Below are 72,089 nucleotides of genomic sequence, written 5' to 3'. Positions count from 1 at the left end.
TTTTGAGGGGGGTTCTATGTGCCTCCTGGACTTGAATGCCTGTTTCCTTCTCCAGATTAGGGAAGTTCTCCACTATAATTTGCTCCAATATACCTTCTGCCCTCTCTCTCTTTCCTCTTCTGTGATCCCAATTATTCTAATATTGTTTCACTTTATGGTATCACCTCTCTCTTGAAGTCTCCCCTCATGATCCAGTAGTTGTTTATCTCTCTTTTTCACAGCTTCTTTATTCTCCATCATTTTGTCCTCTATATCACTAATTCTCTCTTCTGACTCATTTATCCTAGCAGTTAGAACCTCCATTTTTTTATTGCCTTTTTGATTTTGACTTGATTAGATTTTAGTTCTTTTATTTCTCCAGAAAGGGATTCTTTAGTGTCTTCTATGTTTTTTTCAAGCCCAGCTAGTATCTTTATAATTGTTATTCTGAACTCTAGTTCCAACATCTTATGTCCATACTGATTAGGTCCCTGGCAGTCAGTACTGCCTCTTATTCTCTTTTTTGAGGTGAGTTTTTCTGTCTTGTTATTCTTGCAGAAAGTGGTCATTTTTCGTTTGTAGAGTTGTAGCTATTCTCGAGAAGAATGTGTATTATGTTGCTTTAGGATGGAATGTTCTGAATATATCTGTGAAGTCCATCTGGTCCAGTGTGTCATTCAAAGCCCTTGTTTCCTTGTTGATCTTCTGCTTAGATGATCTGTCCATTGCAGTGAGTGGGGTGTTAAAGTCCCACTTAGCTCTCTGGTTGAATTCGCTGGTGTTCAGAATAATTTGGTAGCTATCTAGCTGAGTTCCTGGGACCAGGTGAAACTAAGGTCTCCTACTCCTCCGCCATCTTAAACTCAGGCTCTACAGCAAGTCTTGATTGATATCAGCTTATCCAAGTCCTCCCATTCTGTTCTTTTTTAAAAATATTGCCTTGATTGTTCTAGGCTCTTTGTGTTTTTATAAAAATTTATAATTGCTTTTCAGTTTCTAAAAGAGAAAAAAGACGTGTTGAGGTTTTGATTGGGTTTATGTTGAGTTTACAGATCAATTTGAGTAGATCTGACATCTTTACAGCATTGAATCTTCCATTCCAAGAACATAGTATGTTCCCCTATTTATTTAAAAAATTTCTTTCAATAATGTTTCATAATTTTTAGTGTAGAGGCCTTACATGTCTTTCATTAAATTTATTCATACAGGGTTTTTTTTTTTTTTTTGATGCTATTATAAGTGATATAGTTAATTTTTTTTCATTTGGATACTTCCCTTCAAATACCTGAAGGGTTTTTTATGTGGAACAGAGGACTGGTCACTGATTTTTGCCTGGTATGTGCAGGTAGGCCCTGAGCCAAGTACTGTCTGTATTTTCTCATTTACTCCTCAGCAGCCCTCGGACACAGGACTCTTATCCCCATTTTACACTGAACCTCGGAGGTGGAGCCAGGTCTGAGGTGGGGGCTGACTGAGGACTGAATGGTGCCCCCTTCTGCACTGATCCAGACCTGATGTGGGCAAACCTGTGCCTATGGGTGCAACCCTCTGAGGTTCTTTCCAGATGAGAAATTCTATGACTCCCAAATTCAAATTCAAGATTCAAATTTGTCCAGCCCACCCTAAATGCAAATATTAGTGAACCTTGACATTTTTTTACAGTAAACAAATCAATATATCAATTAGGCCACTACTGAAAACACAATTTCTGAAATCCATAGAACTTGAGTATCAACATATTTTTTAACCATAACCTGAGTGAGGGTTAAAACTCATCACACAATTTGTAAACAACACTTCAAGTTTGCTTAAAATCTCTGAGGGGAAAGTGGTTTAAATGACGTGGCCCAGACCTCCCCATGAGCTCTAGCCAGTATTTGCACCCAGAACTACTGATACCTCCACTGCATGTCTCACATGACCCAAAAAGAACTCATAATGCCTGTGTCTGGTCAACACCGATCATAGTTTTTGGCTGGCTAGCACCTTTGACATCCTTCCTAGGTTGGGGGAATTTCCGTGTGGTAAGAGAGAAATGTGCTTCCCAGAGTTCCTTGCAAACAGGCATCTACACATGATCTGGGTTTGGCCAGTCACACAACCCTGTGTGATGTGCTGCAGAAGCTCCAGGAGCCACCAGGACACCCAGGGTCTAGTTGTACCAGCTGTAATGTCCAGTGCAAGCTGCAGGGTCTGGCCCTGGGCACTGGTGCTGTGTTCTCTGGGCCCACAATCTGGACAGAGCTTCTGGCCCCTCCTGAAGAGCCTGCTAACTGGCTTTACACTTTAATCAATCCATCCCTTTATAATCTTTAATAAACTGCCTGGCATGGATTTTATTGTTTGCAACTAAGAATCTTGCCTGGTATGCACCCCTCCCCAAGCTTGCTCCCTACCCCCACCCCTTTTCAGTAGAAGGCAGCAAGTTCTCTCCACTTGTCCATGCCTTGAATCCAATAGCCACCCTGGTCTCCCACCCCCTCCATCCCAGGGGCTGGGTCTTACTGATAATTCCTCTCCTTGCACAGCTTGAGTCTGTCCAGTCCACCATTTCTGTGGTCAGCCTTCAAGCCCAGGCCACCAGCCTCCTCACCTGTAGACTATTCCTTAAGTTCCCACCCTCACCCCAGAGTGATCTTCCTGGAATGCAGACTACTTCAGGTTGCCCCTCGTTGAAGCTCTCTAGTGCCCGTCCCCCTATTTGATGAATTTTGCTGGGGAAGCCTTTCTTGTGTGGCCTCCCTGAGCTCTCCCACCCCTGTGCTGGCCCCGCCCCTTTCCTTCTCTAAACAACGATCATTTCTCCTGCCCCAGGGTTCTTGCACATGCACTTCTTCTGCCTAGCTTTATTCCACCCTTTTCTTTCCCCCACCCCTACTTTGCCTTTAGCTCTCAGCTCCTGGGGAATTCATTTTTGACCTTTCCTCTCAGGGAGAACCCTCTCTCTCTTGGACCTTTACAGCCCCCTGTGCTTCTGGAAGCTCAGCATGGTGCTTATCTATTCAGTCTTTGCCACTTATGAGCTGTGTGACCCCAGGCAAGTTACTGAATCTAGCTGGGCCTTAGTTTCTCTGTTTCTTCATCTCCTAAATAAGGTTAATGATGTTTACTGCTCCAGGTTCAGCTTCTACCCTTCTTTGCTCTGTCTGTGGCCCTGGATGCCACACTTCAGGCTGCATTTCTGTGTCCTCTGGCTTCAGTGGGAGGTGCCATCAGAGATCAGAGGGAGGGAGCAGTCAGGGACTTGCTTCCTGGCTTCTTCCCCTTCCTTGCCTTGGGCCATGTGTCTCACAGAGGGGCAGTTCTATGGGTGGTAAAAGCTTCTCACTGTGGCTGTCCTTTGGGGGCCTCTTGATTTTCCCTTAACTCTGTCTAAGGCACTGTAGTCACTTTGTTAATATGTCTCTTTGGAGCCATGGGTGAATTCTGTTTCTACAGCCCAGCTGAGAGAATTAAATGAGAGCACTCATGATAATGCCCTTAGCACTGCGCCTGGCTGGCCTCATTTTAACTCATTACTTTTCCCAAGCATTGCACCATGACCTTGTTTTGCAAGGGATGATTTTTGAGTCTGTTTCTGTCAACAGACTGGATCTGAAATGCAAAGACCTTTCTCAGCTGTATCCCCAGAGCTTAGCACAGAGCTCAGCACATTTGATGAGGATTTGATGAGTTAATGGTCCCATTTGCCTCTGTGCAGTACTGTCTTGCTGCCAGGAGGAGAAGAGGTAGGAGAATCCATAGGTTCCCTTGTGCAGTTGTTTAGGTTGTGCACTGCAAAAGTTGCCTGGCTCAGGAAACAAGGCTCAGATCAGCTGTGCTCTTCCCACCTTGCTTGCTCCAACAGAGAGAGGTGTTTTTCCTAATTTGCTCAAAGAGGCTGCATGAATTAGTGGTTCCTTGGGTCTCTACCCCTAAACCTAGTTTTTATTCATTTACACAGGAGACTCCATGTTCCTGCCTATGTCCTGCCTCCCAGCCCCCTGAGTACCTACCTCCCTTTTCATTAGTCCTCTCTGCCTTCCAGGAAGCCAGCAGCTTCCCGAGGAAGCCCCCTAGCTTAAGAGAGGCCTGCAGAAACCAGTGGGGACAGGGCTTCTAAGAAAGTTTCCGGTAAGCCTGAGCACCAGAGCCACTGATCTTCCTGATAGATGGGGCAGACAACAACAAGTGAGTGGTCAGGCCCAGGAGAAACCAGTTGTGGGCAGCTGCAGAAATAATGGCCCTGGACTCCAAGTGGACTAATAGGCAATTAGCGCCAGAGTGGCCCCATCCAGCCCCCAGCCCATTAAACACAGGATGACTTTAACCAAATCCTATCTTAAAGAGGTCTATTTAGAGGCAGCTTAATATAAATTGTTCCATAGAGAGGGGGAAAAAATCCCACCGATCCAGGCAAAAGAATAGTTCTTAGTGGGAGTTTCTGATAAGTGGGTTGGAGAGGCAACCAGGCCGTTGAAAAGCTCTGCGGGTAAACCAGTGGAGGCCGTCAGCTTTCAGTTCAGCCTGTTCTGTTTCCTTCTGTGCCGGGGCCTCTGCCTGGCCCCCGGTCTTTTTCATATTTGGAACCGGAAAGGCTACACTGTGCGCTGAGCAGCATCTCTGCCTCTGCACAGGGAGTCAGACCTGGTCATCCCGCATCACCGGAAGCGGGCCGCCCAGGGTCTAGGCCTGGATGGAGCATGAGTGTGAGACCCTGATCACACCCCTGTGCCATGGGTCCCTTTCCCTTTGCTCCCCCTCCCCAATGAGGAGAGAGTACTGGTAATAAGGCCTCCTCTCTAGGTAGCACCCAAGCAGCTCACCTTTGACTGCACTCAGGAATCACCAGACAAGTTTTCCAGATGCTGATGCCCAGGCCGTACCTTGAGATTCTGCTCAGCTTGTCTGGAGTGGTGCCCTAGTGTGGGCACTGTAAGCATTCCCCAGGTGCTTCCATATGCAGACAGGTTTGAGACCCACTGGTCCCCAAGGCCTGTCCTATACCCGCTCTCTTGTGTGGTTAACCACCCATATGGGGCTGGGAGACACCACAGAACTGCAGCATTCAGAGTGGGCCCCCTGGACCAGCAGCCTCGGCATCACTTGGCGATGTCATAGAAATGCATTTTCTCAGGCCCAGCCCTAGAGCTCTGGAATCAGAAACTCCTGGTGGGGCCCAGCAACACATGTTTTAACAAGCCCTCCAGGGGATTCTGATGTGTTCTCAAATTTGAGAATCCCTGCCGTAGGATAATGAAAGAATTATCCTTGCATTTCAGTGCTCTTCAAACTTTACCGTGCACAGGACTCAAATTAAAATGTGAATTCTGATGCAGCTGGGGGATGGCCAAGGTTCTGCCTTTCAGACACGGTCCCAGGTGCTGCCACGGGTCTGCAGACCACACCGAGCAGCTAGGGTGTAGGTACGTTGACTGAGAGCTCTCAGTGTGCCAGGCACTGCGCTATGCCCCATGTTTGTGTCATCTTATTTCATCTTCCCAGAAGCACTAAGAGGTAGACATTAATTATTATTTCTGAACAGCTTTATTGAGAGATAATTCACATTCCATAGAATTCATCCACTCAAAGTATACAAAGGCTTTGCACCCCCATCACCACGATCAATTTTAGAACATTCTCATCCTTCTCAAAGGAGACACAGCTCCTCTTAGCCATCACTCACCCTGCCCTAGGCAACCTACCTTCTCTATAGATTTACCTCTTCTGGACATTTCATCTAATTTTTTTATTAAATTCAATTAATTAACATATACAGTATTATTAGTTTCAGAGGTAGAGGTCAGTGATTCATCAGCCTTATATAACACCCAGTGCTCATTCCATCATGTGCCCTCCTTAATGTCCATCACCCAGTTACCCCATCCCCCCACACCCCTCCCCTCCAGGAACCTCAGTTTGTTTCCTATAATTAAGAGTCTCTTATGGTTTGTCTCCCTCTCTGAATTCATCTTGTTTTATTTCCCCCCACTTCCCATATGTTCCTCTGTTTTGTTTCTTAAATTCCACGTATCAGAGAGATCATATGAGAATTGTCTTTCTCTGATTGACTTATTTCAGTCAGCATAATACCCCTAGTTCCTTCCATGTTGTGGCAAATGGTAAGATTTCATTTTTTTGATGGCTGAGTAGTATTCCATAATAATAGATAGAGATAGATATACTTATATCTATATAGATATAGAAATATCTATATCTATCGATAGATATCTGTATCTATCTGTATCTATATCTATCTATCTATCCATCTATCTATCATCTATCCCCCACATCTTCTTTATCCATTCATCTGTCGATGGACATCTGGGCTCTTTCCATAGTTTGGCTATTATGGACGTTGTTGCTATAAACATTGGGGTGCACCTACCCCTTCTGATCACTACATTTGTATCTTTGGGGTAAATACTCAGTAGTGCAATTGTTGGGTCATAGGGTAGCTCTATTTTCAACTTTTTGAGGAACCTCCATACTGTTTTCCAGAGCAGCTGCACCAGCTTGCATTCCCACCAACAGTGTAGAAGGTTCCCCTTTCTCTGCATCCTCACCAACATCTTGGACATTTCATTTAAAAGGATTCATCCAACATGTAGCCTTTTGTGACTGGCTCCTTTCAGTTAGCATCCTGTTTTCAAGGTTGATCCATGTTATAGTATATGTCAGTACTTCACGCCTTTCTCTGGCTGAATATCTTCCATTGTTGGGTAGATCACATTTTGCAGATCAATTTAATTGTTGATGGACACTTGGGTTGTTTGCATTTGGGGGGATCATGGTTTGTGCTGCTGTGGACACTGATTCACAAACAGTTCCATTTTACAGATGAAGACACTGAGGCTGATAGCCACGCAACCCGGGCAAGGTCACTGACCGTTCAGGGGGGCGCTCTCTGCCTCCTTGCCACCTGTCTCAGAGGCCCAGGTGGTAGCACTGCTCAAGGTGACGGGGGGGGGGGGGGGGGTGGGGGAGGAGTGTTTGTTTCTGGAGAAGGAGTGGGGGGCTTGGGCCAAGCCCAAGAGGGTCACATTTGAAAAGACAGGGGAGAGACAGACGGAGAGGAAGAGGGATATGGGGACGGGGATGGATGGGCCAGCGGTGTTTTCCTCCCACTCAGATCCTGGATCTGAGTCTTGGCTTGAGTCCTTCCTGGGGAACCTTGGGCAACTTGTTTAAGTCTAAGCCTCAGTCTCCCCAGGAGACAAATGATGAGTCTGCTATGAAGCTTGAATGGAGGAGGGGATGAGGATGGGAAAAGCATTCTTCGTCTGGATGAGGCACTCTGCAGTGTTGGCCGGGGTGGAGTTCCTAGATCAGGGGCCAAAGAGGCCTGTAATGCCCCTTACTGAAGCCTGTCATGTAGGATCCAGGGAGAGAGAGACAGAGAGAGAGAGAGAGACGTAGAGGCAGGCAGCGGGGGGTGTCTGGTGGGGCGGGGTGGGGCAGGGCGGGCTGCCTGATTCGGAACAATGAAGCTTTTCACCTCCTCCCACAGCCATTTACCCAGCCCTGGGGGTAATTGCCACCATTTCAAGGCTGGGTAATGCTAGGCAGATTAGGGAGCGAGAGGCTTCCTCGGGTCGAGCAGGAACATTGAGCACAGTTGTAAATGTCAGCTGCTCCTAGCTACCGGCCGATCCCACCCCTTCTCCCCATTTGGGGGCCAGGCTGGGCCAGGTCCCGGGAGCTGCTTGGGCTACTGCACACCCCATACCTTATCCACCACCCCCTCTGCCCTTCGGGTACCTTCAGCACGGGGTTCACCCTGCTTCTATTGCTTTGTATATGCCCTTGGGCAAGTGTGTGCCTTAACCTCTCTGAGCCTCATCTGCAAAATGGGCACAACAGCAACACATTCTCAACCAAGTGTCTGTGGGCGTTTGCCACGGCCAGGCCCTATTTTATCCACCCAGCAACATCATGAGGGAGACCCTTCTGTTATCTTTGTGTATCGGAAGAGGACAGATAGATGAGGCCCCATCGTGGGCCTCAGTTTCCCATCTGCAGAACGTGGACTTTGGGCAAGAAGAGGAGACCTCCGCCGGCGCTGTCAGGCTCCACAGTCTCTGATTGTCCTGAGGATGGGGGCAGAAATGCTGGGCATCAAGCAGGGCTGCGGGAGGCATCAGGAGCAGGGTTGAAGGAAAGCTTTTTCCAAAGTCAGCTGACATGCTTGCCGCTTGGAGCCCATCCTGCGTGAGGGGGTGGATGGAGGAAGCCAGGTGTCTGGGCTCCCAGCTGGGGCACCATCCTCGGTGATGGGGAGAAAACTGGGAAGGAAGCCACATGGCAAGCAGGGAAGCCAGACTGGAGTGTGAAGCTCTTACCCCACACTGGAAGCCCGGGGGGTCGAGATGCAGAGGTGGGGGACCGTGCCCACTGCGGTCTGCGGCTCACTGTCGCAGGTGACACCAGACGTGCGCTGCTCAGAACAGGTGTCAGGCCTGTTTGTAGGCACGGTGGTGCCAGCACAGCTGGGGCCAGGCCCAAGAGGGTCACGTTTGGAAAGACGGGGGAGAGACAGACAGAGAGGAAGAGGGAGATGGGGACGGGGATGGATGGGCCAGCGGTGTTTTCCTCCCACCAGAAAAGCTGTGGGGTCCCTTCCTCAGGGCCTCTGCCCTGATCAGGGAGGTGAAGTCAGTCCCACCTGGGGCTGTAGGGCTGATGATTCCCAGGAACACGGAGGGGGTTCTACATGTGGGTGTGAGAAAAGGGTTGGCGACCCCAGGGAGGAAACCAGACACCGGTCACCCACCCTTCCTTCTCCCAACTCTGTATTATATTTCAAACATATAAAAAGCTGGAAGAATTTCAGAGAACAGCCATATCCCCACCAGCTATCATCATTGATACTTTACTGCCCTCGTTTAATTATACATCCGTGCGTCTTTCCATCCCTCCAGCCGCCCATCTTATTTTTTGATGTATTTCAAAGGAAGCTGCAGGCGTCAGGGTACTCTACCCCCCCACACGTCACATGCCTGTCATTAACTGGAGGTCAGTATTTGTAAACAGTTCTTTTGTATTTTTTTTATTTTTTTTATTTATTTTTTTTTTTAAAGATTTTTTATTTATTTATTTGAGACAGAGAGAATGAGAGAGAGAGAGCACATGAGAGGGGGGAGGGGCAGAGGGAGAAGCAGACCCCCTGCCGAGCAGGGAGCCTGATGTGGGACTCGATCCCGGGACTCCAGGATCATGACCTGAGCCGAAGGCAGTCGCTTAACCAACTGAGCCACCCAGGCGCCCTCTTTTGTATTTTTTTTAAAAGATTTTATTTATTTATTAGAGAGAACGCGAGAGAGAGCATGAGCGGCGGGGCAGGGGCAGAGGGAGAAGCAGACTCTCCGCTGAGAGTACGCCGGGCTCGATCCCAGGACCCCGGGATCACGACCTGAGCTGAAGGCAGACGCTCAACTGCTCAGCCCACCGAGCCACCCAGGCACCCCCAACTGTTCTTTTTTAAAAGGCAACATTTACATACAGTGAAATGGACAATGTTAAAATTGACCCTGAAAGGGTAGCTAGCAATCACTGAGTCTTGACAAATGCACACTCTCGTATAGCTTGAGCTCCTTCAAGACATAGGGCATTACCATTGCCGGGAAAGTTTGCCCTCCTTCCTTCCCTCTTCCCTCCTGCTTAGAAAGCAGCCCCTGTTCCGGTCTTTCCCACCATTGCCTGGTTTTGCCTGTTCTAGAACTTCATGTCTGTGGAGTCATGCAGCATGTATCTTTTTTGTTGTTGTTGTGGGGGAGGGAGCGGGCTTCTGCTGAGCATATTTATTTTGAGATCCATGCAGGTTGCCATGTGGATTCATGGGTCATTCTTTTTATTGCTAAATAGTACGCCACTGTGTGATATCCTCCATTTGCTTACCCATTCATCTGTTGTTCCTTTGAGATGTTCTCAGTTTGGGGCGATTCTGAATAAACCTACCTCGAACATTTGTGCATGAGTCTTCGTGTGGACATATGTTTGCATTTCTCTTGAGGAAATATGAGTAGAATTACTGGTCTTCTGTCTTTCATACAATCCAATAAAAAAAAAAAAAAGAAAGAGTGTGGGTAACCGAATTGCAGAAACTTCACTTGATCACCATGCCCTTGTCAAAAAGCTGCCCTCCCCGCCCCTCCCCCGCAGGACAGTCCTCTGTGAGCTGCCGAGGATCTCTTGGCATTGAGACAGACCAGGTTCTAAGCCTTGCTCTACCACATGATCACTCTGTGACCTTAGGCAAATTTTTAACCTTAATAAAGCGAGGGCAAGTTTTTAACCTTAGTTCCACCTCTGCAAACTGGGTGCAATGATAGCAGTCGCCGGATGGATTTTGGGGAGTCCTACGTCCCCAAGAGAAGAGCTGTAAAATGCCCAGCCCAGGACTTGGCCCCACCATGCGTGATGGCTACCATGAGTCTCTTCTCCCCACCTATTTATTTGTTTTTCTTTCTTTCTTTCTTTCTTTCTTTCTTTCTTTCTTTCTTTCTTTCTTTTTTTTAGAGAGAGAGGAAGAGCGCATGTGGGAGGGGCAGAGGGAAGAGGGAGAGAGAGAATCCTAAGCAGGCTCCATGCCCAGCACAGCTGGAGCCCGATAAGGGGCTCGATCTCATAACCCTGAGATCAAAACCTGAGCCGAAATCAAGAGTCCCACTTAACCCACTGAGCCACTTAACCCACTGAGCCACCCAGGCGCCCCACTCTCCCCACCTATTTAATTCCATTTGCCTTTCAAGATCCAGTGTCTTCTCATTGAAGCCTTTCCTGAAAGTCTGTATAAACTGAAAAGCGCAGACACTCAACAGAATACTATGTATGAACCGCATGATTCTATATGCTTTGCAAATAGTAGGTCATTTCATTTTCTCGATCCCACCATCACACAGTTTAGCATCACGCCCATTCTGTAGGCACAGAGAGATTCAGTGATTTGCCCAAAGTCACAGGGCAAAAGTAAATGGTGAACCCAGGGCAGTAGATCTCTATGGGTTTGCAGATTCTGGATCTTTCCATATAAATGGACTCACACAATATGTGGCCTTTTGTGTCTGGCTTCTCTTCCACATAATGCTTTCTAGGTCCATCCACGTGGCAGTGTCTGTGTGTCTACTTCTCCCTTCTCATGGGTGGGTAAGCGTCTGTTGCATGGATGGATGGACCCCATTCTGTCCGTCCGTGCATCTACCAATGCACATCGGGCTCGGTGCCATCTTCTGCTCTGGCAATCAATGCCACTGTGAAGATCTGTGTACACACTTTTCTCTGAACACCTGGTTTGAATTCTTCTGGGTGTATCCCTAGGAGTGGAATTGCTGGTCATGCGGTAATTCGGTGTCTAGCTTTTTGAGGAGCTGCCAAACTGGGAGCTGTTGTTGGGCGCTCTTGGGTTGTAGCCGAAGACACAGGTGATGGAGTAGAGGAGGGCTTCCCAGTGCCCGGGGCATCTTACTGAATGGGACACAGTAAAACAGCGTCACCGAACTTTCACCATCATCTCTGTGTCCTGCCAAGTTCCTTCCCACGTTGGGCATCTTGGCCGAGTCAGCTTGGGAAACCAAGCCTCCCTCCCCTTCTACCCCTGAGCCCCAGGGCACATCTTCCTCCCAGCAGGACTGTCCTCTGGCCCTGCGGGGGGGTCCCGCCAGAGATGGGGTGAGGATGGCAGTACCCCTACCCCACACCCAGCAGGGCCGGGCTGTTTGGAAGCGGGCAAGGGGCATTACTGGGCCCTCCCACGCCGAGGGTGTTAGGGCTCCCCCCACAGGTCCATGCCCATCCCACCCGCCTTCCACTGTCAGACCTGGGAATGCAGCCGAGGGCCTGCAGACCTGACCGCACTCAGCAGAACGGGAGGAAAGAAGGCTGGGGAGGTGCCTGCAAGTTCAGTCATTCACTCAAGCAACGGGGCATGTTTACTGCATGCAAGCATCCCACAGGTATGTCAGGGAGACAGTGTTGGGCAAAACAGGCTCAGTCCCTGCGTCATCTTTGAGGCTCAGTGCGAAATGAACCCGCAGGGCCCCTTGCTCGAGATGGGGGCAGCAGAAGCCCTTCTGACTGCACACAGACAGTCCCCTGCCCCCCAGTGCGTGCACTTCTAGAACCCCATCCCTGCCCAGTGTGCGGGGAGCAGGGGCGTGAGGGCTGCCCGTGGAAATGGCAGCAAGAATGTGGGGCAAGAAGAGACTTGGAAGACTAGGTCCTGTCCCCACTTGAGAGATGGAGAGGTGGTGGTGGACAGAGGGGGCCCAAAACCTGCCCCGGGGGGCTGTGCGGGGCTGTGACTTCTTGCAGGAGGCTCCTGGGAGGGGGTGTGAACGGGGCCCAGTGTGATTCTCTGCGCCTGAATGGATATATGCTGTGAAGAAACCAGCAAGACTGGTCGGTCCTGCCAGTAAAATGAGGAACAGGTGACACACGTCCCCAGGGCTCCAACAGCAGCCCCACGATTTGCTTCACATGCTTCAAAGCAGCTTTCAGGACTGACACTCGGATGTTCATAGCAGCATTATTTGCCATAAAAGAGCCAAAAATATGGAAAGAACCCAAATGTCCACCAGCGTGAATGGATAAACAAAATGTGGTCTATCCATACAATGGAATATCCTTAGAAAGGAAGGAACTTCTGCCACCTGCTAACATGAAATCGTTATGCCCAGTGAAGGAAGTCAGCCGTAGAAACCCAAGTACTATATGATTCCATTCATACGAAAGGTGCAGACTCAGCAAATGCATAGAGACTGAAAGTCGATGAGCCATTGCCATCAGATAGCTACTGTGAGCAGCGTTTCTTTTTGGGGTGAAGAAAATGTTATAAAACTGGTGATGGTTGCACAACTCTGTGGATATCTTACAAATTATCAAATTGTATGCCTTAGGTGGGTGAATTGTATGGTATGTGAATTATATCTTGATACTACTGTTTATTTTTTTAAAAGATTTTGATTTATTTATTTGACAGAGAGAGACACAGCGAGAGAGGGAACACAAGCAGTGGGAGTGGCAGAGGGAGAAGCAGGCTTCCCGCCGAGCAGGGAGCCCGATGCGGGGCTCGATCCCAAGACCCTGGGATCATGACCTGAGCCAAAGGCAGACACCTAACGACTGAGCCACCCAGGCGCCCCAACACTACTGTTTAGAAAATAAATCAAAGACTTGCTAACGACTCCGCCCCCCCACCCTCTTTATCCTTGACAGTGGGGTGGTTTACAGCCATCCCTTTTCCTCCCTCAATCCCCCGCTTCGCTTATTTGCTCCACACAGACCTTCTCATATGCCGGATCCGTGGTTGAGAGATTCCCCGCTAAGCACCGTGCCCTTGCAAGGGTCCTGCACGCGGGCCACCTGCCATCCACCACATGTGGCATAGGGTGACTTCCCACAGGCCTGGGGGGCAGTGTCCCAAGAGCCCTGCCCTGTGGCTTGGCTGGTTCCGAGAAAGAACTTTCACCCTGAGGTTTGTGTCCCAGACAATACAAGCAGAACCCCATGAGAGCTCAAAGGGGTCTACCATCCCCATTTTGCAGATGGAAAAGGCCAAGTGGTGCAGTGCCCACAGCCACCCTGTAGGTGGTAGCTGAGCTGGCCAAGGGGAGCCTCTTGATCCCAGAAGTAGACAGCCTCAGGGGGCTCCAGACCGCCTTCCACCTCCCTCCACACCCCCACATCTCCGCCCCAGCTCTGAGCAGGATTCCGTTCGAGTTAATTACCAACCCCTTTCTGGGGAGCTAATAGTGGGGGGCCGAGTAGCGCTGGCACTCTCCTCCATTGCCTCCACTCAGTTCAAGAATCACTCTCTTTAGGGCCATTTGCATTTTAATAGGGAACCCAAAAGGGTTCTCTAAGGGTAGAGTTTTAGGATCTGACTAGCTGGGTGTCTCGCACAGGCTGTGCGTTGCAAGCCCACAAACAGTTGCCTAAACACACTTCTCGCCAATCAACACTCTTGTTTGGTCAGGAAGGTGGGGAGAATGTATTCAGATCCTCTGTTGGTCTGCCTCAGAGACTAAACTCACTGCCCCAAACTAACCTCCCCAAGGGATCTTTTGTTCCCAGAGCTATGGCAGGTGGAGAAAAGGAACATTGCCTGCTCCTCGGGGATCTTGGCCAAGTGCCTCGTGGTGTCCTGGACACAGGCGGTTTCTATCCCAAGGATGGGGCGGCAGGTGGAGGGACGGCCGCACGGGTGTCTAAGCCTCAGCAGGATGAGGAGGGCAGGGGCTGAGCTGGGACCTGGTTCCGCTCGGGGGACTCGATGATAAGTAGCGTGGGAGGGTCTTGGGAGCCGGGTGCCTCGTTGTTGGAGGACAGAGTTAGGAATATGGAAAGGGAGAAACCCAGATGAACCCTGAGATGCTGGCTCGTGAGGGGCAACACAACATGCCACCCCAAATATGCCACTTTGGCAGAAGGATTATTTTGAGCTGAAGGCAATTGAGAGAAGCAGATACCAAAAAGCACTCTGCCATCCCCCTACTTGCTTAAAAATAATACACAAATTTGTTAAGGTGCCCCCTCCCCTCTCTACGAGGAAGGACAGAAGTTAACCACCAGAGATAACTCCAGACCCTTATCAATCCAGAGAAGGCACCAGAGGAATCCACATAATAAACCTCACTAACTAGGCCTTATCTTCTATCTGTTTCCCCATATATTTACCTTCGCACAATTCGCTGCCCTAGAAGTTCAAAGTCCTTCTCCTTTGTCTTGTCACTTATCTGTAAATTTACTGTCCTTTTGTTAACATGCCCCGTGAGCACGAGTTCCACCCCTTTTTGTTACTCGTCTCCAGATGTGTATGCCAGATGTACCTGCTAATAAACTCCTGGGTTTTTTTTTTTTTTTTTTTTTCTTGTTAACCTGTCTTTTGTCAGTCTAATTTACAGGGCCCCAGCTGGAAAACCTAGGGGGGTAGAGGGAAAAAAAAAACGTTAAATTTTCCTTCCCTGCACTTGGAAATGAAGGCTTCCATGTAAACTCATGGTTTTCAGTATACATCGGTAGATATGGGAATAACGGAATAACTATGCACATATTTTTTTTTATTTAAATTTTTTTATTGTTATGTTAATCCCCATACATTACATCATTAGTTTTAGATATAGTGTTCCATGATTCATTGTTTGTGCATAACACCCAGTGCTCCATGCAGAACATGCCCTCCTCAATACCCATCACCAGGCTAACCCATCCTCCCAACCCCCTCCCCTCTAGAACCCTCAGTTTGTTTTTCAGAGTCCATTGTCTCTCATGGTTCTTCTCCCCCTCCGATTTCCCCCCCTTCATTCTTCCCCTCCTGCTACATTCTTCTTCTTCTTTTTTTCTTTCTTAACATATATTGCATTATTTGTTTCAGAGGTACAGATCTGAGATTCAACAGTCTTGCACAATTCACAGCGCTTACCAGAACACATACCCTCCCCAGTGTCCATCACCCAGTCACCCCATCCCTCCCACCCCACCCCCCACTCCAGCAACCCTCAGTTTGTTTCCTGAGATTAAGAATTCCTCATATCAGTGAGGTCATATGATACATGTCTTTCTCTGTTTGACTTATTTCGCTCAGCATAATACCCTCCAGTTCCATCCACGTCGTTGCAAATGGCAAGATCTCATTCCTTTTGATGGCTGCATAATATTCCATTGTATATATATACCACATCTTCTTTATCCATTCATCTGTTGATGGACATCTTGGCTCTTTCCACAGTTTGGCTATTGTGGACATTGCTGCTATAAACATCGGGGAACTATGCACATATTATTAACAAAGAAGCAACAGACTCAAAATGGAGCTGCTTGTGCTAAGCCCCACGTCAGAAAAACATGACTTAATATCTAACTTAAATGTAGTTTCAGCCTAGACCATGAATGTAACCTTTAACCCATCAATCTGGAATTATTCATTATTTTCATGGGTCTATTTCTGGGCTCTCTAATCTGCTGATGATTGTTTTAAGCCACCAAGTTGGAGGTAATTTGTTGCACAGCAGGAGATCATCGTGGGACTGAGTATTTCACTCTCCCCACATCCTTCCGTCAGCACCTCCCTAGTCAGCGGCCTGCACCCAAGCCCTCGCCTCCTCTCTGCCTTCGGAGGAAGCTCCAGCCAAGACAGGTTGGTCAGCAAGAACTTAGGGACGACCTGATGTCCCTCCCCAGAGGACTGGCAACATGGTGGCATGGTCATTCCACCAAATCCAATATTGCCGCGAACTTGAAGAACTACCACCACCTCCACTAGCTTGGAGTGATCCCTCGCACGTGATGTGACATGGAAAAAAGCTACAGGAGGATAAATCCAGTGGGATGCTCTTTAGAAGATGTATGTAAGCACAGAGTGGTAAGAGGTAACGTTTACGGACATATATGCACGGAACGTAGAAGCATGAAAACACTCATGAGAATAACAAATCCCAGAATCCCAGCAGTGGTCACGTCCAGGTTCAGAGGGAGGAGGGGTGGGGCTGGGAGGGGCACAGAGGGGCTGCCGCTGGATTTAATTTCTTTATGCAAAATTGAAGCAAAGGGGCGCCTGGGTGGCTCAGTCGGTTAAGCGTCTGCCTTTGGCTCAGGTCATGATCCCAGGGTCCTGGGATCGAGGCCCACGTCTTAGGGCATCCTGCTCAGCGGGGAGCCTGCTTCTCCCTCTCCTCCCCGCTCATGCTCTCTCTCGCTAGCTCTGTCTCTCAAATAAATAAATAAAATCTTAAAAAAGAAAAAAAAAAGGAAAAATTGAAGCAAGTATGAAGAAGATAAAACTCGTCGGTGAGTATGCAGGTGTTCATCATGTTATTTTCTGCTCTGAGCTGTGTGTTTGTTGTATGTAACGATAAAAATGAGTGCTGTGAATTGTGTAAGATTGATGAATCATAGACCTGTACCCCTGAAACAAATAATACATTATATAGTAATTAAAAAATAAAAATAAACATAAGGTTAGATCCTAAAAAATAAGTAATAGATAAACGATGAATGTAACACGCAGAGGGGACTGGGGCGTTCTGATGCCATTTGAGGCCCTGGTTTTGGGGCCTTCCAGAGGGAGGCCTGACTTCATTCCTGCCCTTGTGTTAAGAACCACAAGACCTCTTGCATCTGCAAATGTCCCGTTTCGCTTCAGCCCCAGTGAGTGGCTAACCCCCTGGCTGAGCGCAGAGCAGTACCCAGGAGGGGCCTGATGCATTTGAGCCACTTGGCCCAGAAAGGCACCCCAGGCCTTTGACCAAGGCACAGGAAGGGAGACGAGAGGCTTCCATGCACACAGGCATTCGCTCTGCCCAGAGTCTACTGCCTCCCACTCGACGCTTGCTATTTCGGCAGCCCTCCAAAGCCATTAGTTACAATAACTCCCCTAAGTAGGCCACAGTGATTATCCCCCTTTTAGGGGAAATAACAATAATAATAACAATAATTGTGCTGCCACAGGTTGGTATTTAGTGTTCTGCTGTTCTCCGAACTGCTTGGACACTTGACAGGCCCATGTTGGAATGAAGCTGTTCAGAGAGGCAGGGGGTTGGCATTCCACTTACTAATTTTCTGGAAGGATCGGAGGTTCAAGGAGGATAAACGAATCCTCCATCCTCCCCCAAGGTCACACTGGACTTCTGTGGGGGACGCAGGGAGGGCATCCAGTACGCCTCAGAGATGGAGGCCTCCCTTACCCCCCACTCTCATCGCCCACTCCACAGGGTGTGAGGCGGGCTTCCAGTAGGGGGTGAGTTCCGTTTAACCGTTGTGTGGGCCGGTTTTGTTCCTCTCTGCCCAGGCTCTGGCATCAGCACCACCTATCGACACCCTTCTCCCAGGGAATGTCTCCCCTGTCCCTCCACATGGTTCTGGGGAGGCTGCCAGGCACAGCTCACCCGCTGCAGGGCTGAGCAGCCATCGAAATGGGAACATGAGACACATTTTCCAAAAAACACATTAGAAGTTGTAAATCCAGGCTGCAGCTAGAAGCGGAAAAAAATCTGAGTGTCACAGTGGACCACAAGATAAATTCAAGTCAGCCAGATAATGCTGCCTTTAAGAAAAACAAGTAGGCAGGGCTCCAGTTGGGAACATAATGTTTGGGGACAAACAAAGCTATTCTTATTATATTCCCCCACAGCTGCAGGAGAGGGGGCTCATCACGAAGAACAATGAAAATGGCTGAGCACTTGAAGGAAGAGGAATTGTTAAGAGGTCAAAGGTTTGTGATGAGGAGCAGAGAAAACCAGAGCCTCTGCCCAACCTGGACCTGCACAACCCTGAGAGTGAGCATCTCCTTGTCTCCCCAAGTCTGGCCCTGACCCCCCTCACCTGTAGCATGTTCACCTGAAATTAGAATCAAACCTATGCATCTGAAATCCTCCTGATGTATACTTTCAATATCTTACAATTTTGTCATTTATACCTCAATAAAGCTGGAGACAAAATCAGAATCAGATCCCCAGACATCTGCCCACCAGCTCCTGGGGGGCTGATACCATGTCTTAGCTACCACTACTTATTTTGGGGGGGGATGGGAAGATGGAGGTGCAGAAAGACACACAAGCTTGCCTTTCGCACAGCTGGCTAGGGGACTCTGGGGCCCTTGAACCCAGGTGGCCTGGCGCTGGAACCCGTGTCCCTCACCACTGTTCTACCCTGCCCTCCCAGCTCCCCCTCTGCACCCTGCTCACACTCTCCCGGGAGCCTGACTCTGGGTCCCGAACCTGTGGGCTCTGGTTCTTAAAGTTGATGAGGTCCCTCTCCTCGCACTCCTGCGTGGTCTCTCTGCTCGCACCCCTGCCCTGTCCCCGCAGCCTGCCCCCATGCCAGAAGAGGAAAGGGTCCAGTTAAAAGCAGAGTCCTTCCTCCCCTGCACAAAGCCCTCCCAGAGTTCCCACCTCCCTCAGGATAGCCAGAGTCTTCACACTGGTCAGACGGGTTGAGGTGCCCGGGCCACCGTTTTCCTTCTGGCCTGGTTGCATGCGTGTTCTGCCTGCTGATAATGCCCCGGCCTGAGAGCTCACGGTCCTGCCTCGGGGCTGTTATATTGGCTGTTCCCTACTCTGCTATGCTTTTCCACCAGACATCCACAGACCTTGACCCTCACCTCCCGTAGGAAGAGAGGCAGCTAGCTTGGGGACTGCCATCAGGAGCCCTGTGATGTGGCCTTGCCCTGTTTTCATCCTCCCACCACCATGTGCATGGTCAGGACATTCCCCGAAGGGCCTGCAGCCCCTGGGAGATCAGCCAGGATAAGATCCTCACAGGAGACCATGAACACCATAGCACCCAGAGGTGGGCATGCCTTTCCCATGAAATCAGGCCAGAGGAGCTTCCAGGGGCCTCTTCCCCCAAGTTTTTCTTGCCTCCCCGGTCTCCTGATTCACCCTTGGGTTTTCCCACCTTCCCCAGGACCCAGAGTTGCTAAGCTCCTGGCCCCAACCTGGCATCCTCGAGGGGCCTTTAAGAGGTTCACAATTTCCAGAGCGCGGTGTCCACAACGCAGATGCACCTGTATGGCTGGGCCTCCCAGCTCGGTTAAGAGGTGTAAGTATGCCCGTGGGGTCTGTCTCGTGGTCAGATTTAATCTCAGACACCCCCCAGGCAGGTGTGAAGGGAAGGAAAGACTAGGTAGGAAGGAAAGACTGCGTAACCTGTGCACTGTGAGCATGTGGGTGTGGGTGTGTGAGGTCCAGATGGAGAGTGTTTACCCAGGAGCCTCCACTCCGTGACAGGGCACACGGGCGTGTACTGAGCGTGCTCGAGAGGCCACAGGGGCCCATCCCAGGTGAACAGCACCCTGGGAGGAGCAGGGCTGAGAGCCAGTAGGGGCCTGATCGGGCATCTGAGCTCCAAATCCTGGGTCTAGAGGGCAGAAGGGAGTTCTCAGGAGCCACTGGAAGGTGCTGATACTCCAGAAAAGCTTGAGCATAGGAGGGTAGAACTCCTGAGGGCGGGGGGCAGGGTGGATAAGGCCAGAGCTGCGAGGTGGGGCTGGGGGCTGGAGAGTCATTTACACCGGCAGGTACACCAGCAGGCTGGGGGGTGACCCATGGCCACGGGCGGTGTTCATAACTTTTGGAGCCTAGGTCCAGCGGGTGAAGATCCACAGGGGAGAAGGAAGGTCACAGGGGAATGTAGAAGAATGGCAGAGCTGCCTTTGTACGGGGGGGGGGGGGGGCGGTGAGTGAGGGCCACACCCCGCCAGTGCCCACAAGATGCCCGTATGTGAACTATAAAATGCATCCCCTGAAGGTAGATGCCGTCCCAAGGGTACAGGGCTTGGAAGACGGCGTGAGCTTGATTCCCACTACCACTGCCAGCTTGGAAGGATGGCGTTGGACAGGGCACCTGCACAGCTGGTCATGGCAGCCCTGGGGGTGGCAGGGCTCCTGGAGACACACGGACCAAGATCAGCTGTGGGGTGAATGTGGGAGCTGGGGGCACCTGGCGGCATCTTGGGAAGGCCTGGAGACATGCAGTCTGGTTCATCACAGCGGTCGCATGTGCCTGGCAAGGCTCCAGAGCAACAGCCCCACACCTGGGGCTGAGGTCCACTCACTCACTCCTGTGGGGCCAGCACAGCTCGGGAGCCTCGGGTCTGCACCCTGAGCTGGGAAAGCGGCGTCTCCACACAAGGGAATGTTAGCGGCCGTAAAAAGACAAACCTTGAAGACATCATGCTAAGTGAGAGACAAGAACAAAGTCACACAAGAACAAATATTGTGTGATAGCGTTTCCGCAAGATGTTGCTAACAGGGAAATCCATCGACCTAGACAGAGGTGCTGGTCGCCCAACACTGCAAATGTGTGAAATGTCACTGGGTTGTGCACTTTCAAATGGCTGATTTCATGTTGTGTGAATTTTATCTCAATTTAAAAAAACTGATCAAGAAAGCAAATGGGGGCGCCTGGGTGGCTTAGTCGTTAAGCATCTGCCTTCGGCTCAGGTCATGATCCCGGGGTCCTGGGATCGAGCCCCACATCGGGCTCCCTGCTCGGCGGGAAGCCTGCTTCTCCCTCTCCCACTCCCCCTGCTTGTGTTCCCTCTCTCACTGTGTCTCTCTCTCTGTCAAATAAATAAATAAAATCTTCTAAAAAAAAAGAAAGAAAAAGAAAGCAAATGAGCAGTGACCCCAGCAATCTACAGAGCTAGTCACAGACTAGGGCAGGGTTCAAACGATTTACCAGCTGCTACTGCGAGAGCACCGAGCAAGCCGATCCTTCCCTGATGGCTAGTGGGATACCCTGTGGCTCTGGTTTCAGGTTTGGGCTATGAATTTCTAAGTAGGAACGTTTTCCAGTGTTTACTCCCTGCTGAGCATCAGCCCTGGGTCAGGCCCTGTGGGTAAGTCGAGGCAGGCTCCTGGAGGGGCTCTGGGCAGGAGGAAGGACTGAGGGGCTTCAGGATTCTGCAGGTCAAACCAGCAAGCAAGGTGGAGTGGACTCATGGTGAGCCCTGGTTCCAGCCAGGCCGGGGATTTAAGTTCAGCCCTTTCACCTGCTGGCCGAGTGGATGGGTCTTGCAAGGTTCCCGAACCTCTACTTCCCCAATGGCAAAAGGGAGACAAGGCTTCCCACCCAGCAGAGGGTGAAATGAGAAAACCACGAAGAACCTGGGCCCCGAGAGGCAGGCCGCGGAGGGCAGGTGTCTAGCTAGTCGGCCTGCCTCGGATTATTTATCAGAAGCAGCCGGAAAAGAGGCTCCAGTGCCCAGAATAGCAACGGGCCATCCAAACAGAGGTTTTAAAAATATGCCCGGGAAAAATCAACTTCCTTGTGTCCACACTCAGCCTCAGGTGCAGTCACAGGGAAACATCAGAAGCCCGGGCCAGGGGGCCTGGAGGATGTTTGTAGAGGGCACCACCCCAGAGCCCCAGTCTCCGCCCACTCTGAGCTAAGCGGCCGTGAGCGCCTCTCCGAGGCTCCCACGCTCCCCCCCCCCCCCCCCCCCCCCCCCCCAGCACGCAAATTTCCTCCCTCTCTCTGCACTCTGAGGGCAATTTGGCAGCCCCTGCCTTTCAATTAACACTGCAGATTCGAAATAAGGGTTTGGGGGAAAGAGGCGGGGAGAGAGAGAAGAAAACCAAGCTGCATATTGGCAGCCTGGGGAAGCCACCTGCTTCACTGGGGCAGTGAAACGAAAGGACCCCAGGGCCAGGGGTAGGGTGGGGGCACATCCTCCCTGTCCCCACCTCACCCCCTGCGCCCATCCATGCGCTGCCGCCCATCCCTGCCCCAGGAGGCTGGCCCGCCCAGAGCCCCCTGCACTCTGGCTGCCCATGGGGTCTGGCCAGGGGAAGGAATGATGCAGGATGCGCAGAGTTTGGGGTGCTTATCCACCCTCTCGCTGCCAGGCCGAGGGCCAGTGGGGGCTCTGTTGTCTGCCGAAGACTGCTGCTCTTCCTGGGGGCCAGTATGTGCTCCTTCTTCTTACCCTTCAGGCCTAGGGATGGTGGCAGCCCCCACTTTTGCCGGCCCTAGGGCACACTGGTTTCCTCTGGTGGTGCTTACTGGTACAGCCCTATTAGACACTCCGCCGTCACCCATTGCAAGTGTGAGCTCCCTGTTTCTGGCCAGGACCCTGCCTGCTGGCCCCGTGAGTGCCAGGGTGGGTAAGGATTGGCTCCCGAAGGAGAGTGGCTACCTTGGGGCCCTATTGCAAAGGGTCTGCCGGGCTGTGCCTAGCCAGCCCCTCACCAGGCAATCTTTCTGGACGGTGACCAGTGACCAATGACTCTAACCTATGCAACAACACGGGCCAGGGCTGAGGTCTGTCCACGTAACACCTTACGCATTTGGGCTTAATTTGCCCGACTACCTGAGAAACGGGCACTGTCATTCCCATTTTCTAGAGGAAGAGACTGAGGGTCCGAGAGGCTGTAGAACTGGCCCAAGGTCTGGAAGGTAGGCAGTGTCAGCTGGGCTTGAAGCCACATCTCCATCTCCTAACCCCAAACCCCTCTGGTTGTCCTTCCGGCCGCCCCTGAGGAAATCCAGAGTCGGGGCAATGAGGCGGATTTGTTGGTGTTGGCATCCCACAAGCTCTGACCCGCAAGCCCGAGGCAGCATGGCGACTGTGTCGCCAATGTGGGCCTCAGTTCCCCAGCCAGAAAACAGGGCGTATAGAGCCCCGTAGGGGTTGTTACGAGGGCAAAATGGAGGTAGCTGGTGCAGAGTTGAGTGTCGGGGACGAAGTGAGCATTCAGTAAAGGGTGGTTTCCATCCCCCTCCCCCACCTCCCTCCTGCCTCATGCTTGTTTTGAGGATCCAAGGCACTGCGGACCGGGAAAGGTCTCCAGGACTCAGCTGGCAGCATCCGGGAAATGGGAAGCATTGTACCCACTGTGTCTCCGAGTCCCCGACTCCAAGACGGCGGGAGATTAAGGCTCAACACTGGAAGGCCCGCGGGTGCGGCTGTGCGACCCCTCTTACCCACGTGGTGGGGACAGCACAGGCAGCAGAAGTGAGGGGGCTTGTTCCGTTCTGGACGTTTCTCCAGAACATGCAAGGAGGGGCGAACTAGGAACCAGGAGACTGTGCAATGGGGGGGAAGAGGAAGCCAGGTCTCCTGCAGAGGTGGCCCCAAGAAGCACTACTGGGCTCCCACAGACACAAGACGTTTCTGTCTGGCCCTCCCCGTGACCTAGTTTCGGTTCTCGATGAGAGATGGTGCACAAAGCACGAATTGCTTTAAACCAGAGTCAGTTCTGACAGGTCAGCCAGCAGCGAGATGAGCTCGGGGGGCCATCCCCACGTGGGTCTGCTCCTGGTGGGTGGAGAATGCGCATGGTGGGCAGAGCCCACTTCCCTGTGACCTTGGGCAAGCCTGTCCCCTCTCTGGGCTGCTTCCTATCCTGTCCAGGGGAGCGATGAAGACTGGATGGGTTGCGCCCCCTCCCCCCTTAGACTTGTCTCTCCAAACAGAACCTACACAGACGCTCATAAGAGCCGGGAAGGCACAGGGCACCTGGGTGGCTCAGTCGTTAAGCATCTGCCTTCGGCTCAGGTCATGATCCCAGGGTCCTGGGTTCCAGCCCCGCATCAGGCTCCCTGCTCAATGGGAAGCCTGCTTCTCCCTCTCCCACTCCCCCTGCTTGTGTTCCCTCTTTCGCTGTCTCTCTCTCTGTCAAATAAATAAATAAATAAATCTTAAAAAAAAAGGGGGGGAGCGGGGAAGGCAGAGAGGCCTGTTGGAGGCAGAGATAGGGTGTGTAGAGGCATGGCATCCTCTCTGGGGCATCTGGGGCTCCATGGGGTGTAGCCAAGCCCCAGCAGAGGTGGATTTCCTGAGTCCCTCCCAGGCCTGGTGCCATCTGGGGCACCTGCCTGTCCCAGTGGTGTAACTCCTGACGGTGTCATGGGAGGTTTTGTGTCTAGCCAGCTCAGAGCTAACCCCACCCCACGTTTGTCTGGCGACCTTTGGCGTCCTTAGGGACACGCTGTGCTGAGGCAGGGCCAGAGGGAGGATTACGGGGCTCATATGCTATTGCCAAACACATCTTGGGAAAAAGGAGACAAAAAGCAAAACAAACAGAGCTGCATTCACTCCCCACTGCTCTGATATAGAAGCCTTTCCTGAAATAGCCGGATCATCGGTTCCGGTGGAAAATCCCCAACGCGTAAGGAGGACACACTTACGGGTCTCCCAAGGAGAAAATGCCCTCCCTGCCTCCCACCCCCACCCCAGATCTCTGCGGGCACATGGGGAAATAACCAACTTGGCAGTGGGTCCCCTGCTCCTCTGGGAATTGGGAGGGACTTGCGTACAGAGGAAAGTTCGAGGGAGTTAGCCAACCTGGACGCACCATCATGAGAAAAGTCTGAAGGGCAGTGGACATCAGCTCCACCCCTTACTCCCTGCCCGACTTTGGGCACTATCACTTCAACTTGCCAAGACTCGGTTTCTTCATCTGTAAAATGGACACATGATCTGACTCACAGGGTTCCAATGAGGACTGAACAGTTGGTATTTGTCACTCTCCAAGCACGGTGTCTGACGCATGGAGGAATGCCTGAACATCTCCTTTCTCCCTCCTGTTGGTGATATCACAAGCAAGGGGCTCGGTGAGCCTCAGTTTCCTCATCTGTAATTAGCGATGTAAGCTCTGTGGCCAGCAAGGTCCCCCCAAATTAACATGACCCCACTGTGAGCTCATCAGAGTTTCTGGGACCAAGTAGCTCTTAGTTGCTAATGAAGCATCGAGCGCATTAGAGCTTAGAAAGGGCTTTAAGCCTCAAGTCTGGCTGGGAGGTGCAGAATGGTCAAGGCCATGCCCACGGTCAGAACTGGAGCTAGAGCTCAGGTCTCCTGCTCACTGGGTCCTTCCCTTGTGTCGCCTTGAATCCAGATCTTCTAGCTCCTCATTTGCACCCATCTGCCATGTTCCGGAGAAATGTCCAGAATATAACAACCACCCCCATTCAGCTGCCCCTGCTGTCCTCGCCGTGCCAGTTAAAGGGGTGACCCAGCCACACCCGTGTTCATCCGCACGTTCGGCGACTATCAGTGACACAAAGATACACTGCATCAGAGGACAGTGGAGCTGCTCAGGGACTCAAACACATGAGACCGCACATGAGGGGCAGTAGAAGAGGTGCTTGCCGCCCCCTCCCCTGTGTCCTTCGGTCTGTCTGAGGGCACTCGCTGCTCCAGTACCCAGCATGTGGTCAACCGCTTGCCTGTGGCTCTCGAGACTTCCAAAATGGTCGCACACGATTTCCCACTTGACGTGCTCTCCTCACAAGGAGACTCACTCACCACTCACACCACAAAGAGGTGGCTCTGTTTCCTCCCTTGAATCTGTGTGCTCTGGGACCTGAGCAGAAGTGATGCAATGTGACTTCTGGGGCCAGGTCATGAGGCAGCTCTGTCTGGCTTCCTGGGACACTCGCTGTTGGAACCCAAGCCACTCAGAGAGGCCACAGGAGGTGTTCTCGCTGACAGCCTCCACTGACGTCTCAGCTACCAGCCCGCACCAGCCACCAGACCTGTTAGGAAGGAAGCCTTCAAGACGCTCCCAGCCCCAGCCTCCACCTGACTGTCACCGCAGGAGAGATCCTGAGCGAGAACCGCCCAGCTGAGCCCAGCCAACCTCCAGGGTTCTAAGAGATGATAGCAAAACGACTCTTGCCATTTTAGGCACTATTTTGGGGGTACTTTGTTGGCAGCAGTAGGGAGCTAGAACCCTAAGTCAAGTGCTTGAGTCTCTTTTCTTTATTTCAGCAACCTCTCCCCCACCCCCACCCCCAATAGGCACAATTCTGAAAATCAGGACAGTTAATTCCCCTGGGGGCCACCCTCACCATCAGGAATCAGGAGTCGGTAAACCAGTGTCCCGGCCTCCACACTGTGCAGAGACAGGTCCCAGGGTGTCCTTAGCAGGAATGCACCCCAGTGTTCACAGCTGCCGACCACTCATGAACACAGCTCTTAATGGCTTCTCCCACCTCCCCATTCCCTTCCTGGGGTCACCTTTCTTTCAGATAAACTCCTTGCATCCAGGGCCCTGTTGCAGGCTCTGCTTTCAGTGAAACCTAAGATGTGGTGAAGGAGGGCCAATAAATATTGGAGGATGATGTGTCATTTCGCATAAGGTGTTGGGGAAAATGGTTTGTTTCTGGGCAAACAGTTACTGAGCGCTAATTACTGGGGGTAAAACAATGAATAAGACAGTCTCTACCCTCAAATCACACACAGTCCTAATGGAGTTTTTTTCTAAAGCAGAAATCTTCACCTTGTTATCCGTGGCTGCATGCGTGAGCTGCACACGCACACACCACATGCAAGTGCACATGCGCACACACTCACACACACATACACAGAGTAAGCATAGTCATAGAACCGAAGACTGTGAAAGTGTATAAAACCGGGTTCAAATTCTGATACATCTTTAGTAAGGAGATTGAATCAGCAATCAAAAATCGCCCAACAACAAGCACAACAAGCCCGGATCAGATGACTTTACTGGTGAATTCTACCAAACATTCAAAGAACACCAATCCTTCTCAAACTCTTCCAAAAAATTTAAGAGGAGAGAAGATTTCCTTACTTATTCTAAGAGGCCAGTCTTATTCCGATACCAAAGCCAGGCCAGGACACCATGGGAAAAGAAAGCTACAGATCAATATCTCCTGTGAACTTTGATGCAAAAACCCTCAACAAAATCCACTAGCAAACCAATTTACCACCATAGTAAAAGGATTATAAAGGTGCCTGGGTGGCTCAGTTGGTTAAGCATCTGGCTCTTGATTTTAGCTCAGGTCGTGATCTCAAGGTCGTGAGAAGGAGCCCCACGTTGGCCTCTGTGCTCAGCGGGGAGTCTGCTTGAGGTTCTCTCTCTCCCTCTCACTCTGTCCCTCCCCCATCTCTCAAATAAATAAATAAATCTTAAAAAAAAAAACGGATTATACACCACGACCAAGTGGGATTTATTCCCAGAATGCAAGGACAGTTCAGCACGTGAAAATCAATCAATGTAATACACATTAGTAGAATGAAGTTTAGGGTAGGGGAATCACATATTCATCTCAATTGATACAGAAAAAGCATTGACAAAATTCAATGCCAATGGACAGATTTCTGGCCAGTCAGACCAAGTGGAAACCTGCTAATGATTTGCGGGAAAGGTTTTCCTTATCTAACAGAGCTGCTTCTCCTTCCTTCTTCTTTCATCTTCCTTCCTGGAACGGGCACATGAGGCCAGAGGTAGGGTAGGCATCCTGTATGCAAAATGTCTGGCCTTAGTGGATGATCAGTGTGGGGCGCTGTACCATGGTCTCCCTTCCTGAAAGATGTCCACATCCTAATCCCTGGAGCCTGGGAATATGTTGCCTTACATGGGGATTTTGCAGGTGTGATTAAGTTAAGGATCTTGGGATGAGGAGAATATCCTGGATTATCCAGGTGGGCCGAAAATCATCACAGAGGTCCTTAAAAGACAGAAGCAGGAGGTTAGAGAGAGAGAGAGAGAGAGAGAGGAGGGGTGAGGATGGGAGCAGAGTTCTGAGAGAGACATTGGAAGGTGCACCATTGCTGGCCCTGAGCCAAGGAATGCAGGCAGCGTCTAGAAGCTGAAAAAAGGTAGGAGATGGATTCCATTTAGAGCCACCAGAAGGAACATAAACTTGCCTACTTGTTTGGGCTCTGACCTTCAGAATATAATAGAATAAATGTTGTCGTAAGCCACTAAACGTGTGGTCGTTTGTTACAGAGACTAATGTGATCATTAAACATCTATTTTCTTCTCCCCCTCCCTCTGATGGATCCTTTACCTGTTGCTGGATTGATCATTCCCCCACCACAGTGTTGGGGTATTCTCTGCTTTAATAATCCCCCTTCCAGGTGCAGGCCCCAGTGGTCAGGTTGTGCCCCATGACTCTGCCCCCGGTCACCACTGACTGGGCCAGGGATGAACTCTGGTCTGGGATGGGCAGCTAGATCTCGTCTCTGGGAAATGTTGAGTTGAGCCCAGTGTTCCACTGGGACAGCATCTCTGTGGCTCTGCGCCCCGGGGTGCCATGCTCAGTGTGTGGAGAGAGGGATGCCGGGGATGTCCAGAGAGAGGCAGAGAGACAAGGAGCCTCATGAGACAAGAGAGACACAGCAGACATGGGAAGACACAGACTGGGGAGGAATGGAACAATGGGAAGAAACAGACACACAAGAAGATGTGCGGGCAGACAGAGAGAACAGGGAGAGACTGAGGCATAGGGAGAGACACGGAGAAACTGGGACACAAGGGAAGGCCAGGAGAGAGACACTGAGAGACACAAAGAGACCAGAGAAGTGGGAAAGAGCAGAAAGAGACAAGGAGAGGCCCAGACAACCAGGAGAGGTAAGAGCAAAAGAGACGCACAGAGAACTGAGAGACCTCAGGATACAGAGAGACAGAGAAAGACACTCAGAAGTATGGACACACACACACACACACCACATGCAGCCGCACACCCCACACATAACCAGACTCTCACGCACCGCACACACACACACACACACACAGTGGCTGTCCTGGTTTCAAGGTCCTGGTTCTTGGCGTAGCTACACCTGCACCTTTAGCTGGGAATGACACCCTCCTGTGCCCCGAGGAGTCTGGGGTGGGTTTCTGTGTCTTGCAACCGGAGCAAGTGAGATAAGTCCCTCTTCCAACACCCACAGTGACTCCCCAGGGCCGGCTTTGAGCCTAGCCTCCTTTGCCCAAGCATCTGGGCTATTTGTTTTTCATAACAATTTTTAAAATTTTGAAATTATTTTATTTTATTTTTTAAAGATTTTTATTTATTGATTTATTTGAGAGCGAGGGAGACAGAGCACAAGCGGGGAGGAAAGGGAGAAAGGGAGAAGCAGGCTCCCCGCTGAGCAGGGAAACCCATGTGGGGCTCAATCCCAGGACCCCGAGATCACGAGCTGAGCTGAAGGCAAATGCTTAACCGACTGAGCCACCAAGGCCCTTGAAATAATTTTAGATTTATAGAAGAGTTTCAAAGATAGTAGAGTTTCCATATAACCTTGACCCAGTTTGGCTAATGTACAATTCTCAAAACTCAGAAATAAACATTGTTAAAATACTATTAACCATAGATGTGACTTGGATTTCATCAGCTTTTCCTCTAACGCAAGAGTCAGCAAACGCTTTCTGTAAGGATTACGTAGTTTTTTCAGCTTTGTGAGCCATGTGATCTTTGTTGCAATCCACTCAACGCTACTGTTGTAGCACAAAAGTGGTCATAAGCCATACGGAGATGGATGGGACTGGATGTGTGCCAATAAAATTTTATTTACACAGAGCAGGCAGAGGGCCACATTTGGCCCATAGACTGTGGTTTGCTGACCCCTACATACCATGTTCTTTTTCTGTTCCAGATCTCACACTGCCTTTAGTTGTCACGTCTCCTCGGTCTCGGTAAAAGCGCCTCAGTCTTTCCTTGTCTTTCATGACCCTGACATTTTTGAAGAGCACCGGTCAGGGATTTTGTAAAATGTTGCTCATGTTGTCTAATGTTTTCTCATGATTAGATTGAGGCCATGCATTTTTGGAAAAAGTGTCACAGACGTGATGAGGTATCTTCTTCTCGGTGCCTCATATCCGGAGTTACGTGGTATCAGGGTGTCCCATTGCTGAGGATGTTAACCTTGACCACTTGGTTAAGGTGGTGTCTGCCAGGTCTCTCCCATTGTAAAGTTATTATTGTTTTCCTTTGTAATTAGTAAATATTTGGGAGGGACATACTTTACAGCTGTGCAAGTCTTGTTTCTCCTTAACCATTCTCCCACTAGTTTTAGCATCCATGAGTGAAATCTCCTCCTCGGCCATTAATACTGCAATGTTCTCATGGTGACTTGCTGTTTCCCTTACTCCTTCCACATTTATTAAATGGGCCTCTTCAGAAAGGAAGAAATGTCCCTTCCTCCCCATTTCTTTATGCAATCATCCATTTATATCAGCTTGGAGTCACGGATATTTATTTTATTCATGAGTTAAAATCCAAAACTCCTATTGATTTGTTGCTCAAGTCTCAAAGCCAGTGTGGCTAAGGACTGTCTATTGGTGCCGTTTGCATGAAAATCAATCAAACCTGTGTTCATTTGTTCATTCATTCATTCAGCAGGCATTTAATGTGCATCTGGCACATGGCCATGAACATAACAAGACAGAAGTTGCCACCCGCTCTGAGAAAAGACAAAAAATAAAGTGTGGGTGGCGTGGGTGGAGGGGATGGGGGGTGGTGCGGGGAGGTGCTATTTCAGGCTGGTGATGGTGAGGGTCTAGATTTTTCTTTTTTATCAAAACAGCATTCACCAAGCTAAGAGTGTCGCCCACACAAAAGCTTTCTGCAGAGGGTAATGTTTCCATCTATTTGTTGAGGCTAAATCACGGGCAACTTGACACTTCTTTATTTAAAGCACGATGACCCTTCACTTGGTTTTGAATGACCTGGTAACACATTTTCATCTTCCCTTTCAATCCCTTTCAATGAGCAGTATTACTAGAATCCCGGCGGTGTGTCAAAAAAAAAAAAAAAAGAGAGAGAGAGAGAGAGAGAAGGGGCCTTCCCAGTCACCTAGCTTAGCAATTTTCAAACTGGGGTCCTAGGAATCCCCTCCGGGCCTGGGGAGGGCATGTGCAGTGAAGGAAGGGGCCAGAGAGAGCAGAATGGCTTCTCTCAGGCTCACTTCTTTACCGGAGCAGTTCCCTCTCATCTGTTTGACAAACTGGGCTTCCAAGCAGGATTTTATTTGAAGAAAGGGGTTCTGGGGCTAATAACCAAAGTGGGGTAACCTCTCACTTTTCTTTGCTGAGGCAAGGGAGCATCATGGTTCAGAGTCTGAGGCCTGGGGTCAGGCCACTGGGGTTGGGTCTTGGCTCTGCAACTTGTGACTTCTGGGACTTTCTGGCTTTCAGTTTCCTCTTCTGTAAAATGGGGCAGCAGTGATTCCTACTTCAGTAAGGCTTTTGTGAAGACTAGAGAGCGATTCTGCAGTAAAGCTCTCAGCAGTCACGCACTCCTATTTTAAATTTCTAAATTCAAAAAAATGGCAAAAGGGACCCATGTGCCTAAAAAAATTCAAAGAAATACTACAAAAGTATCCAAAAACTGTCTAGAAGATTGACAGCCTTATTCCCAAGAGGAACTACAGTTAAAACAGCTTCATATATATTCTTCCAGATTGTGCTCCATGCATTTGCTAACTTATAATATTTATGTTTAGAAATATTTTTTACAAACATGGAATTGCACTGTCTACCCTGCTTTGCAATTGGCTTTTTTTTACTTGGTCGTATGTCGTGGGTGAGTTTCATCCACCAGGACCCAGAGCCTGACCATAATCTTCCTAATGGCCGTCTAATGTTCCATCTCAGGAATGTTCTGCCAGTTTTATTTTTTTATTTATTTTTAATTTTTTTTTTTTTTGGCGGGGCGAGAGAGCGTGCAAAAGCAAGGTGGTGGGAGGGACACAGGGAGATGGAGAGAGAGAATCTTAAGGAGGCTCCACGCCCATTGCAGAGCCCGACATGGTGCTGGATCTCACAACCCTGAGATCATGACCTGAGCCGAAATCAAGAGTCAGCCGCTCAACGAACTGAGCCACCAGGTGCCCCTGTTCTGCCATTTTCAACCAAACCCCCAACTGAAAGACATTTAGGTTGTTCACAAGTGGTTGGTATCGAAAACAGTGCTGAATTTATATACTTGTACATATGTCTTTGCATTCTTATGCAGATATTGCTGCATCATACATTCATAGAATTGGAATCGCTAAGTCAAAGGGTTTTCCCATTTAACATTTTTTTTTTTAAGTAGGCACCACACTCGGGTGGAACTGGATGCCAGGCTTGAACTCACAACCCCGAGATCAAGACCTGACCTGAGGTCAAGAGTCGGATGCTTACCTGACTGAGCCACCCAGGTGCCCCCCCCACACACTTAGCATTTTTATAGATACTGTGCAATTACCCTCCCAAAAGATTACACCAATTTATACTTCCATCAGTAAAGTAGGATAGGGCCCCCCTCCGCACACCCTGCCTAAACTGGGAAGAATGTTCATTCTGACCCCTGCCTTCTGACAGATGAGAAATATTTTGGGTTCTCTGATTGCGACACTGTGTGATGTCCATGTTTCCTGGCCACGGACAGTGGTTTCTTCTGTAAATTGCCTGGTTGTGTCTTTTGGTTTTAAATGATGAGGCTGAAGTCCAGAGAGGTTGGCAGTTCCTCCAAGTTGATAAAATTGAGTTCTCGCCGCTGTTCCTCTTGCCGTCTGTCGAGTTGGTAGCTCAGTCTCTGTTCACTTCTCTTCTGATAAAACAGCACCTGGACTCCCCCAGACACAGAGGCTGAGTGAAAGAGTCAAAGGCTTCTAGGAGAAACCTGGCCAGGGAGTGAAGGAAGGGCAGGAAACCAAGGGCGAGATTTTGTGGGGGTCCCTGCTTCGGCCTGACCCTGTGGCAGCTCTCAGGGGCAAATCGCACCCTCCAGTTTGTCCTGCCTGACCTCCTCCCCTCACGGGTTGGTCACTGGCCACAGGCTGCCCTGGGAAGGGGCGCAGGGACAGCTCTCCCCTGAGACAGGAAGCGCTCCAGAAGCCCAAGTGGGAGCCCTAGAACACACAGCAGCTGTGACAGGGGCACAGAGGCACCCTGGCAACCTGTGGAAGGCTCTGGGAGGGGCACCAACAAGTGTCCTCTAATGTACCCCCCCAGTCCTGCTTTCCTCCGGGGACCCACTGCCCCCCCACCCTCAGCCCAGCCCTTCAGTTTTGGGTGGGGCCTCAGAAGGGAGTCCTGCCTGGCTTCAGCAATTAGCATATACTATGCCCCGCCCCCCTCCGCCAAAATGATTGATTTAGGGTTGGGCCCAGGATCTGTTTGGGGAGAGAAGACCAGGCTCATTTCCTTCATTTCCTTGCTGCGTCGGATTCCAGGTGTGAGCATCCCTCCCGCCAGTGAACCTAGTCTTTACTACGGTGATCGGCGATGCCCGAAGCGGGTGAACACCCGGGAGAGGAATCGCTGGATCACGGGGAATGTGAACATTCCACCTGACAACACAATGCCATGTTGTTCTCCAAGGTGCCTCTAACAATTTACACCCACCGACTGTGGGTGAGCATTCCTGTTGTCCCGAATCTTCGCCAAAGCACGGTAGATTTCTGTGTTTGCCAATTTAGTGTGTGTAAGAAGAGAGCGTCCTCTGGTCTTCATTTGCATCTCCCTGATTCATGTGTTTATTCACCACTCATGTTTTCCAAGCAGTTATTTCTCCTGATTTCTCTCCCACTGCCATTTCTTAAGTGGAAGTTAGCTACCTGTTCTCGTTTAAGCTCTTCCTTCTGCCTGGAACCCTTCCAGAATACATGGGGATGGCACCTCCTCCAGGAAGCCTTCTCTCATTCCCCTGTAAGGGACAATGCCGCCTCCTCAGCCACCCTTCACACTCTGGTCCTCCCAGGGAGCCAAATTTCCCAGCATCAGGCACTGCAAGACCACTGGGGGACCAAGTCCTCACCATCTTTTCTCTCTCTCCTTCCCACCCCCGCCTTGTGGACCAGGAAGAGGCGTCTCACAGAATAGGTTCAAAATGGGTTCTTTTCTCCTGTCTCCCACTTGGGGTTTGTGCCATGCCAATGGTAAGAAGACAGGGAACAAGCATGGATTAAGCTATCAGTAGGAATCCATGGCCCCCCACCACCCTGACAGTGACCTGCCAGGGAAATCCTCAGCTGGGGCTTTTCAGCACTTCCAAAAGAAAGGACAAAGCAGCAGTCTGGGCTGGTTGTAAGGAAGGATGGAAATGCACATCCCATCGGTTTGTCCCAGGAGCATCCCTGTAGGAGGACTAGCTCAGCTTTCATGCCTGCTTCTCTCCACCTCAACCCTGGCCCACCAAAGGCCATAAGAGTGGGCGATCGTTTAGCTCTGACTCAGCGCGGCTGTTTATCTGCCCGTGAAAAACCAGGGGTTAGGAAAAGGCAGAGAATGCTGTCCTTCTGCCAATTAAAGACAATTGCACCAGAAGGCACAGCAGTCCCTGGGGGCCTGCAGGGTTACCCGCTTCCTTGTTCCAGAGGTTTCAATGGAACCCAACGCCCGGGAATAATGCATGCTAATTTGCAAACCTCAGACGGAACCAAGAGTTTCGTTTTGTTCCCCCCACGAGCTACAAAGCAAGACAGAGTTCTTGGCATGGCTCCCAAATGGACCAGCGTGAACCAGAGCATAGTGTGTTACCTCCAGCGTGCTCGTCAGCACTCGCCTCCCTTGGCCCTGACTGTGTCCCCATCATGGGACGGCGGAGGGGAAGGCAGGGCTCAGCTGCCTCGCCAGTAACAGAAGACTGAGATGAAGTCCCCTTACTTGCCACTTCGTCACTGATCTACAAGTCCCTAGACCTTGAAGATGTTGATGAAATGGTGATCTCCAGTGAGATTTCAGAGGCAGCAGGGTGGGGAGGTGGGGGGTGCTGAGGACCTACCAGGGACTTCAGGCAGATTATCCAATCGAGTGGTGTCTGTCATTTGTCAAGTGGAGAGGTAGATAGACATCCAGCCTCTGCATTTTACAGTTTTCTTCTGCAGATCAAAATGAGACAGGCTTAAAGCACTCTGTGGTATGGGGTGATTCCCAGTTTAGGGTTTTCTGGGATCATAAAAACGAAGAAACAAAGAAAAAATATTTTGGGGACTGCCTTAAGGCTGCCAATTTTTTGCATCATCCATTAAGGTGATTAAAAATCAAATTACTACCTATCACGGCTATCGGTATAGTCTGGGAGAAAAGGCTATTTTTAAACAACCCCACTCCCAGAAAAGCCCCAACTGTAGGATATAGTCTGATGCTATAATGACATAGGTAAACAACCATGCACAGTGCAGGTCATGTTGCCCTTAACTGGGAGTCCCAGTGAGCCCTCATCAGGGACAAGTCTTTGGGAATCCCTTGGATTGGGAACAAGCTACAGGCAGGAAGAACTGGACCGGAGTCCTAGCCCACTGTGTTCCCCTCCATGAAAGGGATTCTGGGTAGCACCTGGCGTTCCACAGCTGGGGGCTGCCCGCAAGAGCCGAGTGGAGTTCTGGGCACATGCTACATCCAGAGTGGGGGTCTGGGCCCTTTTCACTCCCAGCTGATGGAGAGGGAAGGGAAGCCCGGAGACTGTGGCTCATTGCATCCTTCCTGGGGAGAGCTTAGAATGTGTCCTCTTCTCTCATGGGCACTGGGCCCCCTCAACCTGGCACCGTCTCCTTCCCTGAATCCCTTCCTTCCCTCCTGCTCTTTAAGAGGAACATCAACCAGCTAGGGAGTCCTCAGAGAGGGAACCAGACATGCCCCCCATGTCTTTTTTTTTTTTTTAGATTTATTTTTTTATTTGAGAGAGGGAGAGAGAAACAGAGTGGGGAGGAGCAGATGGAGCAGGAAAGAGAAACCCAAGTAGACTCCATGCTGAGAGCGGAGCAGGGCTCGATCTCACGACCCTGAGACCACGACTGAGCCAAAACCAGGAGTTGGATGCTTAACCAACTGTGTCACCCAGGCGCCCCTAATGTCATTTTTTAAATGATGAGCTTAACCAGACCAGGAGTCGCAATTCCAAATGCCCACAGGGTCCGGGTGGGAACTTCATGGGCGCAGATGGCTGGATGGAAGAGAAGTACATGACTGTCTCTGTTGACCTTTTGTTCTGCTTTTATTAGAGACCTGGAAACCAAGAAATACTCTTCCATAAGACAACAGATGTGTGAGAGCGTTGCTAAACGCCCACCCACAGTCTCAGTGAGGGGACACAGCTGGGAGGACTGGAAAGCTGCACCCTATCTGTCGGGGGAGCCCTGACTCCACTCCCACCCAGTGAGCGGCTGTCCATCAGGAGTTTCCATCACTTGATGAATGGATCAACAAAGTGTGGTATACCTGTTACTGGACCCCCAGGACCAGGTTCTTGAGTCTCAATGCCATCGGAATGAACATTGAACTTAAGAGAAAGAAAGCAGGCAGAGTTTAGCAGAGATAGCTTATATACAAGGGAGGGAGCCAGCAAGAAAAAGGAACGTCGCTCTCCAAAGGGGTAGCATGCAAGACTTCTACAGGCACTTTTCTTTTCTTTTTTTTTAATTAATTTATTTGACAGAGAGAGAGAGCCAGAGGGCACAAGTGGGGGGGGGAGTGGCAGAGGGAAAGGGAGAAGCAGGCTCCCCGCTGAGCAGGGAGCCCGACACGGGGCTCCATCCCAGGACCCTGGGATCAGGACCTGAGCCGAAGGCAGATGCTTAACGACTGAGCCACCCAGGTGCCCCTAAAGGCACTTTTCTAAAGAGTGAGGGGCCGGGAGTGGGGAAGTATCATTCAGTCCCACGGTCATTATCTTTTGGTCCTTACTTTTTAGTGGACACAAGACAAGCAAAGGATGCCCTTCTTCCTGGTCAACATTTTTAGGGCTCCGGAAAAATAGAAATACTTGTGTGAGCGGGCTTTAAATTGTTCTTTCTAATTTTGCTCAGGCAACCATTATTCCCCGATGGCTGTTATCTCTCACTAGTTCGCTTTCCCGGAAGGAGGTATTTGTCTCTAGGCTTCTGGAAACTTTTAACCCCTGCCTCAAACCAGTGGCTTTATAGGAGTTAAGTCCCTCCTGCTTCCCCCTACACTGTCTCGTACCCATGAGATGGAATGTTATCCAACCATTAAAAGGAATAAAGTCCTTGTACATGCTACAACACTGACGAGCCTTGAAAACACCATGCTCAGTGAAAGAAGTCCTACAGCCCATATATCGTATGATTCCATTTATATGAAATGTCCAGATAGACAAATCCACAGAGACAGAAGGTAGATTGATGGTGTGGGACTGGAGTGGGGGAATGAGGCATGACTGCTAGTATGTATTTTGTTTTGGGGTGATCAAAATGCTTTGGGGTGATAAAAAGTAAATGGTGCACAGCTCTGTGAACATCCTACGAACCAGTGAATCGTACACCCTAAATGGGTGAATTGTTTGGTGTGTGAATTACATCTCAGTGATGCTGTTATAAAGAAAGAGTATATACCCAGATTACTAGGTATTTTGAGTTTTCAAGGGAAGCACTGTCCCAGGATTAGGTTGGCTATCTATAATAGAAAACCCACAATTACAGTGGCTTATATAAGAAAGTTTTTGTTTTGCTTGGCTTTTTGTTTTTACTCATGAAAAAAAAGTCAGGAGACGGGTAGCTTAGGGCAATTTTCCTAGCTTCTGAGAGTCAGGAAGGAGACTCAAGCCCTTTCTCTCTTCCTCCAGCACCATTCCAGCATGTGGTTTTTATTCTCAAGGTCAATTCATAGTTCAAGATGGCTGCGGGCATCCCAGCCACTCATCCTTCTTCCAGACAGCAGGAAGAAAGGAGGGAAGTACAAAAGGGGCCCACCACTTCCATCTTATTGGTTAAAACTGAGTCACATGAGAAAAAAACAGTCACATGATCTTACTTTGCCACAAGGGAAGTTGGGAAATGTAGTCTTTCATCTGGGCACATTGTTGCCCTGCCTAAAATCAGGATCTATAACCAAAGAAATAGGGAAAACAGATACTGGATAGGTAACCATTAGTGTCTGCCACCATTTTTAAGTGAAATCCTAATTTTTCAATGGTGACTCATTTTCTAAAAAAAAAAAAAAAAAAAAAAAACCACCTGACAGAAACAAACTGAACATACCTGTGGGTTAGACCCACTGCTGGTGGCTGCACCCTCATTGGGAATCCTAGCGGGAAATCTTGTCCAAGACAGCTTTTTAGGCGTTGTTGGCTTGAAAACAGCATTAGCTACAATAAGGACAGTGCTGAGTCACGGGGAGGCAGTGAAGAGAGAGAACATACAAATGCTTTGCAAACCTGGGGAGCACCAACCACACGGAGGGGGTCCCCATCGGGCTCTACCACCTCAGAGCTTCAGACAAAAGCTCTGGGTCCTGCACGAAGGCTCCCCACATCAGGCTGTTGGGCAAATACTCCTGGAGAAGAGGCAACCTGAGTCATGGCACACTTCCTGTTGTGTTCCGTGTTTACATTTTCTTTGAACATAAAGCAAATGAGTTATAACCGTGGGACACAATTTGGACACGAAGGAACAAGGACCAAAGCCAGTAATTAGTCACTGCAGCCATGACCATGCCACCTCCTTACCTTGACTTCGGTTCTGCAGGAGCTATTTGTGCCATTAAGGACATTTCCAGGGAAGGCTTGGATAACAAGCCTTGGGCAGAAAACTGCATTTTCTGGTAGGCAAGAGACCCACAGAGCTTTACTGCCATCTGCTCTGCGGGCAGATCTGAGCTGGGTGAAGGAAATGCGCCATCGTGCAAGGTGGCAGGTGGTGTCCCCGCAATGCTTGCCCTCTGTCATCGATGCCTGGTGCCAGACACATGGACGGGAAAGTTCAGGTGTGCACCCAGAGGAGGGGGAAGAGGGCGGAGGCCCTGGGCCCTGTGACAGGCCCTCAAGGTCAGGGCCGGCACTGCCGTGGACGTTTTCATTTTTCAAAGATGTGGCTGTTGCAAAGCTTCCTTTGGAGAGCCATCTTCCTTCCCAACAGCTCAGAGCTCCAAGAGAGGACATGGACTCCAGAAACGGACTCTTAGGGGATTTATCTCTGTATTTATTTACTTATTATTTGTTTCCTCTGCCTTATCCTCGGTTTATTTTTTTTTAAAGATTTTATTTATTTATTTGAGAGAGAGAGAGAGTGAGAGAGAGAGAGCCCAAGAGGGGGTAGGGTCAGAGGGAGAAGCAGGCGAGCCCAATGCCCAGGACTCGATCCCTGGACTCCGGGATCATGACCTGAGCCGAAAGCAGTTGCTTAACCAACTGAGCCACCCAGGCACCTGCCTTATCCTCAGTTTAAATGGTAGACTGGAAACAGTGCAAAAGACTGATGCCAAAAATTGGCCGTAATTCTCCACCCTCCCCATATCCACGTCCTTCAATGGTGACTTTGCAATTCCTCCCATTAAAGGATGGAATCCACTTACCTTCTGACTCAGTTTGTCTTATAGATGCAGGGTATTAATTCCCAGCTTGTCCTCTAGAGGCCTCGCAGCGTCCCCTGGCTCTGGGACCCCTGAGACAGCCACGAGGTCATCCCCAGGCTAGGGGATGGGGGAGGACTCTCATGGAGGAATCAGGCCCAATGTGTGTGAGCCCAGCCCGCACCGGCCTATTTCCATTTGGAAGGAGAAGCACAGAGAATGAGTTAAATCCCAAGAAAGGGAGCTTCGGTGGAATTTGAAGCCTCGTGGCAACTGAATAAGGAGATATTTTAGGGGCACAGGGCTCCTCTCTGCCTCCAACCCCCAAATTCTCCATTGTTGTGCTGGCTCGTCTCTGCTCTGCTCCACAAACCCGAGGCTGTCTGGGTCCAGCGGGAGGTTTCCCAGCCAGAAGTGATGCTCAAACACTTAATAACTGGTGTGGCGCAGGCCTTGATCGATCAGAATGGATTCCCACTGGGCCCTTCTTGAGCACCTGCTGTATACCAAGCCCTGTTCAACATGCTGCTTGTATACCAGTGAACAAAAGTCCAAATCCTGCCACGTTCTAGTGGGAAGGAGCAGACAAAAAGCAGCTAAGTAAATATAATAGCTGCTGTGGCAGATGGCGGTGAGAGGTAGTGAGGAAGGCAAAGCTGGGGAAGGGGACAGTGAGTACTGGGATGATGGTGGTTGCACCTTGAAAAGTTCACAGAGAAGGTGACATTTAAGCTAAGAGATGGAGAGAGCGGAGCCACCAGATAGCTGGAGGAACAATGTTCTGAGCAGAGGGAACCACAAGTGCAAAGGCCCTGCGGCAGGAGTGTGCCAGGCTTGTTGGAAAAACAGCAAGGAGGCCAGTGTGGCTAAGGTGGAGCAAGGGAGAGGGATAGTGGGAGGAGGTGGAGGGGTGGCAGGAAACTGGTCCAGGCAGGGTCTTTTGGAGACTGCAGGGAACTTGGCTTTGTTCCAGAGGACCCTGGACCTCACTGGGGGGCTCTGAACTGAGGAGGGGCATGATCTGATCCCCCTGGCTGCCATGTGCAGTGTGGCCTATGGGGGCAAAGGAGGAAGCAGGGAGACCAGTGATGGTCCAGGGAGGGATGGTGGTGGCTTGCACCAGGGTGGGGAGGGGGAGGCATGCCCAGATTCTGGATCTGCATTAAAGATAGAGCCAAGAATATTTGGGTGACCTGTTTGAGGTCCTGTGATCCTCACAACAGCCCCATAGGAAGGCACATTTATCAGATGGGGAAACAGGCTCAGAGAGGTGACATGGCTTGCCCAAGGCTTACCAACGACAGAGGGTGGCAGAGCGGGACCTGAGCCCAGCCCCCAGTGTCCTGCTCATCACAGGGGAGCCAAATAGCCTGTTCTAGTGAATCAGGGAGGCTCTGAGAAGGTGAAGTTCACGCTGAGAGCTGAAGGACCCGGAGGCATGGGCTAGGCTGCTCGCTGTCCCTGACCCTCTAGAGATCACAATCTTCTAGAAATTCCCAGGCCCCAGCTCTTTCCACATGGTTTAGCCTGACGTGGGGCCAAAGCATGACAAACATTTCCACGGTGAAAACGGAAGCAGGTGTCTCTGCTCAAGGGCTGAGGAGGGGGGCCCGGGGGAGGTGGCAGGATCGGGAGGGGTCTGTCTTTGCTGTCACAGTCCCTGAAAGTTGAGTCAGCTAAGACACAAGTCTGGACCTTCCTCCCCTGGGGTTAAGCCTGGGAGGGCCCCGCAGGGTGTGTAGGAGCCTGCCAGCCAGTCAGCGCTGTGTCCATCCGCAGTCACGCTCCGCTGCAGTCCATCCTGCCCGCTCTCCGAGGGGTTGGACCGGTCCCACGGGAGGGTTCTAATCAGATCTGCAGTTTGACAAGCAGGTGCCTTTGCTTTATTTTTCAGCCCCCTGCACACGCCTCGTCTGTTCTGCCCCCCAAGGTCACCCTCCGCAGACTGCGATCAGCCCTTTGTGGGCGGATTCCCCTGCACGTGGCTCATGGTCATCAGGGTGCCTCATAAACGTGGCCCTTCTCTTTTTGCCTCTGTGCCCCCCCACGAGAGATGCCACTCTCTCTTGCAGCTTCAGTCGGGGGCTGGCGTTGATGCCTCCGGATCTGCCCCTCCACCTGCAGCCCTCCCTTGGCTGCTCAGCCCATCACTGGCCCATGATGTGACCTCTCTCCTTAATGTCCTCGCAAAGACGTCCTCTTCTCTCTGCCCCACAGCCACTAGCTCAGGCCAGACCCAGAGGGGTCTCCCCCGCCTCCTCCCCCAAATCCTGAGGACAAGGTCAAGTGTGAGTTCTCCAGAGCACAGCCATAGGGGACCTTCAAAGTCCAGATCTGCCTGTGGCTCTCCTCTGCCGAGTGCCCTGCTGTTGGCACCTTGGGAAAGTGCTGACCGGTCTCAGCACTGTGAAGAGACAACCACAAACCATGCACCCCGGCCGGGACCCGGGGCTGTGCCCAGCACCATCTCAGAAGTAGTCTTGCAAAAGTGAAAAACGGGAGGGGAAAAAAGAAAAAAGTAGATCTGGATTTAGTCAGATTCTGGAGCTCCCAGTGTAGAGGGAGCACAGGGACAGACAGGAGGACGTGTGAAATGCTTGGCCAGACGCAGGTCAAACCACCTGGCTTCTCCAGCAGAGTGAGGCGGAGAGAGAGGAGAGAGAACCGACGACCACAAGTGGCCTCTGAGTCGGGCTGACCAAGCACAACTCGCGAACCTGTTCGGATCCTGAATTGGCCTGAACGGAACAAACCAGCCGGAAAATATTCATTTATGAGGTGATCCCAGACATTTAAATGCTGGCTGGAAACTTGGCAATATTAAGGGATTACTGGGATCCTTTTAGATGTGATGATGGTTTGGGGTACTGACCGTTTGCAGGTAACTGTTGAAGCTCAGTGAAGGCCACACGGACATTCATTATACTACTCTTTTTATTTTTGTGCAAAATTTTCCTTAATAAAAAGTATAAAAAAAAAAAGGCATCCTGGCCACACACACACACACCCATACTCTTCATCTCGGCACTGGGGTCTCTAAGGCAAATCCCACCTCATGGTCTGTGCTCCCCACCCCCAACTTCCTCCTTCCCAATTTCACTGACCGACTTTAGGGCAGGTCCCCCGACTGCCTGTACTTTCTCTCTCTTCCCTTTTTTTTTTTTTAAGATTTTATTTATTTGCGAGAGAGAGAATGAGAGACAGAGAGCATGAGAGGGAGGAGGGTCAGAGGGAGAAGCAGACTTCCCGCTGAGCAGGGACCCCGATGCGGGACTCAATCCCAGGGCTCCAGGATCATGACCTGAGCCGAAGGCAGTCACTTAACCAACTGAGCCACCCAGGCGCCCCCCCTTTTTTTATATATATTTTTCTGATAGGTGACATTCCCATGGTCAAAAACACTGTGCCACATGGCAACAGCTTGCCCTCCCTTGCCTGGCCCCATGCGTATAGGCAATCACAGTTTCAGTTTCCCGTTTCTCCTTCCAGAACTTTTATGCATATACAGTAAGCAGAAACAGACACTTACTCCCCATCTGCTTTTTTACACGAAAAGTAGCAACAATAACATGCTGCTCTGTGCTTTGTCTTTTCACTTACCCCATTCTGGAGAGGCTTTCTGACCAGTACACTGTGACATCTTCATTCTTCAACACAGCCCCGTGACATCCCATCGTGTGATGCACCCTACTTAGCCTGTGTGCTGTTGAGGGACAGGTGGGTTATAGCCAATCTCCTGCTTTTGCTCATAGCCCCGCATCGAACAAGCACATGCGTACATCAGTTCCAGTGTTTTCTCCTGCCCCATGCCCCCTCTCCCCCTTTCTCTTGCCCCATGCCCCCTCTGCCACAAATATCTTCCCCCACCCACCTCCTGAAGTTACACGCCTTTCAACATTTTTCCCTAATCCATTCAACTGGAAATTAATTTCTCTTTCTTCCGTACTCGCCCAGTATCCAAATGTACCAGTCAGGAAGGCCTGCAGCTGCCAAGAACAGGAAACCCATCCAACAGTGGCCTTACAAAATATCTGGAGGTTATTTTTCCCACACCTTGAGAAGTTGGGAGGTGGGCAGGTACTCCATGGGTCATTAAAGATCCAGGCAAATCTTTTCTTCTTTCTCATGCATCATCCCTGTTGTGGTGCCTATTAGTCTTCAAGTTATCTCTCGGTTGCAAGATTGCTGCGCCTTCAGCCTTCATGCCCCCTTCCAAGCCAGGAGGCTAGGATGGCCACAGTAAGTCTTTCCCAGAAGCCCTCGGGCACATTTCCATCCTGCAGAACTGGGTCACGTGCCCACCTCCAGACAGAGGTCACCGTCTCTGAAATCCAGATATTTCTACTCCATCCCTAAATAAGATCAGGGTTCTATGAGTAGGAAGGGAAGAATGCTGGGAAGGTAACCATAGTGTCTGCCACACTTAGTAGGCACCTCTCTTTAGACAAGATCATTTTCCTCCTTTAGTTTGGTTTTATCTCTCTTACTAGACAGTGGGCTTGCTGAAGGAGAATTCATTGCCAAGCCCCTTCATATCCTTTGCAGCGCTGAGCACAACACCTGTGTGCAGTAAGGGCTCAGTCACCATCCGTGGCTGGGGGGATCGATGGACACCCTCAAACTCACTGTCTGGTGATAGCAGACAAGGATTCTGATTTGAGAACCTCCCTGACTCAAGAACATTCCACTTTCTTATGCTGTTCCCCCACACTCTCCTCAAGACCCGTAAGATTTTATCACTCTTCTCCTGTGTGTGTTTGGGTTAACCTGGGTCATGAAGAATGAGTCACCCTGTCTGACAAACTTGGAGAAAAGGAAATTTTGCCTGCATAGGGCTGACAGTATCATAAGCATTCTGCCTGAGGATGGGAGCGGCCAGGCTGTTTATTGCTTCTGGGAGGAATGGAGTCTCCAATCTGCGTGTGAGTGAGTCACTTCTTACGGGCTGATCCAGGCTGAGGACGAGCCCATGCCCCATCCCCACAAGAGCGCTGTGAGCTGGTGGCCAAGTCACGGCCTGAGCCTCCAAAGCCAAGCTGGTTACCAAGTCTTTACCACATCAAATAGCGCTTCTCCCCTTTGAGGTGGTCAGTGAGGCAGCCCAGGCTCAGTGTCTGTGTCTGAGCTGCCAATGACACGGTCCATAGAACGATGAAAGGAAGATATGGATGGGACCCACACTTGGCTGTGGCTCATTTCCTCTCTGGCTGCAATTCTCTTAACTCCTTAGGTTCTGTCCCCCATGCTGCCCTCCTTCGTTCATAGGATTCAGGAGATGTGGGCACTGTGGTGAAGACACATCTGGGGGAGTGAAGTATCAGCTTACATGCCACATTATAGGATGCCAAAATTCAGAAATTAAACATAAAATACAATAAGCACTGAAACCAAACTGGAGGTAATTTTATTTTTTCTTGATATTGCAGAGGGCACATCTGGAGGTTTTTTTGTGTGTGCGGGGGTGGTCCTGAGGCTCATCATGATGAGTCCCCAGCAGCCAGGGCGGCACAAGCTTCCGGGGGCTCTGGTAATTGGAGAGTGGTGACCTGAAGTGTGGATAACCAGGGGTTAGGTTAAGCAGCTGGTCTACTCTCTTTTAAAAATTAGCCAGGTATTTCTAAATGTCACGCTGGTTTGGTGCAGCTTTATGCAGTGCTCAATATACATAAAACATGCCTGGAAAAGAAGATGTATCTTGCAGACATTCAACCACGCTTAAGGTAGAAGCCTTGCCATTTTGGTCTTGTTCAAAGTGCCTCTGTCCCCCTGCTGGCCAGATGTGCTAATTGCAAGCAAAATGCTAGGATTTCTTGTAAAGCCATAGGCAGCCCTGGGTGGGAATTTGGTGGGCCTAATTATACGGGTTGTGAAAGAATGCACAAGTATCTCATGGCAGGTGCATGACACAGGGCTGCCACTTGTTGGTCAGCTTCCGTGGATCCTGTGAAGTGAAGGGATTCTTTGCTTTGGCTCAGCTCAATTCTCGCCCCCCACTCCTCCTAGAAAGGGACTAGCCCTGCTTCTTCTACTTCTACAAGGACCAGAAAAATCTGCTCCCTGCACCCACTGAGAGTTATATATTCTCATTCGCGTCTGTCTACAGGAGCAAAATAAACAGAAGCTTGGAGAAAATAAACATAAAAAGCGGGAAGGAGGTGGGTACTGACTTGAACACTGATTTGCTTCTCGGCAAGAGGCCCATTTGGAGACAAAATCGTCACCCTGCACTTTCCTCACCGACCCTGAAATCACAAACAGCCCCTTGGCTGGGGTCCTAACGAGCTTCTGACGAGCACAGCCCGCCCTTTCGACACAGAAAATACAATTAGACATGCACAAGTGGCCTCTGAAATACCAGGCCGGGCACTGGGCACTTGAGCTCTCAGAATTCCACCCCGGGCTTTCTCGGGAAAACATTGCTTGGGCTGGTTAGGGGTGATAATGGCTAATAACACAGAGAGAACATTGTGTTTTGGTTTCAAGTCCTTGGCCAGTACCAGACCACCATGGCAGCAAGAGAAGAGTGAGCCTGTGAGTGTGTGTGTTGCCGTTTCAGAGGGAAGAAACTGGAGTAAACACATTTGTGTTAAGATCAAGGTCCCACCTCCAAGCAGCCTGTGACATTGGGAAAGTTACCAACTCCTTGAACCTCAGTCTTGGCACCTGTAAAATGAGAATAATAATAGAAACTTCCCTCCCTCTGACGTGGTGATTAAATGAGATATTGCAGGTACAGCACTTGGCCCCATGCCTGGAGCCTAGTTAGGACTCACTCAACATTGACTATTATTAAAAGAACACGCTTTATGTGTTTTAGTCTATTTAAGAAACAATTTTCAAGTGTTTGTTTGTAAATGCCCATGCAGGAGCTGACTGTGAACCCGGAAAGCACAGTCTTTGCCCTCAAAGTGCTTGAGAACAGCTAGGATGCCGAGAGAACCATTCTGGGCCAGGTCGGTTTAATGCTGGAGTGTTTGGTGCAAACCAGGTGGTAGCTGTGGCTCACTTGCCCGGGGTTTATGCTCCTTCTAATTTTTGCTCCTTTCTTTCCTTGGGTGGTGGAGGATGGGCTGGCTGTTTTTGAGGGCTAGAGACAGCAGGGGATGGGTCGTTGGTTCATTTAAGGCTGTAATAAAGAAGTGAAATCTGCTGCGTTTGCTTGTTATCTCTTCAAAGCCCACTCTTTTCTAGTTGTGATGATGGAATCCCACGTCACATGAACTTAAGCAAATTTAGTGTGTCACGTAATTGGAGAGAACAAAGATGGGTCTCACCAGTTTCAGTCATAGCTGGATCCAGGTGCTCAAAAAAGTCTCCTCTCTCCTTTTCTTCTTCCTTTTCTGGTAAGCCCTTAGCTCATGACTCAGATTAAGAGAGAGCTTCTCTCTCTCTCCCAGAATCCACATACTGAATTTTGGGGGGTGATTCTGGTGGCCTTGCTTGGTCACTTGCCTTGTCATTGGACCAATAACCTCTGGGCAGAGAAATGGGGCACCACAGTTAGCCAGACCAGGTCCCATGCTCACTCTTGCAGCCAGAGGATGATGGTGTGGCCAGCAGCCCCACAGAACGCACATGGGACAGATAAGGATGTGCGGTAGACAAAACTGCCTACGTCAGTGACACTCTGTGGGTAGGAAGTGTGAATAGACTCCAAGCACTCGGGAAGAGCAGCTGATGTAGACTTTACATTGGCCTTTCACCCGATTGTGTTTAAAATGGCTGGTCTGGCGTGCTTCTGAAGAATCAGCCCACTTCCTTGCATTCAAAAGTTGAAAAGTTTCTAACTATTCTTGAGTCAAACCAGGTGAGTGAGGACTAAGTGTTCCCAAGTGGGGCCAAACATAGAGCACTGTGGCAGCTTTTCCAAGGCAGTACCCACTGAGCCTTGTCCCCTGACTGATTTTAAATCCTGGTGGAGTCCCCTCCCCATCGAGTAGAACTGACCTGGGAACCAGTAAGATATTGTGGAAATGAGTCCAAGGCTAGATCATAAAAGACATGGCTGCTTTGGCCCTGATTCCCTTGGATCGTTCTCTAGAGAAGTCAGCTCTATGGATGAGTCCACGTGGCAAGAAACTGAGGACGCCCACCAGCAGCCAACACCAACTAGCCAGACACTTGGGTGAGCCACCGTGGAAGTGGCTCCTCCAGCCCCAGTCGAGCCTTCAGATGATGTAGCCCTGGCTGACATCCTGACTGCAGCCTCATCAGAGACCCCGAGCCAGAACCACCCAGCTGAGCCTCTCCTGAATTCCTGACCCATAGAGACTGCATGAGATGATAACTGTTCATTGCTGTTTTGAACCACTAAGTTTTGGGGTAATTTGTTACACAGCAGAGCATAACTGATACAGGCATGTTAAGATATCCTCACTTCACAGGGACAGAGTCATTTAGACAGTTTCCTTACGTCATTTTCAAAGCACTTCTCAATGACCCTATTAGCGATTGCTACAAAATTGAAATTTCACAAGTGGAACTGTGCTGATATTACAGGGCTTCTCTGTCTCAACACTGTGCATTTGTGGATTTAAAAAATCAGGTTTACACTTGTGCTCCCCCCTCCTGTAACTAGATAGGGAAGGAGTCGAGATCTGAACAGGAAGGATGCCTTCAAAGATTTGCCAGTTGCCTTCTGCATTGTTAAGAACAGTCGTGGCAAGGGCGCCTGGGTGGCTCAGTTGGTTAAGCGACTGCCTTCGGCTCAGGTCATGATCCTGGAGTCCCAGGATCGAGTCCCGCATCGGGCTCCCTGCTCGGCAGGGAGTCTGCTTCTCCCTCTGACCCTCCTCCCTCTCATGCTCTCTGTCTCTCATTCTCTCTCTCTCAAATAAATAAATAAATAAATCTTTAAAAAAAAAAAAAGAACAGTCGTGGCACATGCCCTGGTGATCACAGAGCAATTGTGCAATTCTGCAAGAGTCCCTGGATTTGGAACCCCAACGGAGTCCTCCCAGTGGGCTTCTGGCTGCAGCATCACCTGTCCTGGCAGGCAAGATAGAATTCAAGGAAGCCTGATTGTGGGCTGTTTGAATCAAGGGAGTAGAATCAAGGGAGGTGGATCAAAAGGTAGATCCTGAGCAGGCTCCTCAAATGACCCACTCCACCGTGATGACTTAAGTATCTCCGGACCCTGCACCCAGTTGCTCAGCGTGGCTCTCCAAGCCTGGTCACTTGCCCTGCTTTCCAAAGGAGTTTCCCCCACTGTCCTACAAGCCCTCAATCACTTAGGTGCCAATGCCCGGGCCCCACCCACAGAGAACCTTGCATGGGGCTCATTTCTGATCCTGTCCAGTCACTTGTGTGCCCATTTCCTCCCCCTGGTGATCCAGACATCACCATTCATCATGAGCTCTTCTGGGAAACTTTCCAAAAGCCTCCATTTCCCTCTCCCCCATCGCTGAACCCCAGTAACTGAGAAATGCCACACAATTTAGTGTTTCACTAGAGTACAAACTAGGACTCTACAAGTCAAAGGAACACCAACTCACACAGGCTCACGTGACCCCCTGGCTCTGGGTTCAAGCAACTCCTTTGGCTCTGGTTTCCTCGGAGTGTCCCCCAGCAGCCCTATGAGGCAGGACTGTCCCCCAGGGCCACGTGGGCGATGAGAGGCACTTTCCCAAAGGACATAGAGCTGCTGGGAACTCATTTGAAAATGAGCAAGTCCACTAGCTCAGCACACCCTTGATATGCACCCCCATGTCAGGTCTCATTCTGCCTGTCCTGGGGGATGCTTTGGCTCCTCAAGATCAGGCTCTGTTTCTTCTGCTCCTCATAGTAGAGAGTAACTAAAAAGGAACGCTTCTTCCTGTCTCTGCTTGCATACTTTCTGTGACAGGGAGCTCATCACTTCCAGAAGTAATTCCCTTTATGGAATTTGTCTCCTCTCCGTGACTGCCACCCACTGGGCCAGTCTGCCTAATATGAAAGAACATTAATCACCAATCACCATGTTTCCTCCTCCTTCCCTTCTTTCCCTTTGCCCATAAGTCACCAGCAGATGGACTGGATACAGGGGCACTGTCCAGGGGAGACGCTGTCGTCTGTCCTCCTTGCATGGTGCAGAGTTTCTTCACCCTGAGGCAGGCACAGCTGCCTCTGGGGAAAATCCTGTCATTTCATTTTCCCTTAGCTTAAAATAGCCACTTCCTTATTGGGAGATGCAGGGTGGTGGGGAGCGGAGAAAGGGACGTGGTAAGCCATCCAGACATGCCTGGTTTGCAAAATTCCTGGAAAGGTCAAGTTCGACATCAGCCAAACACATTAGGCAAGGCACTTCCGGCTGGCCATTAACGCAGGGTAAACAGAATGGTGAGGAAAGTCAAAACGCGGGCCCTGAACCACAAATAAGTGTCATGAATGAATGTATCCTCTGTGGAGTATGACTTTCTTCTAAAGGAGTTTGTCATTGTTTGCAGATAATATCCATGTCCACCTTTCGCATTAGGTTAAGGTGATGGACAGCTGGACACTGTCGGGGTCATATTAAGTGAGGTGCACGGCTCTTTCGAGATAATTAAGTAAGTCTCCCTCTTCCGGTTGCATGAGCAATTCTCTGCCCAGAAGGAAGGACAGCTCACCGTGTGCTGTGGAGGGCTCTCCGCTTGCTTCCTCAGCTAAGCAAATGACATGATGTTCTGGGAGTTCCTTAAAATACCCAATGATCTCTTCCCAGTCCTCCTGCTATTCTCACTGTCCCTGTGCTTGTCCCCCTGTTGCACTCCCTGCTGGCCGGAGGGAGAGAGGCCAAACGTGCCGTCCCCTGGACGTCCCCACTGTGTGGGTGAGGGGGCAGAGGGTGGGGCCACGGGCTTGTCTGAGCGCCCTTACTCACAGGGTAGAAGAGAGAGGGGTTGGAGGGGAGGGGGTCAGAGGGAGGGGGCGGGAGAGTGCAGATTTTTCCTGAAAGGTCACTGGCTCTGTTGGAATTCCTAACCAAGGCAGGAGAGCCCCTCCAGGATTCTGAAGGCCTCTTGGGAGGAGCAGACTGGTGGCTGGGCTCCGTCTGGGCCTTGGTCCTGAGCATGGAGGGCAGGATGCTGGACCAGATTCCCTGAACAGGATCACAAGGCTGCCTGTGTCACTGTCACCTGGGGAGAATGGTTTCCAGTATCAGGACTGCTGGGGGTGGCCGCTCAGTGTGGGCCCTGGGCATCACCTGGGAGCTTGTAGAAATGAGCACAGTCGGGCACCACCCCAGACCTACTCAACTGGAATCTGCATGTCCAATGACTTTAAATGACACTTCCCTCCATCCTTTTATTTTAACTTTCCAGAAACAGAGCCTGGCCCTGGTTCAGTGGAGGCCATCTCTAAGAATGGCCATTCAGAAGCAGGTATTTTGCCCAAATCTGGAATCCGGAGCTGGGTCACAGCATATTTTCAGTGTCAGAACGCTGAGCCAATCTAGGTTCAATGTAGAAATGAACTTTGAACAAAGGAGGTGTAGTGGGCCCCCCAAAGATATGTTACTACCCAGACTTGTGAAGGTGACCGTATTTGGAAACAGGGTTTTTGCAGGGGTAATGAGGGACCTTGGGGCATCATGGATCAGCCAAGTGGGCCCCTAATTCAATGGCGGTATCCTTATGAGAGGCAGAAGAGGAGAGGCACTCTGAAGGCAGAGACTAGAGGGGTTCAGCCACATGCCAAGCCTGTCCAGAGCCACCTGCAGCTGGAAGAGGCAAGGAAGTATCCTTTCCTAGAGCTTCCAGAGCCAATGCAGTTGTGCCGACACTTTGATTTCAGACTTCTGGCCTCCAGAATGGTGAGAGAATACTTTTGTGTCATTGTGAGCCAACCGGTTTATGTCACTGATTATGGTCACCTTGGGAAACTAATACGGATGGTATTTTCTGACTGTGGAAAGGAATAAAATAGCCAAAAATGGCTCAAGAAAGTAGCAATGACCTGGCCAATCCCCAGATACAGCAATCTTAGCTTTGTTCCCAGAATTAGCTGACTTTCCTCCTCATTTCCTTATTTCTTTTTAACGCTCCATGAAACCTAAATACAGTTGAGACCCAGGGCACCTGGTCTTGTGTGGTTGACTGATCACCAGACCATCAAAGTCACTGGAACAGCTCCTTCATGCTCCCAAACACGGCAATTTTATTTGTTCCTAACTCCACCTTGTTTGGAAATTATCTAAAGCAGTTATGACACAGCAAAATGGAGTCATATTTTAACTACCTAAGTACCACTTAGAAAACAGACTTTATCTAACAAGCCCTTCGGCAGATGATCCCCCAGGGCTGAGTTTGCTAAGCTTCCAATGATCATATATGAAGTGAATTTAAAGCAAGGTATACTAGTATGCGATTTGGGTAGACAGAAACTCTGAAGGCTCTGGGGCTATTAGATAATTTCATCATTTCCCTCTAAAAAGCTTTTGGGGAGGGGGGTGCCTGGGTGGCTCAGTCAGTTAGGCTCAAGCGTCCAACTCTTGATTTCGGCTCAGGTCGTGATCTCAGGGTCCTGGGATCACGTCCCACGTGGGGCTCCATGCTCAGCACAGAGTCTGCTTGTCCCTCTCCTTTCCCCTCTGCTCCTCCCCCCACTCATGCTCTCTATCTCATAAATAAATAATATCTTTTAAAAAAGTTTTCAGAATTCAGGGTTGTCTGGGTGGCTCAGTCAATTAAGCATCTGACTCTTGATTTGGGCTCAGGTCATGATCTCAGGATCGTGAGATCGAGCCCCATGGTGGGCTCTGTGCTCAGTGGGGAGTCTGCTTGAGATTCTCTCTCCCTCTCCCTCTGCTCCTCCCCCCATCCCCGCTATCAAGCTCTCTCTCTAAAAAAAAAAAAAAATGTCGGAATTCAAAGATAAAGATTCAGGGCAGTCATCCTCAACTCTGACTCACATTGGAATCATTGGGGTAAGCTTAGAAATAATAATGGCTGTGTTTCAGCCTCTCCCCAGATCAGTTAATCAGAATCTCAGGGGCAGCATCTGGGGAATCACCCACCTTGTTGGGTAGAGCCCACTTTTTGGGGCTCTGCAGAAGTCCCCTGTGCCAGGCCCTGCTCCCAGCCTCCCTGTGCAGCCTGGGCATGGACACATGCCCAGAGCTGGCCAAGTAGACACGCGACCCTGGCCTGGAGTTGGGGGCCGTGATGCCAAGGAGTGGGACCACCCAGCATCCATTCAGCTATGAGTGGCCCAGGCTCCCAGGACATCGTCCAGTGTTGACGATGATGGTGGTACAAGCTGGGGATGCAGGCTCAGAGAGGTCCAGTGACTTGCCCAGCGTCCCAGAACAAAGACTAGAAGGATTTGAACCTAGCCTGCCTGGCTCCAGAAGTTCATAGATCCTAAAGATGCAACTCAGTGTATTCAGACAAAATGAACACCCCTGAGAACCAGAACCCAAATTAAGAAACAGAACATGGCCAGTGCCCTGGAGGCTCCTCGGTACCCCTCCTCCCAAATGCAGTCACCGTGGGATTTCTGGAAACTACAGGTTACGCTCTTTTTGTGTCTGATTTCTTCCACTCAGCATCATGTTGGTGAGATTCCTTCATGCTGTTGTACATAGCTGGGATTTCTGCATCCTCCTCGCTGTATGGCGTGAGCGGACCGCAACGGGTTTACCCATGCTACTGTGGGCGGGCACTTGGTGTTTCCAGTTTGGGACTGTGACAGACAAACGGTGCTGCTAACAATATCCTGTGCCTGTCCTTTGGCACTGAGGCGGATATCAATATCCTCTTAAGGATTACCTTTCCTGCTTTTATTAGCAGAGTGGGTTTACGTTGCTTACAACAAGCACCTTGGCTGATGCAACGTACAGACACTGTTATTAGCCCCTTTTACAGAGGAGGAAACGGAGGCTCAGAGAGGTTCAGCCCCTCGCCCGAGGTCACACGACTAACAAGCAGCAGAGTCGGGGTTTGGACCAGCGCCTGCCCTCCAAACCACTAGTACAGGGATGCGTGGGCACCTCCAGTCCTCTCGGTACTATCCCCAATTTAATCGTTAGCACCCACTCCTTTGATGAAGCTGGCGGAGCGTGGAGGGAGTGGGCAGACAGCCGCTGAGCCCCACTGTCCCAGGCATGGTTGTGATGTCGGCTGGTGCCGCAGCTTCCTGAGGAGAGGATCAGTCTTCTCCTGGAGAGACGCGTGGGGGAGGACAAGAGGGCAAGTCACCTCTGCCTGGCAGAGCAGCGCTATGGTGGCCTGGGGAGAAAGGGCATCCCAGCCTCAAGATTCACCCTCTACTTCTCACTCGACTCCTAAGTATGGGAATTACATTTCCATGGCAGGTGCACATGTCTGGATCGTGTCCCAGTCCTGCTCACCATCTGGCAGCTCTGGGCCAGGGAGCGGTCCCCACCCACTCACCACTGCAAATAGCAGGACAACATATGGTGGCAGAAGAGAGGGCCTAGAAGGTAGTGTTTGCAGCCCAATGGCCCAAGAGAGGAGCCACCCTCTGACTCATTGGAGCGGGGATCACTTCCTTACAGGTGGAGGAGGATGCCAGAGGCTGGGCTCTCACAGAGGTCCTTCCTGGGGACAGGTCCCAGGCCCTCCATGGCAGCCCGCTGTAAACAGCATTTGAATCCAGGAATCAGGGGTCAGGGCCCCAGGGGCTCAGGAGCAAGCACAGAGGTGTGAGGTCACTGGTGGCATGTCTGACAGGACACTAAGATTGGATGTGTTGCCCTGGGATGTGCAGTCTAGACCTCCCTTGGGTCCCTTCCTGGGGAGCTACACAGCAGGGGTGGGGGTACACATAGGGGGCTGCGGTTATAAAGTGTGGTGTCTGGCCACCAGCAGGAGCATCTGAACATTTGCTAGAAATGCAAATTTTTGAGTTCCTAGTGAATCAGAAGCTCTGCGCGTGAGGCACAGCACTGTTTTAATAACCTCCAGGAAATTCTGATGCATGCTCTAATTTGAAAGCCACTGACAGGCAACCATGTGAAATAGGGAGACTCAGAAGGTTTGAGCCAGTTGTCCAAAGTTACAGAGTTAGTAAGAGGGACTATGTTCGTAAAGATTAGATTCAGCTGCAAGTAACAGAAATAAAACCCCTAAAGAACCAAGGCTAAGCAAAATAGTTTATTTTTCCTTCACGGTCCAAGATAGCTGCTGGAGCTCCGGTGGTTATGTCCACATTCCGGGCAGCATAAAGGAGGAAAGGGAAGAAAGTCATGCCCTGTGCCTTTAAGGATACTTCCTAAAATTTTATACATGACTTCCGCTTACATCCTATTGACCCCAACTTAGTCAATTGCTTCACCTAGCAGAAAGAGGGGCTGGGAGAATAAAATCTCTGTCCTGAGTGACCACACATGCAGGTAAAATGTGGGGGCTCTACTGCTGTGGAAAAACGGAGACACTGGGGCCAACTAGGCAGTGTCCACCCCAAAGTGCAGCTGAGAATCGAAGCTGGAACTGATAGTGTCACCATCTGAAGTTATGATATGTTTTTGTTTCCACGTCGTCTTTGTCTTCCCCTTTTAGAAATCCCACAAAGACCAAGCCTTCTTGAAAGTCTTCCTGCTCCCCGCTGCTCCCCAGCCCCTGGCGCCTAGAACAATGGGTGGCATATAGTGGAGGAGATCAATATTTATCATCAAATGTAAATTTTAAATAGATTAAATTAGAGGTCATATGGAAATAAACTCATTAGAGATCTGGCACGCAGTAGGTCCTCAGAATGTAGCTGCTGCCATTTAAGACCGCTTCCCAGTCGAGCTCAGCTGGCCCGCATCGGGGTTCCTCTCTCCGACTTTAATTCCCCCTGCCGTCCCCTACCTGCATGCAGCAGGTGCCCCTTCCTGGCCTGGGCCCATCCTTGGGCTTTCAAGGTCATCGGCGCTATTTGATAGGGTCTGGAGAACTCTCCACCCAGCCACAGCCTGGGTGAGCAGCTGGATCGTAGAAAATTCACATCACCATTCCCTGTCCAAACCTGAAACCTTAAAAAACCAAGCCAGGTCCAAGCTGCAGTTGGTGGGACGTGTGTCCCCACCTGGGTCTCGAGCATGTTTCAGCCTCTCCCTTTTCTCCTTTGGGCTTTTTCTTTGTTGGTGTGGGTCCCAGGAATGCTGGTGACCCTGCTTACCGCACCCTGGGCGCCTGCCCTCTGGTCCCGTGTTCGGGTTTGCAATACCCTGATTTTGCCTAAGTGGGTCAGGCTGGATGCAGCACAGGAGGGTGTGTGTGCGGGCTGCTTTCCCTCAAAAATCCAATTTAACATACATCTTGACCTTTGCACCAAGGCAAATGGGCCTTATTCAAAGGCGAACAATCTTGCCAAGCTGCGCGGGAGCAGACAATAGCCCGTCTTGTGTTGTTCGGTTGTAACTGTCCTAATTACCAAAGCCCACTAATTTCATGGAATATTTCAGAGTGAAGCAGCTCTTTAGAAAGACTTGTCCTCATTTTTTTTTTCCTCTACAGAGAGGGAAGGAGAGGAGGGCTCATTTTATTTATTGATAATGCGAACCTTGTCAATTTTTGAATCGCGTTTGCCGGAACTCCTTGCCTCCTGGAGCTATTGTGAGGAGCCAGTGAAGACGAGGTGTTTGCGGGAGACCTTTGTGAAAGGCGAAGCAACCCGCCGGTACACAGTGTTCCCGTGCATTCCATACTGTGCACCTTGCAGCTGCGCCCCTGGGGGCGCCCCAAGAACTCACAGAGCCCCCCGCCCTGCCCCGCTCCTCCCACTGCCCCGTGGCTCCCTTGCCCCTGTCGCCTTCTCAACATTCAGGTGGAAGCTCAGAAGTCACCTCCTTGGGGAAGAGGGTCCAATGAATGGGTCCCAGTGCTGACCTCGCCTTTCTTCTTGGCTCCCACTCCTCGCTGAAAGCATCCCATGCATTTCTTTGCTTCCTGTTTCTATTCCCCACAAGGAGCATCAGCTCCGGGAGGATGGGACCTGTCTGTCTTGTTCCCAGCGCATCCTTGGTGTCTAGAACAGTGGCAGGTCCTTAGTAGAGATAAATATATGTCGGTTGAGGGGCTGCTGGGGAGTTTGGTTTGGGCAGCAAGCGGGGGAGAAACTGATTGGCTAACAAGTTGATTCGTGTGCTCTGCCCCCGGAGCAGGTGTTATGGAGAAGGGCCTGGAGCATCTAAGTACCCGGAGGAGAGTTGTGTGAGTCTTCGGCGCTCAGGGAGCTTACAGATTAGTATGAGGAAGACTAATTTGCCAGCGTCAAATAACCGCTTCCAATGGGCAGGGTGTCGAGATAGCAATGGTTCTCCTCGGGGGCAGGGCTCGGGGTGGACCGTCCCTGTTCAGCAGCCTCCTGTCACCTCTGGGTGCCCACAGCTCTGCTCTGTCATTCCAGTCCAACAAGTCCACTCCTGGACCTCCCGGGGCGCCTGAGGGCCCAGCAGCAGCGTCAGTCACAGCCTGGCACCTGGCCCCCAAGCTCCTTGCCCCTGGCCTCCCCACCCCCACCCCCAGCCGGCGGCTGCAAGCCCAAGGGCTCTGCCAAGTGCTCCACAAGGTCTGGCTGGGATGGGAGTGCTCCTGGCGCTCGCTCCGGAGGTGGCACTTGGTCTGCGCCTTCCTTTTAGGAGTTTTACAACCCTCTGATACTTTTTTCTTTGTATGTTCTCATCTCATTCTCACTAATAGAATCCTCATTGCAGCCCTCCAGGAGACTGGCTCCAGGGATGACGGTCTGGCTAATAAAACCTTGAGCATTCCAGGGATGCCTTGACCCACATGTTCAAAGGAAGCTCTGAACAGCACATGGGAAAGATCTGCCAGGTCATGCCCAAGGAGGAGCTCATTAAAATGTATTTAGGGTTGAGACCTATTTTTTTCTAAGCTCCAGTATTAGAAAAAAAATGGATTTGGAGGGTGAGGAAGACTTCTTGCACAGAGAGGGTGTCAAGTGTATTTAGTTTTACAATCAATCTGCCTGGATAGGCTGCTTATACCCAGCAGGCAGGATTGTACTCAGTCTGAGGAGGGGCCAAACAGGAATCGGGATGCTTTGGGGTGGGGTTTTTTTTTAACTCCCTCCAAAAGCAGAAACTATGCTCTTCTCATGTAATCAACTCAGGCCTAATTCCGGGCACATCCATTCTGAAGGTCCTGTGTGAGGAGCAGACAAGAGAAGAAAAGAACTTTCTAAAGACAGCAAATAGTAATTACTCCCTAAAGAAGTGAGGATGTCACAGCGTAAGGAAGGACCCTGCTGAGAATTGGGGGTCAATGATTCTCAGGTTTGCCCCAGACTTTTCACCCCAGGTATGCTCTCCCGATCTCAGTCCTTGGCTGCTCCATCAGCTGGACCCATACCCCTTTCTGCAAGGCTGTGCTGGTGGGATCCAGGCCAGTGCATCCGAAGCCAGAAGAGCGGCTTCCAGTGGCCTTCCCTCCCCAGCGCCACCAGGGTGTATGTGGCCATGAGTGTGGCTCAGCCCTGCTGTGCCTCTCTTCGGCCTTCAGGGACATGCAGTCATCAACATGGCCAGAAATAAAAAATGAAGACAGAGCAGTGCTATTCCCATCCCGCTCCCACAATTGGGTTGGGCGAGGGTGGTGCTCAGCAAACATTATCCATCATGGGGCTATAGTGGGTCATTGTCGCTCAGGTAATAAAACCATCCCCAGGTTTGCAGCATCACCATGACAATCACAGGGATAAAGTTATACACCAGTACAAGAGAACCAGCAGGTGGTTCCGGTCTTGTTGGTGAGGAGTGAGGAACTAGAAGTTCTGCTATGTGACTGCAAACTTGTAAAATCCACTGACTCTAAAACAGACGGGGTTCAGGCCTTCTGGGACTCAACCTGCTGATTCACCAGGTGCACGTGGGGAGGTGGAGTTTCATCCACAAAGGTACGGACTATCTATTCTTTCTCTAGAGAGATAGAAGGGCTCATGGGTCACTGTGCCCTAAATCCCTAGCCCAGAAATGTAGATGGATATGCCAGATGATACAAAGCAACACAGTTCAATCTCTGTAGGACTGCACATCATTGTAGAAATCAGCCCTGGATTGCCTGTTCTATGGTCTAAGTGAGCCGCAAAGGCTAAACTCAGGCTGAAGAGGGGACCCCAGTGCCCTGCTGACATAGGGTCTGGCTGCTAATCCCTTTGGATTGATTCTATGGATAATAGAATATTCTGTAGAAGACCACCTGGAATGGGCCTTAGAGAGTGATTAGTCAATTCCCTCCCTCCAACCAATAGGCTGACAGGTGTTACTAATAATCATCACCATCACTGTGGCCTAAGTGCCTGACAAGACACTGTTTGGATTATAACGTAAGTGCCTGACTAAGCTTTTGATGGCTGAGGCATCTCTTTCATAGACATCCATGTCAGATCAACACATTGCCAGCTGGATACACAACTAGATAAAGAGCCAGTCTGTCCTACCCATGAAGTTCCTCTTTCAGAAAGCCCTGGGTGACCTAGATCACGAACCACTTGAGTCACTCTGCTTTTCCCTTTCGGCAGCCTAATTCCTGCTCCCATATTTTAAATTTGTCAATAAACATGGAACCTGAAAAACCCTAGGCTCCCCATACTCGACCCCCAAAAAGGCAGAGCTCCTAGGTCTGCTCTCAGTCTTCTCTCTCTCTCTCTGACCTTGCTGTGTGGTCCTGGGTGTGTGGTGTATCTTCCAGGACTTGTGAGTAATAAACCTTGTTGTTTCAAAGTTCTTGGATGGTTATTGCTGAGGTGTGTCTTGCTATCATAAGAACCACAAGGGCTGGTCCAGCCACAGCATTGGCTCTGGTCAGGGAAATATCTGTGGGGGCTCACCACAAGTAATACAGGCCCAGGGGAATACCCCAGACAGTCCTAGCTGATAGCACCACTATTGATAGGCTAAGACCAACACAGAACAACCATCATTATCAATCACCATCACCCTCATCATCACTAACAACACCACCACCATCATCAAAAACAGCATCATCACCACCATCATCACTAACAGCATCATCACCATCATCACCATCACCATCATCACTAACAGCATCATCACCATCATCATCATCACCATCATCACTAACACCATCACCACCATCATCACTAACAGCATCATCACCACCATCATCACTAACAGCATCATCACCATCATCATCATCACCATCATCAAAAACAGCATCATCACCACCATCATCATCACCATCATCACTAACACCATCATTATCATCACAATCATTATCACTACCATCATCACCATCATCACTACCATCACCATCATCACTAAGTCCATCATCACATCATTATCATCAATTATCACTAATACCACCACCATCATCACCACCATCATCAAAAAGAGCATCATCACCACCATCATCATCACCATCATTATCATCACGATCATTATCACTACCATCATCACCATCATCACTACCATCACCATCATCATTATCAATCACCATCACCCTCATCATCACTAACAGCATCATCACCATCATCATCATCACCATCATCACTAAGTCTATCATCACCAACCCCATCATCACATCATCGTCATCACCATCATCACTAACACCATCATTATCATCACGATCATTATCACTACCATCACACCATCATCACTACCATCACCATCATCACTAAGTCCATCATCACCAACCCCATCATCACATCATCATCATCACTTATCACTAATAACACCACCACCACCATCATCATCACTGTTATCACTAACACCATCATCACTATCATCATCATCAACATCATCACCATCAACATCATTATTGTTGTCAACACGATCATCACCAACAACCCCATCCCCATCGCCATCGCTACCATCACCATCCTTTTCATGACCATCACCACTGCTAACACTTACTGAGCACTTATATGCACCAGGCACAGTGCTAAGCCCTTCCCAGGGATTAATTCAGTTAATCTTCACAAGCCTAGATACATTTATTATTATCCCAGGTTTACTCATGAGGAAATGGAGGTTAAGTACATACCCAGGGCACAGAGCTAGTAAGTGGTGCAGCTGGAATTTGAACCCAGTCTCTCCAGCTTCAGGAACTGTGAGCATTTGGCCAAGACTTTGCAATAGAGGCAGCCGGAGGATTGGAGGAAATATTTCTTGACTGAGTTTTCAGAATGATTTTCTGCTGTCCCGCACTTGGTCTCATGTAGCATGGCTTCGAGAAGTCAGGGCAGGGAGGCAGGGAGGCTGCCATTTGTCAGCTGCTGGGTCGGGATGAAAGACTTTGGTAAATCGGACGGGGAACAGACTTTTCCACTCAGTTTGGTCCAGTTCTGCAACAGCTCCATGCCCACAGCTTCCGTTTTTCTGTCAAAGGGCAGCTCGCTTACATCCCAGAAACAAGATGGAAAGTCAACCTGAGCTCAGCCATGGATACTCACCCCTCAGGAATCCTCAGACTCATACTGTTAAATCCAGTTTTCTCACTTCTTTTTTCTGCAGCCAGAACCCAGAATGCCGTATTGTACTTTTTGTAGTGCAAACACAACCCCACACCCTTCTTTATGAAAAAGACCACAAGACAACACTAAGAACTTTGAAAAATAAAGAGTACCTATAATCCCACCACCGAATAATTACTTTGGGGTTTAAATATCTATTACCTTCTAGTTTACTACCCCTTTTAAAGCCTCAGAGACTCACAGCCATAGGATCTTATGGCCAGAAATCTAACCTACCTCTCTCCCTTTACTAATGGAGTGATGTTCCCAGAGTTCTGTGATAGGATTTTATACGGAGGGAATAGGGGTGATGCCCTCAGCAGAGTTTCCCTGATGGGCCTCTAGCCGCTGCTCACACTCGCCAGGCATACCCCAGTCTCAGGGAGAATGTGTTGCCTGGGCACACCGTTCTTTCTTTACCCAGTCACCAGCAGATAGAATTTTGGTCATTTTCAGTCTTAAAGTCTGTCTATTGGACTGAAGTTAAACTTACCAGTGAATGAAGTTTATTAGGAAAATCATGAACAAGATAATCACTGAAATAGATGGAAATGTCCTTTGCTTACAATTTTTACCCAAAACCTACAGCAAATATCACATTTAACAACAAAACACTTGCCACGTTCCCAATGAGTCAAGAACCAGACAACAGCTAAGGAAGCTATCACCCACCATTGTGCAGGGGGTCCCAGCCAACCACAGAACAAGAAAAGGAAGTAAGCATTAAAAAGATTAGAAAACAAGAGGCCAAACAGTGATCATCTTTGTTAGTAATATGGTTGACTATCTAGAATATTCAAAAGAATCAACTACAGACTCATAGAAAATCAGACTTCAAAGGAAACATTTACAAAAACTTACTGGCAATAACCAATTTTAAAAGTGTAAGGGGAAAGATCAGTGATTAAGTGGCAGGCGTAGACATCTGAGTACTTGGTTCTTATTGGTTGGTATGTCTGTCTTCAAGGCTAAGCCTTGCAGGGCTGCAGAGCTTGGTGAGCATTCAAGCATTTGCTGAATGAATGAGCTGGTACTGGGCCTCCTTTCCTCCCAGTCCCTGTGATGTTTGAGATCTGGATATCAGCTGTGTTACCTCCTTCAGCAGCTACCCCAGCCTCTCTCCTTCCCTCCTGCACCTGCTCCCTCCAAACAAGGAAACCCAGAGAGCCTCCTCTGTCTCCTCTGTCCTTGGAAGGGTTGACAGAAAATGCTAAGATCCATCAGACACACTCAGGGTCACCATAGCACGAGCAGGTTATTGTGCTGGTGAGCTCCTCCTGACCTAGAGAACTCGAAATACCCTGGGACAAAATCAATGTCACCAGCAGGAAAAGCCTCAGAGGACTGTCTGGACTGGGAGGGAATATGACCCAGGACTTGTCCACAGCAACTGACTGTAAAGAAGCAGAAGGGAATGAGGCTTGGTCTTCCAAACTCCCTTTCAGAAAACCCGGAACAGAATTAGGGAAGAACCTCCTAGGAAAAAGTTATTTCTAAGACACCTGTTCCAGCTACTGTTGCTAGAAACAAACCACCACCAAGTTTAATGGCATGAAATAATCCTTTTGTTGTGCTCATGGAGTCTGTGGGTCGGGTGCTGAGTTAGCGTATAGAGGATTGGCTCATCTCTGCTCCACCATGTTGGGGCCTCGGCTGGGGAGCCCCGAAGTCAGGGCTGACTTACTGTTGCCTTAACTCACAGTCTGGGGGTTGACACTGGTCAGTGGCCGGGACCTCAGCAGGGCTGAGGGCTGGAACCCACATCTGGGATCTTTCTGTGTGGTCTTTTTGCCAGCACTAGTCTGGGCTTCCTCACAATGGGAATGCAGGATGTTGAGAGTTAGGGTCCCAAGAGAACAAGACAGAAGTTGTATCACCTTTTTAAATTGTGGTAAAAACAAAAAACAAAAAACAAAAAACCACGTAACATAAAATTGCCTATTTTAACCATTTTTAAGTGTTCCGTTCACTAGTGTTAAGGATCTTCACATCGATGTGAAATTGATCTCCAGCAGTTCTATATCTTGCAAATCTGAAACTCTATACCCATTGAACAACAGCTTCCCTTTCTCCCTTCCCTGCAGCCCCTGGTGACTACCATTCTATTTCTTGTCTCTATGACTTTGACTTCTCTAGATACTCCTGTGAATAAGTGGAACCACATAGCATGTGCCTTTTGTGACTAGTTTATTTTACTTAGCATAATGCCTTCAAGTTCATACGTGTTGTAGCACGTGACAGAGTTTATTTCTTTTGTTTTATCAAGATTTTTAGGGGGAGCCATTTTAGGCTCAAAGCAACGTTGAGGGGAAGGTACAGGGATTTCCCAAATACCCCCTATCCCCTCACACATGCACAGCGCCCCCAATTATTAACATCCCCCAGTACAGTGGTACAATTCTTACAATTGATGACCCTACACTGACCCATCGTAATCTCCCCAAATACAGAGTTTATATTACAGTTCACTCTTGGTTTTGTATATTCTTTGGGTTTGGACAAATGTATAGTGACATGTAGCCATCATTACGGTATCATACAGAGTATTTTCACTGCCCTAAAGATCCTCCGTGCTCCACTCAATCATCCCTCTCCCTCTCCCCTCCCACCCCTGCCAACTACTGGTCCTATTACTGTCTCGATAGTGAATGTCATATGGTTGGAATCATACAGTATGTAGTGTTTTCAGACTGTTTCTTTCACTTAGTAATGTGCATTTCAAGTTCCTCCATGTGATTTCTTTCCTTTTTAAGGCTGAATAGTATTTCATTGTTTACATAGTTTTATTTATCCATTCATCTGTAGATGGACATTTGGGCTGCTTCTGCCTCTTGACTATTTTCAATAATGCCGCAATAATAATACTAATGAACAGAGGTGGGCAGATACTTCTTCAAGACTCCATTTTCAATTATTTTAGATATATACCCAGAAGTGGAATTGATGGATCATATGGTAGTTCAATTTTTAATTTTTTTTTCAGGGAGCCTCATGTGGTACTGTTTTTCATAGCGGCTGCAGCATTTTACAATCCCACCAACAGTGCACAGGAGTTCCAATTTCTCCACATCCTTGCCAGCACTTATTTTCAAGTTATTTTAAAAGACTTAGTTATTCATTTAGGGGGGCATAAGCAGGGGGGGCAGGGGCAGAGGCAGAGGGAGAAGCAGGCTCTCCACTGAGCTGGGAGGCTGACACAGGGCTTGATCCCAGGACCCCAAGATCATGACCTGAGCCAAAGGCAGACGCTTAACCAACTGAGCCACCCTGGCGTCCCTCAAGTTTTTTAAAAAACAGTAGTCATCCTAGTGGGTATTTTATATTGCATTTCTCTGATGAATAGAGATGTTGAACACTATTTCGTATGCTTGTTGGCCATTTGCATATCATCTTTGGAGAAATGTGTATTTGAGCCCTTTGTCCATTTTTTAATCACTTGTTGAATTGTACAAGCTCTTTATATATTCTAGATATTAAACCTTAATCAGACATATGTTATGCAAATATTTTTTCCTTTTCTATAGATTTTTCATTCTGCTGATTGTGTCCTTTGCACAAATGCACAAAATCAATGCACAAAAATTTAAGTTTGGTATAGTCCTATTTGTCTATTTTTGTGTTTGTTGCTTGTGCATTTGGTGTCATATTCAAGAAATTATGCCAAATCCAATGTCGTGAAACTTTTCCTATATGTTTTCTTCCAAATTCCTTCCATAGTTGTAGGTCTTATTTGTAGGTCTTTACTCCATTTGGAGTTATTTTTTGTAGATGATTAAGAAGAGGGTTCAACTTCATTCTTTTGCATGTGAATATCCCATTTTCCTAATACCATGTGCTGAAGAGACTCTCCTTTTCCATTTGAATGGTCTTGTCACCCTATCCAAGACCATGTGAACATATACATGAGGACTTATTTCTGGGGCTGTCTCACATTTATGACAGCCACTGAGTCTACATAGTATCATGTAGGCCATAATCCTGAGCCCACCCAGACTTCAGGGAGAGAGCACAGATCTCATCACTTGATGGGAAGAGGGTCAAAGTCACGATAAAAACTCTATGGGACAAGAGAGATTGTGGCAACCATGTTTGGAAATCACAGACTGTCATAACACCTTTCTCTTGTTACCCAATTTGTCTGGTAAAAGGTTGTGGAAGGCAATGCAAATACATACCCCCAAAATGGCTAGCATGAAAAAAAACAGGCAATGTCTAGTGCTGGTGAGGATGTGGAGCAACTGGAACTCTCACACACTGCTCACGTGAGTGTTAAGTTGGAATAGCCAATTTGGGAAGCTGTCTGGCAGTATCCACTAAAGCTGAGCACATGCAAACCAGGGGCCCGGTGATCACGTCCCCAGGCCTACAAATGGGCACCAAAAGCCATATATAAGAATGTTTACAGTAGCACTCTCTAGCCCCAAACCTCAAAACTTCCAAAATGTCCATCCGCAGTAAAATGGATAGATATTCACATAATAGGTTACTTTACATCAATGAAAATTATAACCACTTGTCCCAATAGGGTTTAATCTCACAAACAAAATGTAGTCAAAGAAGCTAGAAAAAAGTACCTGCCATAGGATTCCATTTAGAAGCAGACAAAACTAATATAGGATGGCGTCAGAAGTCAGGAGAGCGATTGATTACTCTTGGGGACAAGAGTGACTAGACGGAGACATGAGTGCTTCTCAGATGCTCGCCAAGTTGTGTTTCTTGATCTAGGTGTCAGGTACACGGGTGTGTTTGCCAAGTGAAAATTGATCAAGCTGTACACTTCATGTCTTCTGCACCTTTCTGTGTGTGTGTGATACTTCAAGATAAAAAAAAAAAAAAATTTTGTGGGAGAGCCTGGCTGTTCTACAAGGAGACAGTATCATGTGTGAAGATCAAGGGACATCATTTGTTCACTGAAAGTTAATCAGCCCCCCTGCCCACCCTGTGTGCAAGCCTGTGTTTGGTACCATGGGGCAGAACAGAGTGTATGGGCTGGAGAGAAATCACTGTCAGAGGGAGACAGGGAGAAAGAGAGAATTCTGTCATAAGACAAGTATGCATGGGCCACGGCGGGTTAGTCGAAGCTGGCTGTTAATTCTAAAATGATACAGAAATATATTATTGTGCTGATTTCCAAACTAGTCTTTCCAACTTACACGCAGAAAGTTCAAAGGCTTACTCTAAACATTCTATATTCCCTTACCGCATGGAAGAAGCAAAGAGAAATTTACCTAAATCATTTATGAATTAGAAATAATTTTTCCTCCTGTGTCATCTCTTGGCATAAATTAGGTCAAGGAATTTCCTGTCCTCTCATTTAAATCACATCTATTTGGGGTTCTATTAAGTTATTTTATCTAGATTTCAGTTAGCACGAGCGTTTACTAACGAAATCTTTTTCACATATGAACTTGACTCTTTAATGTTTTTGATATTTGAAAGAAAAAAACCTTGCTGTTTTAAAATTGTCCCCCCATCCCTCACAGCCATTATCCTTCTTTTTAAAGATATTTTTAAAGATTTTATTTATTTGAGAGAGAGTGAGAGAGAGCTAGAGCACGAATGGGGGGAAGGGGGGGCAGAGGGAGAGGGAGAAGCAGGCTCCCGGCTGAGCAGGGAGCCCGACTTGGAAGCCCGACTTGGGGCTCCATCCAAGGCTCCCGGGATCATGACCTGAGCCGAAGGCAGAGACTTAGCCAGCTAAGCCACCCAGGCGCCCCTCTTTCTTCTTGTTTTAATTATTCATTTATTTTTTAATTATACAAGTCAAGTAACACCAGCGTGGCTTCCCTTAGTCTTGGTCCTTGGAATACCCTGCTCAGTTGGCCTTCATCACATACCCCACCATCGTCATTTCAGCCTTGTCACTGACTAGAGAATGACATCCTCCTTGCCTGACAGGGAAGGGCTGCCTCCTGGTCTCTACCCCATGATCCCCATCCATACCAGGGAGCCCAGGTTCATGGTAGAAACTCACAGCGTCAGCCCCAGCTTATAGAGGATACCTGCCACCAAGCTTCTCAGATGCAGGTGCCAGGACGCCTGGGTGGCTCAGTCGGTTAAGCATCTGCCTTCAGCCCAGGTCATGGTCCCAGAGTCCTGGGATCGAGTCCCAAGTCGGGCTCTCTGCTCAGCGGGGCGTCTGCTTCTCTCTCTCCCTCTGCCTGCCGCTCCCCCCTGCTTGTGCTCTCTCTCTCTCTCTCTGTCAAATAAATAAATAAATAAAATCTCAAAAAATAAAATTAAAAAAAAAAAGATGCGGGTGTGCCCTCACCCTTTTCAATTAGTGAAGGTAGTGTCCCCTGAGGCCTTCCTGAGGACCATCGTCAGGGAACGGGGGCTCTGGTCTCACCTAATATATGCATGTTCATATACCCATGACCCTGACCTTCAAGGGTCCTTCCTCCATCCCGTGCCAAGGTGGTTCTGGCATCTGCGCCTTATTTCCTGTAGGCTATGACTAGGGACATCCCGGCAGGGTACGAGAACGGGCTCCAAGGGACTTTCTCGTCACAGGGATCCCCAGTCACAGATGTGTATCTCCCCGTCACTCACCCTCTCCTCTCCAGCTGACCCAACCCCACCTCTGTCCTCCAAGTCCCTGCTCGGTGCACGATCCCATCAGCGTGGGAGCACTGGCAGCTGGCCCCAGCCGGCTGCGAGCAGGGACCCAATAAAGGGTAGCAGCCCTGAGTGTCGAGGAGGACACGTCCGTCCTGTGAGACACCTGCCTCGGGCGGCGTCCGTGCAGGGCCTCGGCACCGTGGGAGCCTGGCCGCTCCCCCCCGACAAGACAGAGGGGCTGCTGCTGTGGGAGGGTTCAGAGACACACGGGAGAGTCCCAAGATTCCCAGGCTTGCCCACAACATCTCCCCTCCAGGATTCAGGGGTGCGCCCTGTTCCCGCCAGAGCCCTGCCTTGCCCACGGGAGACCCCCTGAGGCTGGCAGTCTGTCTCCTCTGCCCCTCCTGTCACCCCACCATCAAGTCCTGGCCCCGCTGTGGGAAACCAGGCCTCCTTGCGCCCGCCCCTGGAGGCTCATAGCCCCCACGATGGCACACTTTCCTCGATGAGCGGCTGACCTGGGCCAACCCTGCCTTTCTAGGGCCTCCAAAGCAGCTAACAGCAACGATCCAATGCGATAATCGTGGCCAGTATCGCTGCCTCCAGACCATTCCAGCGCCATGACTGCAGCCTCCTCAACACTTTGCAAGAACTCGGCTCCCGCCAGCAAGAGGCGGGGTCTTCTTAACTGTTCTGTCCCTGCCCCTCACAGCTGTCACCTCTCCACTCGCAGTCAGTAGTGGTCGCCCGTCCTGAGGGCCTACTTTCCAGGGCCAAGCTTGGGGTCCTCTTTCTTAGCCTGAGTTCCCCAAAGAGGAGAGCCTGAGGATTCATTTGGGCAGGGGTGAGTGGGTGATGGGGAGGGGGAGGACCGGGAAGGAGGCAGAGCAGGATGCAAGGACACATGATCAAGCTGGCCATTCTACTGGGGACTGGGGGCCCTACCCACCGGACTGCGGTGAAGCCTTATGACCTGCACCTCGGGACTCTACCTCTAAGAGAAGTAGGTGGCCAGGTGCATCCCCACTCACGTTCGCTGGCTTGCACTTCGGGCGGCACACGTGTGAGTGCAGAGTGGACCCCGCACGCCCTGCACTGAGATGTTGGTGGGACTGGAGCGGCCGGCAAGAGCGGGCTGGACGGGCGAGCTGGTGCCCAGCTGGGCGCTGCAGTCGGGTGGGGCTGAGAGGTCCCACGCGGAGCCTGCTGCGGACACGTGGACGTTGCCCTTCTGCCGAAGTTCTTCCCATCTAGTGGCCAGGATGGGATGCGTGCCTTCACACTGCTCTGATGTGCTGGTGCAGGGGGCATCAAATCCCATGTCCTCGGGGTCCCTGAAGGGAGCAGCAGGCCAGGCAAACACACACACACACACACACACACACAGGGCATGCACTGGGGGCCTGAGATGCGGGCAGCCCTCGCCCCTCTAAACAAGGAACCGCGTCCCCTTCCAGGCTGCTCTGGCCACGTGCAATACGAGGCTGGTGGTGACACCTTGAGATTTTTCCAGAGAAGCTGGAAATATGGAAGTTTTTCCGTAAAACCTGTTGATTTTTAAGTGGTGATTTTTTTTTTTTAAATTGTGGGAGCCAAATAGAATGTGTCTTTGGCCTAGCACAAATGTTGCATGAGTGCGGGGGCTTTGTCCTGTTTACTGCTGTGTCCTGGCATCCGGCGACACTCAGGAGCTGTCCCTCAAATTCATGGAATGGATACACCAGTTAGCATTCTTCGGCTGTGCTAAATCTCCCATCCCTCCCCCCTCGCCCCCTTCCTCTCCTTCCCTCTCTGCTCCTCTCCCTCCTCTCTTCTTCTCTCCCTCCCTTTCTCCCTCTCTTCCTCTCTCTCCCTCCCTCTTTTCTTTTCTCCCTCCCCTTTTCCCTGTCTTCCTCTCTTCTTCTCTTCCTCTCTCTCTCCCTCCCTCTCTTCTTCTTTCCTTCCCTCCCTCTTTCTCTCCCTCCTCTCTCTCTGCCCCCTCTCTTTCTCCTTGTCTCCCTCCCTCCCTCCCTCCCTCTCTCTCTCTCTTCTTTCCCCTCCCTTCTTCCCTCCCTCCCCTCTGCTGGACCTCATTTTCACATTTCAAAACGTAGAGTTTTATCTGGTAACCCTGGCAACTGACCTCTTGGAAGCCTAGTTGGGAATTCTAATGCCTTGTTTTTTAATTCCAGGAAGAAAAAAAAACCATAAATCCTGCCCTTGACTGTAATTTCTAATCTCCCCCTTGTCGTATGTGGGTGTGTATTTAGATTACAAACTCACCTGGTAGGAGCTGTGTTTACAGTTCTGTTTTGTGGGGTGGATCGAGGTGTGACAAAGACGCCCTTCAAAGTCCTCCCTCCCCTAAAGAAAGGCTTGTGTTTCGCTGCTTGCACAAGGCTTCATAGGGTGCCCGTGGCAGTGAGGTAAACATACGGGTATTGGAGCCAGGCAGAGGGCAGAGGGAGGAGCCACATCCCTTTCCAAGGCCTTTTCTTTTTTTTTTTTTTTAAAGATTTTATTTATTTATTTGACAGAGAGATAGAGAGAGAACACAAGTAGGCAGAGAAGCAGGCAGAGGGAGAGGGAGAAGCAGGCTCCCCACAGAGCAGGAAGCCCGATGCGGGACTCGATCCCAGGACCCTGGGATCATGATCTTAGCCAAAGGCAGACGCTTAACGACTGAGCCACCCAGGCGTCCTCCAACGCCTTTTCAAGGTAATACTCCGTTGCCTACTGTTTGAACTTGGATGAAGCCATGGTAGAGGAAGGGGTGAAAGCAAAGACTGGCCAGGTCCGTACTCGATGGAAACACCACCAGTCAGAAGGAGCCCATGAGGCCAGGCTGCCAAAGGGTGGTACCTGCTCAGAGTCTGCTCGAGGTCTGTAACCCAGCCGTATCTCTGAGAGAGAACCATGCGCAACACTTTGGTTTGCATGCAAGCATGTGTATAGAAATATATTTAATTTTGAAGATCTAATACATTTGCCCTTTGGCAGAAAGAGATAATAAGGAACCAATAATAAACAATTTCCCTTTTTAAAAATTTTAAGAGACTAAAATGTGATTTCAGGACAACTTAAAAAAGAGGACTCTCAGAGGAACTGAAAATTGATTCATTTCAATAAAAATGGTCCCCAAGGTCACCTGCATCGCTCTGATTCCCCAAATTCTGCAAGTCTGCTCCAGATGCCTGGTCCCACAAACAACTCTGAGTAGTATTGGCTTTTTGTAAGAATTTGCTGTTTTTTTCTCTTTGGTTTAGGTTTTTTTTTTTTTTCTCATAAATCCTTTTATTGAAAACCATGTTGTAAATAAATATTAGCTGATATGGGAAGCCATTCATGGCAAATTATTAAGAGGAAAAAAACATATTATAGAACAATATGACCCCAAATTTGTTTTAAAAGCACACATACACATTTATATTGTAGGAAAAGAGAGACAACAGAATATTCATTGTGGATATCTTTAGGCATTTGAAGAAAGTTTTTGTTTTCTGTGCGTTTTTTGCACTTTTCAAAAGTTCCTCCATTGAATATACTTTTTGTTAATAGATTATGAAATAATAGATATTTTTATAAGTTAAAAAACTACTTAAGGAAATTATCATTAAGGATGAATTTAGGGGCTAGTAACAGAATGACCTCTTTTTCACACCTAAGAAGCCTGGAGTTTGGCCTTTGCAACACCACAACGATGCTGTCAGAGCCCCAAACTCTTTCTCTATATGCGTTCTGCCACTCTTGCATGTTGTGGCCTCATGATCTCAAAATGACTACACATCTCCAGGCATTGCATCCACATTCCATCAAGAAAGAAGGGAGAAACTAGCAGCCCCAGTCACATTTCTTTATCCCCTCTTCCACAAGAATGCAAGTTTTTCTGGAAACCCCACTCAAAAGATTTCTGCTGATATATCAATCGTCAGAACGAGGTCACATGGCCAGTTCCAGACCAGTCACTGGCCAAGGGGAATGAGATGATCATTTCCCTAGACTAGTTCAGCTCCGTCACGTTTTATCTCCCAGGGCTGGAGTGAAGGCCGGGTAGAGCATGTGTAGGCAATGGATAATATTTGACCAAAAATAAAGTGTTTTTTGCAAGAAATGTTCACCTTGCACTGTAGATTATTTCAAATCTCTCTTCTCCACCTGCTTACGCCTCCGTCCCTGCCCCCTGCCCCCTGCCCCTGCCCACTGCAAGATATCCAGGAGCAGCAGGCATGTCTCATTCATGAACACCGCATGAGGTAGATTCTTCGGGAATGATAGTTGGGTGCATGAAGGACAGGCGGGTGTCTTACTGGCCGGCTCAAGGGCCAAATACAGTTGCAGACAAATGGCGAGTTTTGAAAAGGGAGAGAGCCCTTGAGTGCCGAGTGCCCAGCAGGAATTTGGGGGAGGGAAGAAGCGGCATCTTGAAGGATGTGCTCCTCTCTCTGGTTTTACTAGTTTTTCTGAGAGATTTCTTTACCACTCTGAGATAGCTTCCTTCACTTACAGGCTTTCTCATTCCGATTTGATTTGCTTTTTAGAAGTTTAGCTCTGGGGTGGGGGGGCGGGCGGGCTGAACCAGTTGGGATTTCAACTTTAGCTTTTGGAAGATTTCCTTTTGTCATCCATGTGCTTTTAGCTTCTCAAAATGAGCTGTGCCAATCCCCAAATCTGCTTGAGCTGCATCCTGCCATCTGGTGTGGCCTC

This window comes from Phoca vitulina, unplaced genomic scaffold (genome assembly GCF_004348235.1).
Source record: "Phoca vitulina isolate PV1807 unplaced genomic scaffold, GSC_HSeal_1.0 scaffold47, whole genome shotgun sequence".
NCBI classification, from domain to species: Eukaryota; Metazoa; Chordata; class Mammalia; order Carnivora; family Phocidae; genus Phoca; species Phoca vitulina.
Note: the sequence above shows the minus strand (reverse complement) of the source record.